The sequence below is a fragment of the Dipodomys ordii genome, unplaced genomic scaffold (assembly GCF_000151885.1).
Source record: "Dipodomys ordii isolate 6190 unplaced genomic scaffold, Dord_2.0 Scaffold4, whole genome shotgun sequence".
Taxonomy (NCBI): Eukaryota; Metazoa; Chordata; class Mammalia; order Rodentia; family Heteromyidae; genus Dipodomys; species Dipodomys ordii.
Genome location: NW_012267220.1, coordinates 929,677 through 1,001,765, shown reverse-complemented (window position 1 = coordinate 1,001,765; position 72,089 = coordinate 929,677). Strand labels below are relative to the sequence as shown.

At 40.9% G+C, this 72,089-nt stretch overlaps 1 protein-coding gene and 1 pseudogene across 1 annotated transcript; both read left to right on the top strand.

Annotated features, from left to right (window-relative positions):
* The first annotated feature begins 17,611 nt into the window (after positions 1-17,611).
* Positions 17,612-42,227, top strand: Lpl (lipoprotein lipase). Its single transcript, XM_013025537.1, has 11 exons — positions 17,612-17,700; positions 18,089-18,286; positions 26,726-26,886; positions 28,899-29,078; positions 30,988-31,099; positions 31,979-32,212; positions 33,301-33,543; positions 34,723-34,843; positions 36,135-36,317; positions 38,255-38,356; positions 40,354-42,227. Coding segments are annotated over exons 2-11 (1,425 nt in total). The 5' UTR covers positions 17,612-17,700; positions 18,089-18,198; the 3' UTR covers positions 40,355-42,227.
* Positions 42,228-44,981: 2,754 nt separating this feature from the next.
* On the top strand, positions 44,982-48,526 carry LOC105990996 (annotated as a pseudogene).
* The last annotated feature ends 23,563 nt before the right edge of the window (positions 48,527-72,089 follow it).

The window sequence follows — 72,089 nt, the reverse complement described above, 5'->3', positions numbered from 1 at the left end:
TGAGGGGGTAGATAAAGCCATCCAGCATGGCTTCCAGCAAGTTCTAACATCAATGAGCTTCACTCCTCTGACATGTGAAATGAACACATTGTTCCTTGTCCTATCCACTCCTGAGAATATTGTGAGAATCAGGGATAAGAATCTGTGCCACCAAGGCCTCTTGCTCCGCCCCCGGAGCAGCAATGTGTGCCCCTCGATTGCTTTTCAATCCCAGGTGGGGTTGGAGCACATGTAGGGTTCAAGGATCATCTAATTTGCTTAAGATTTTGGACTCTGAGCTTTGCTTATTTATGCTCAGTGCTGGGGACCTTCTGAGAAGTTCTCTTGGTGCTGGCTATAGGGAAACTTTAGTAGAATAATTAAGCACGGCTGTATTTTCTCAATATTGTATCTCTAACCCAGCACGGCAAACAAAACAGACCAAAAAAATAGCAAGTGTTTGGAGAAAATGGATCTTGCTCCATTAAATATCCAAGGGCAAACATTTTCACAGTAAAATATTTCAAAGCATAGAATGACTCTACAGTGAAAGCAAAGTCAGTCACCAAATAAACATGAGCATCCCTTGAAGGATTCTCACAACAGAAATTCAAACCCCAAACCAACAGCAAAAGCTCACCTGCAAGTTTACATTAATATCAATTTTAGAGACACAAAATAAATATGAATATACATTTTTTCAGCTAACATATTCTTGACTTCTGAAGAATGGTCTCCTTTTTCGGCGGCGGGGGGCGGGGTGGTGGTCGTGGGGCTTGAACTCTGAGCCTGGGCTCTGTCCCTGAGCTCTTCAGCTCAAGGTGAGCACTCTACCACTTGAGCTCCAGTGCCACTTCCAGTTTTCTGGTGGTTAATTGGAGGTAAGAGTCTCATGGACTTTTCTGCCTGGGCTGTCTTTGAATTGTGGTCCTCAGATCTCATCCTCCTGAGTAGCTAGGATTAGAGATGTGAGCCACTGGTGCCTGGCATGATCTCATTTTATAAAGGAGAAAATCACTGAAATAGTCCAAAGTTAGTCTCCTTCCTCCCAACCAATTAGATCTGAAAGCAAGTTCTCTGTCTCACTTAGCATGATTGAGATGTTGGTCTTAGGAGATGAACAAGTGCCCAGCAGGAATCTGAGATTGAGAAATGGAAGGTTAGACTTGGAAATAGAGCATAGTCTTGCTCTCCAGGAAAACAAAGCATACCCAGCTGTGTTCTCTCCTGATTGAGGTCATTCCAGGAACTTAGGGTTTGGATCATTTATATTCACTAGCCAGTTTGCAAGGGAAAGCAAATGAAGGAGATGGAAAAGCAAATGAAGAATGCTGGCACCTGCAGATTTGATGCCTCTCACTCATGGCCTGGTCCAGGGGTCAGCCCAGGAAATGCCACCGTGACCCAGACCACTTGGTATAGGATGCTGAGCTACCAAGGAAATAAAGGGACAAAAGTCAGTGGCCACCAACTGGTTGTCAATTCTTTCCAAAGTCTCCATCTTTTTACATATCCTCTAAACTGGTGCCTCTGGAGTATTGTAGAGGGGATGTATATAAGACCAAAGTATGAAGCAGGTACATCTTCACAGACTGTGAGAAACAGTTCTCCACTGAAACATCTGGCTCCAGGAAACTCACCAACACAGAAATACCTCTATTTAAGGACTGGTTTCCCCAGGGTGGTTGGCATTGAACACACAGAACACATTGTCTCTCATGTTTTCACCAGTAAGTCTAAATACAGGGAAATGGCCTCTGGGCTGTGGATTCCAAAGCCACTTCCTGCTGTATTTCTTGGGACTGTGATTTTTTTTTTTCCAAAGGAAAAGTTCTCAGTACTGGGGAAAACACTTACATGTGGCCCACAGTAGAAACTGAGCCAGAGCCATTGAATGAAATATCCTTTCTCTTTGAACATCAGCAGTTGCAGAAACGCAATAGATCTGAGTAAATGCGACTCATAACATTTTTTCCCTCATTATATTTAATCATTAGCCTTGAAGGCTTACTTTTTGAGAGGCAAAGAACAAAAGAACACTTTGTAATACTGCTTTATCATCAGAAGTCACAAATAATCTTTAAAACACCAACATCTACATTGTAATCTCATTGTACAAATTCCTTTTGAAAATGACCCCATTTAGCTGGACTCACACCTATAATCCTAGCTACTCAAGAGGCTGGATCTGAGGATCATGGTTCAAAGCCAGCCAGGGCAGGAAATTCCTTGAGACTCTTATCTCCAATCAACCACCAGAAAGCTGGAAATGGTGCTGTGGCTCAAGAGGTAGAGCACTAGCCTTGAGCTGAAGAGCTCAGGGACAGCACCCAGGTCCTGAGTTAAAGACCCATGGCTGACAAAAAAAAAAAAGAAAAGAAAAAAGAAAGAAAATGACCCCATTTGATTCAAAAATTGCTCTTGCAAGGTGGCAGGATAGGTAACAATCTCTCAATTTTAGAGATGAAAAAACTGAGAGGCTTGGGCAATTAGGTAAATCATCCTCTAGCCCTCTAGCATGAATAGAGAAGCAGATATAGGGGAATGTTCTAAGGGCAGCATTGAGTCACAATGCTCACAATGCAGAATGCTGGCACCTGTTGTTTAATACAGGAACAATAATTACACTAATAACAGAAGCCTTGATTTTGACTTCTGGTGATTTTTCTTTCTTTTTTCTTTCTTTCTTTCTTTCTTTCTTATTTCTTTTTTTTATTTTTTAATTTATTTTATTTTATTTGTGAACATACTGTACAGAGGGGTTACAATTACATGGGCAGGATAATGCGTACATTTCTTACCAAGCATTGCAGCCTCCTCCTTTGTTTATCCTTCACATCCCTTCCCAGACTCCCTCCTCCCCCCCGTCCCAATCCTTCCCCCCCCCCGCACCAACATTGTAAAGCTCATTTTCGACATGACAACTTGTACTTCTCATTGTTGCAACAGGTCCACCTGTATCCTTAAACAACTTGTTTTTCCCCATCTCCTCCACAAGTTATACTGACATCAAATATAGTGAAAGCAGGGGTTATACTGTGGGGGAGGGACATACAAAGCAACAAAGAAATAATCTTATAAATGCGTTAAAAACACATGCATGAAAGAAAAAAACATTAAAATACATATCTCATTTTCCTAACATCACATTATCTGACCTTTTCCGCTTGACTCATACATATACTAGATATTGCAAATAAGGGAAACCATGGCAATGCAGAATGCTAGCACCTGTTGTTTAATACAGGAACAATAATTACACTAATAACAGAAGCCTTGATTTCGACTTCTGGTGATTTTTCTTACAGCCTTATAAAGCATAATCAAAGATCTCAGCTTGTAACCCCAAGGACTCAGGAGGCTAAGGAAGGAGGGTTAAAAGTTTAAAGCCAGCCTGGCCTACCTAGCAAGATTCTGTATCAAGAGACCTAAAACCAAACGAAAGCAAAGCAAAAGAAAACAAGAAACAAACAAAAACCAATATTCAGACCATACCTATATACATGGGGAGGGCCTCCTTGTAAAGATTGTGTGCAGAAGAGATCACATTGTAAACTAAGAAGCTGGAGGGGTTCTGAGACCAGTCTTGCAGTACAACCCACACTCACAAGAACTATCCAGGGTCCTGAAAGAGAACTGTGTTAGTCCCTTCTGAGAGCAGCGCCCTCAAAGACTAATCACTGTCCACTCATCCCTCCCTCTTAAATATTCCAGCAGCTCAGTACTGTCCCACTTAGACCTGAGGAACACATCTACCAGTCTCTGAACCACAGCATTTGTCCCCAGACCCCAATGTTCACATCCATGTTACAATGCAAAACACGTCTGATTCATACCCGATATTCCCAGTTGTAACCAAATTGAGAATCACTCAAAGCTCACCTGAAATCTCACCTGGGATTCGTGGCAAACTCCTTGTAGCTGTGAGACATTAAAGTGAATAGTACTTAAATTAAAATTTAAAATAGTGTTTAAGCTAGTATTTGGAATATTTAAAATCGTAGTCAAAATATAAAAGTGACTAGTATTTCAAATAGTATTTAGCAGGATAGGGCAAGGATTATCATTCTTAATCCAAATGGGAGAAATAGAGAGGTAGAAAAAGAAGAATCCGTGTGAAATGAGAGTATAAACCAGCAGGAAAAATACTAAAGATACTGAGAGTCCCAGTGTGCACTGTGGTTGGGGTGGACCCAGAAGGCCTCAGGAAACCTCACCCCCCCCCATGACTAACGGTTGCAGCTGATGTGGCTGCATTCTTAAGTGGTGCATTGATGTCTGTGGCTTTCCTGTGGTGGCTCTACCTTCCTGGGGTCTCCAGTGACAACACACTCCCACAGCTTTACTTGGTTTCCTAGTGGAAACTCTCTATAGCAGCTCTTCCTCCACAGCAGGCTTCAGCCTAGACTTGCAGAAATCTCGCTGGAAGCCACTTTTGCAGATCAGGCTGAGCCCTAACCCAGACTTATTCCATATTGTTCAGAACAGTCGTGTTTAGGCTATCCCTTCCCCTGAATGATTTCATTTGAATAAAACAACAGTCTGCTCCATTTGGAGTGCAGTGCTGTGGCAGAAGAACTTCACATTACCATCTGTCCAGTGAAATCACAAGGCAGACTAATAGTGTATTTAATAAGTTATGAGATTATTACTTATGAGTCTATCAAACTGAACCAGGAACACATAGATGCTTGGGTGGATCAAATCCACAACAATAAAATAGGCCTTATTTATACACCCCAGACAAAGGAGGTACACAGGACTCAAGTGTCTGCAGGAGTCAAATAGGCCTTGCTGAGGGCAAGGGAAGAGAGTTGATACAAATACAAAAGAAGTGACTGAAGGTGATTAATTAAGATCTTGAGTAAATAACACAAAGAACTCTTGAGACAGGTGATGTCAAAATGCATATCTGTTCCCAAATGCAATACTGGGACAAGGCACAGGCTGTGTCCAGATGTTAGCTTTATATAATGTCCATATTGTTGTGAACTCTCAGATTTCCAAGCGGCCCTCTGGGCCTTGTTCTAATATTCCCATGCACAGCACTTGGCTTCCTTTCTCCATGTCAGTCTTTCTAGCTAACAATTGTAGAGTCGCACCTTCTCCTCATGGACATTTTGCTCTTTTGTGGACAGGCCACAAATGTTCTTAATCTTCCTGCTGTTTCCCTTTTAATTATCCATCTTGCCTTTAGGTCAAGCCATTGTTCCCATGCCATTTCTCCATGTAGTTGAAAGTAATGGGCAGTCATCTGAGTGCCTTGCAAGCCAGACACTTTATCCACCGGTTTTACATCATGCTTAACTTTAGTCTTCCATGAGTGTGCATGAATATCAACCAAATTCCTTGTTACTTCATTGCAAGGATTTTCCCCTCTAATTTCCTTTCCATTTGGCCTGTCCTTCAAGTTTACATCAGAATTGTTATTCATAAGGCTCCATTTGTAACAATATAGTCCCTTTAAAGCCTGCTTCTCCATCTTCTTCCAATTGCTGTCCAAGACCTAGTTACAAAGACACTTCTTTATTTTCAACTGTCCCTATAGCAACAACCACACTATTGGTGTAAACATTCTGGTTTTGGCCATTTTCTATCACTATAATAAACTACCTGAGTTTGAGTGATATCTGAAGCAATAAATGAAGAAGGAAGTTTCTTTAGATCACAGTATCAGACAGTAAAAGTTTAAGATTGAGTAGTCCCATCTGTAAGGCTTCTTTGTGTGTGTGTGTGTGTGTGTGTGTGTGTGTGTGTGTGTGTGTACAAGTGCAAAGGCTAGGCCTGGGCATTGTATCTGAGTTTTTTTCTGCTCAATGCTAGTTCCCTACCATTTGAACCATGGCTCCACATCTGGCTTTATGGTGGTTAATAGGAGAGAAGAGTCTCACAGACTTTCTTGCCCGGGCTGGCTTTGAACCATGATCCTTAGATCTCAGCTTTCTAAATAGCGAGGATTACAGGTGTGAGCCACCAATGTCTAGCTAAGGCGTCTTTTTGAGAGATGACAACACATTGATAGGATGTATGCGGTACAGAGTATATGTTCTTGTAAGAACTATGTTTCTTCCCACTGAGAGCCCAATGGAAGATGTAACCACTTTCCATTGGGACCTCTTTAAGGTTCTGCCACCCTGATACTGCTACAGGGAAGTAAGTTCCTAGTATCTTTGAGGGACACACTTAAACCCTAACACTACACAAAATAATTTATTCATTTAGTGAGAATGTTAAAGTTACTGTGGCACTCTTCAGAAATAGGGGGAAAAATTCTAAATTTTCTCTCGAACCATAAGTAGCCCAAATGTCCAAAGCAATTTTGAGAAATATCAAAGCTGGTGACATTATACTTCCTGTTCCATAAGGTATTACAAAACTACAGTAAACAGAGCAGCATGGTATCAGCATGACAAATATGCAGATCAGTGTAATTGAATAGAGTCCAGAAATAAATTCACACATTCATGGATAACTGTTCTTTAACAATGGTGCTGAGAACATAGTGGAGAAAAAAGATAATGTTTTCTATAGATAACATTGGAAAACTTGTAGATCTACAGGTAGAAGAATGAAATTGAACCCATATCTCAGAACATCTAAAAATCAATTAAAATGGACTAAAGACTTCACTCTGAGACCTGAAACTGTAAAAAAAAGAAAAAAAAAACCACAGACACACTTGAGGAAAACATGTTTTGAAATTCATGTTGGCAAAGATTGTTTGGTCAGAACACCAAGAGCACAGGCAACAGAAGTAAAAGTAAACAAGCGATCTTGCATCAAACTGCAAAGGTTCTGTACAGCGAAGAAAATAATCCAACAGAGTGAAAGGTATCCTAGGGGATAGGAGGGACTATGCATAAACCCTATCTACAAGTGTTGGGTCTTTCTCTGTCTCAAGAAAGACGGACAGACGACGGGGTCCCAGGAAAGGTAAGTGCGGTGCTTGCCCATTCCCCAGCCTCCTTCAGCCTGGGAGACAATCAGACACAGCGGGGAGCCAAATCAAGCCGGAAGAAAACTCGTGTATTAACAGAGAGCAGCCCTTTTTAAAGCCAAAAAGGAGCGGGTGGCATGGCAGGGGAGGAAGAGGAACCAATCACTGTCAAGGTCACACCCTATCATGCACCTAAGCCTTTATGGGCTGGTTACGCACTGAAAGTAAGGCAAATTGGGATCTGCCCACTCTACTCTCTCTCAGCGCCATCTTTGCTGCCTACGTGCTCTGCATACAAGGACAAGTAGTAGCCAAAAGAAATAAAGAAGTCTGGCAATTCAATAGGAAAAAATGAAGCAGGGAAGGAAGGAAGGAGGAAGGAAGGGAGGAAGGAAGGAAGGAAGGAAAGAAAGAAGAAAGGAAGGAAGGAAGGAAGAAGAAGAAGAAGAGATAAAATGGAGGGAAGAAAGGAGGGAAAGAAGGAGGGAGGAAGGGAAGGAAGGAAGGAAGTCTTACTATTTTTAAATGAGTGAAGGATCTGAATGGATATTTGTCAAAAGAAAACAAGCCAATGGTCAACATTCATAGGAAGGTGATCAACATGAACTCTAACTGTTGTTAGAATGGCTATCACTAAAAATAGAGAAAAAATTATAGATGTCAGCAAGGATGCTAAAAAGTGGCCCCTTTATATTATCAGTGGGAATTTCCATCATGGAATACTATATGTAGCTTCTTTAAAAACTTAAAAATGGAAATAGGGTTTGATCCAGCCATACTACTTCAGATGATATAGCAAAGGAAATTAAAGCATTATTTCAGAGAAGCATCCATGGTCTCATTAGTCACAATAACGAAGGTATAAAATAATTACATATCCAGTACAGAGTGAGTAGACAAAATATGCAAAAATGTACATATGTGTGGATAAAATACACACATGCATACATGTGGATAATATTACAATATAGTATATGGACAAGATACATAGAAAATCACTCTACAGCCTAACTGAATATAGTATGTTAAGGTATATAATAATGTTTTATATATATATTCTAAAATGATTGCCAGGGGGTGGGGGGAGGATGGGATGGGAAGGGAAAACAAAGGAGGAAGCTATAATGCTCGATAAGAAATGTACTCATTATCTTGCCCATGTAATTGTAACCCCTCTGTACAGTATTTTCACAATAAAAAAATGAAAAGGAAAAAAAATAAAATGATTGCCATAATCAAGCTAACTAAATTACATATACTTTACATAGTTACCATTTTCTTTCTTCTTTCTTTGTGACAAGGTAGATATATCTGGAGTACAAAATGCTCAATAAGGACACAGACACAGACACAGGGAGACAATTAGTATGATCTGACTTACGTACAGAATCATAATAGCCAAACACATAGTGACTTTGAGTCAGAAAGTGGTTGTCCAAGGGTGAAGGGGTGAAAATGGGGAAGCACTTGTCACAAGGTACAAAGCTTTGATGAGTAGGTTGTAGACATCTTGTATATACCATGGCAAGTATAGTTAACAATACTTCAGTGTACACCCAACATATGCTAAGGTAGTTAAGTCTGATGTTTTCACAACCAAAAGAAAGAAAATGGTAACTATATGTCTGTACACCATTTTATGTATATCTATTTTATGTAATATATCTACTACTTAACAATTATTCTTCCATAAAGCAGAATTTTCTAAAACAGTTTTCTTCAGAGAAGAGGTTCTGCCACAATTCTGTGCATATATCAAAAGCCATTAAATTATACACTTTAGATGGGTGAATTGTATGGTATGGTGAATATGTCCCAATAACTGTTTAAAAGAAACAAAAAAGAAACCAGGCACTGGTGGCTCATGCCTATAATCCTAGCTACTCAGGAGGCTGAGATCTGAGGATCACAGTTTGAAGCCAACTCAGGCAGGAAAGCCTGTAGGAGAATCTTACCTCAAATTAAACACCAAAAGAGCTGGAAGTGGATCTGTGGTTCAAATGGTAGAGCACTAGAGGTTCAGCGACAGTGCCCAGGCCCTGAGTTCAAGGCCTGCAACCACCACCAACAACAGAAGAAAAGTGGATAGTGAGTAGGAGTTGGTGCTAGGTTTCCAAATATCACTGCAACAATGCCACAGAAAGAGGCAGGGAGTCCCAGCACATGGAGAGCAGGGCAAGACTGCAAATCCAAGTAGAGGTAATAAGAGTTGAGGTATGAAGCACCTGGCAGGTTAGCTTATCACCATAGGAGCTTTCATGTTTACAAAGTGCTCAGACAGTAACCATGGGGATAGCCTAGTCCATTCCCTCACCAGGACTCTTAATGAGGCAGGTCACCTGGGAGGCTTCACTTTCTCCAGGCTTACACCAAGGTTTCTCAATCTTAGTCCTATGACATTAGGGGCTGGAGAATTCCTATTCTTTCCTGCGTGTGTTTAGGGCAAGGTCTGGTGGCATCTGTGGCTGGTCCCCATGAATTGTCAGTAAGTGACCCCTCCCCAATTCTGACCACCAATCCAAATCACTCCTGGTTGAGAATCACTGATTTGTATCAAGGTTTTATAAGCACAAACCGATGGGCTGGTGGCAAATATTTTAACAGGGAGCAGAAGTGTTTGTGTGTACTCTTTGCTGATTGCCATGGTGTGAACACTCTTTCTGTGGTTTGTTTCCCACTACCAATTCTGTCAACATACTTGCAAAATTCCCAGAGCTTTTCCAACCGGACTGTGGCCAACCAATTGAAGTCAAGTCCAGTACATCACAGATAAGGATTTACAGCCTTAGGGTGACTAGAACATTCCATCTTAGGATATCTGAGACGGCTGAGGTCAACATGACCCACCAGCCAAGGTCCTGATAACCAGGAATAGACCCAGAGTTCCAACTGGAATGGTCTCTATTCACTGTGGATCTAGCCACTCTGAGCCTTCTTCTCTACAGGTATCTAATGAGATTTCTTTTCCTTGGAACTCTTCAGAGCCAAAGCTGCCAGAGCTGCCAGTCTCCCTCATTCAGGCAGGACTGAGCTCATGAGGCCCGCCAGCTTTCTCTTGCCAGTCAAGCAGACCAATTGGGTTCAAGGCCTCTAGAGAAAGTCCTTCATGAGGTAGGCTAAAGGTCCTGGCAGGTTTCTGTCCCTCTTACATAGTGATTAAGTAATAAGTCAACTGGGTTGGCCTTCTGTAGCACAAAATGCTGCAGAGAATGGGTCTGAGGGAAAGGATGAGCTGTAGACTTGGGAGAGCTAGGTTGACTATTGCACATGGGTCAATCCAATCCCTACATCTTGGACGAAAATGCGCTGATGGTTGTAAAAAAAATCAATGAGTGGGGATTTTAGATGTAATTCTGAAGATCATTTGTATGCTCATTTTCCCCAGTGGCTGAGAATCAAAGCCAAGTCAAGGCAAATGCTCAGTTCGAAATATGATGCTGCCCACATGCATTGCAGTGTGTGATGATTAGACTCTTGAGAGAAAGGGCGTTGTAATCGCTATTGACCAATATGGAAATGACTTGCCTTTAGAAAACAGTACACAGACTTTTTCAATGGTGACAAAATTCATAAAGGTGGCAATAGCAATTCAGGTAGGGGGAAAAGGCATCTGTGAAATTGTAGTAATTTTTCTAACTCATCCACGTCAAATGCACTACTATATAAGCACAGAAGTTTATGGGCATATAAGGGTCAGATCAGGGTCCTTCTCATTTGGTTCTGGCTGCTTAGATTTATTTCACCCACCTATAGAACCACACTGCTATGCTTATGTATGTTCAAACATCTATAATGTCAATATTTTTATTTATTTTTTCTTTTTATTATTATCTTTAAGTAGTTGAACAAAGCAGTTTATGAAATAGATATATCTTGATTAGTGTCACCCCTTTCAACAATCTTACCCATCCCTTCCTCTCCACCCCTTCCCTCACTCTTCTTAATTTTGTTCAATATACAGTGGTTTCTTGACTTCATTCATCTCCACTTTTCACCTTGACCCCACCCCATCCCCTTGTAGTTTGTTTTAGCCTTTTAATTTTGACTTTTTTTCTCAAACTGTTTTGCCAAAGATACCTGAGCATGGTTTTTAAGATACATTAATTACCATGAGATATATACCTATTTTCACCTTCCACACTTTAACTTCCTGTCTCTAGTCTGTCATGTTTTTCATATCAACACTAAGTAAAAGAAGCAAACTACCTAATTCAGAGTACCAGCTGTGTGGTGTGGTGGTAAGGATATAGAGACTAGGAATGAGATTGCATCTTCAACTTTTGCGAGGCTACAACTTAATGCAACAGACAAATACAGGATAATGCCATACCATAAATATGGTAATCAAGAAATGAACACTTTCCAAGTGCTTACCACTGTGCTCAGCTCCTTAATTATAAAGTCTAAGTCTGTGAGCTATATATGTGAATTATAGCTCAACATGTAAAGCTATTGTATGTTAAATGAGTTCATCTATGTAAAGTTCTTGGAATAATGCCTGGCATTGGGAGTGCTGTATGAAGTTAGCTATTATTATTGTTGTGGTTATTTAAAAATACAAAAAAGCAAGAGATCATATTTGCTAGATTAGTAAGGATGAAATAATTCAGTCATACTTAGTATTGGTCTGAATGTCTATAATTCACTCTCCTACATTGAGGGTAGGAATGTAAATTCATACAGCTTCATGGAAAGGCAAATGTCTTTACTAATTAAAATGATAAATATTAATATTTTCACATTTTTATCTTTGTTCATTCTAGTATGATTTATATGGTCAAGAGACTGTGGTCTAAGTATTAATAAGTGTCTGACTAAATAAATGTCTCATAGAAAGTTTCATCTCATATATTGGTTTAAATTTTTGTTTTATTTTGTGATTAATTTTGTAGAAGTGTGTAGAAGTTTAATTATGCATAAGTGAAGCATGTAAGAAAATCTTATTTGGTTGTAAAAAGAAGAGAAAAAGAAAGCCTTCAATGAGCTTATGTCTAAGACCTATTAACAGAAATAAATTTCAGAAAAGCTTGTGGTACTCTGACATTAGTATAAAAATAATTTGTGTAAGCATGGATAGTGTAAATACATGTACATATTTGCATGCGTATTTATGTTAGCATTTGTTTTGTATGCTGGGACTGGGGATTAAACTCAGCCTTGAGCTCTGGTTATTTTTTCTCCTAAGGCTGGCATTGTACCACTTCTAGCATTTTGCTAGTTAACTGGAGACAAGAATCCCTGGGATTTGTCTGCTCCAGCTGCTTTGAACCCTCATCCTCAGATCTCTGCCTTTGACAAGTGTCAGCTACCAGGATCCAGCTTTATATTTGCCTTTGTATAGACATTTGTAGAAGTATGTATTAGGGAACCACTACAGAAGGACTAGAGGATTAGAAGTCTGAGAAAAGAGAAAGATGTTTTTTAGTTGTACACATTTTTGTACTGCTTGACAATCTTATTTATTTTTATTATTTTGGATCAATAATATGTAACTTTTAAAATACAAGAGTTAATGAATTAGAAGAAAAGAAAGAGAAAGAAAAAGAGGAGGAAAGGAAGGCAGGAAGGAAGAAAGAAAGAAAGAAAGAAAGAGAAAGAGAGAGAAAGGGGGAGGAAGGAGGGGGGAAGGAAGGAAGGAAGAAAGGAAAGAATTGAGATCATATAATCAATAAAATTTCTCAGACCAAATTTGGCCTACCTACACTAGTTTAGGACAAGATATGTGTACATATATGTGTGTGAATGTTTATTCACATGTCTCATAATTAATAAATCTCATGAATATTTAAACCAAGGAGTCCCACTTTCCTCCCATTTTACACTGCTCATGTTTCGCCCAGTGTGGTACATCTACCCCTTGACCAAAAGCTCTGTATTCTCTCAGCACCCTTAGGTGCTCTGGTTGCCCAACCAGACGCCTCTCCTTTCTTATTACTTACAAGCTAACAAAAGGAACAAAAATAACAAATAATAATATTGAAGTTTAATAGTCCAAGTCCATTCTGGGTCAGGCTTCTTGAAGTGCTGTTATTTCTTTTTTTTCTTTTTTTTTTTTGCTTATGTGGTGCTGAGGAATCAAACCCAGGGCCTCAGGCATGCAAGGCAAGCACTTTAACCACTGAGCCCTTCCCAGCCCATGAAGTGCTGTTATTTCTTGAGCTGCGACTGTTTCACCAGAAGTCAGCAGGGGGCACCTCAAACGCATCCTCTGCGAAGTGGGGCTAGCCTCAGGCAGGGTTTGATGCTGGTTCTAGAATTATTTCTGGTGTGAGCACCTCTCCAATACATATTACTAACACATTACTAACTAGGTATTTAAAAATGTCTCCTCTTTTATCTCCTTTTTATATGGACTTCACTTTTTATTTTGTTTTGGGGGTCTCATTTAATGGGAAAGGGGAAGCCTATACATAAATGAACACTGGTTATAAAAATCAGTGCATAATTTGTGGGACATTCCTTTTTGTTTTTAGAGCTATGTTCTAGAAAAGGCCAGTGCCCTCTCCCCTGGGATCCTACAGTTCCGCTGTGACAAGCATCTATCTTTAAGGTTCTGTCCTTTCTGCCTTCACTATCAAGCTTGTTTCAAACGTATGGTTTTAATGCATTGGTGTGTGTGTGTGTGTGTGTGTGTTTAAAAAATATATGATCATAGAAAGTGATGCTTATTGAAATGAACCTCAAGAAATGGAAACAAGAGGATTTTTTAAATTATTGTACTGTCTGCAGTTTTTTTTCCCTTTCTTTATTTCCGTAGCCTTTGTCTTGTATGTAAGTTTATCTGATTTGGGGAGTGGAGGGGGAAGCGCAGGAACAGTGGACAAAGGGTGAACCAATTCAGCAGTGATTCTCACTGGACTATGTTGGAAATGAACTATACAAGTTGGGGGTAAAGGGGCTGGGAGGAAAAAAAAACTGGGAGAAAATGAGGGAGAGGGTGACACTGTTCAAAAAGAAATGTACTCATTACCTGTCATGTCACTGTAACCCCTCTGCATGTCACCTTTACAATAAAAGTTAAATAAAACAATATGGAAAGTACCTTATCTCTCTTTTCACTTTTATTCCTCCAAATCTTGATGCTGGCATTGTTTGTCTTTGCTATCTATGTGGCATATGCGTTTATTTATATATTTGTTGTTATTGTTGGTCTTTCCCTGACTTTAGAAGGGGAATTGCATGACTATCCACAAGTCAAGCAAACTAAAATTTCTTCAAGTGTGTCCAGATTATTTTTCCTCAGTTCCTGGTTTGAGGCAATTCTCACACTCCATAACTCTCACCCCGCCTCATGGAAACAAAACATTCTCCCTTCCCTAGCTCACTTCTAGTTAGAGATTAGCCGAAAATGGAAGAAAATGACTATTCATTTGTACTTTTAACTTTTTCACAACCACAACCCAAACTTGGCCAAAAGAATTGTATTCTATCTGAGTTTAATATTCCCGAGGAAGCCATTCAGGGTTTTTCATCATAGTGTTGTTGGGCAATGGATTCAAGAAGAGTTTTGCAAGATCAGGACTTCTATTCACCAACCAACCAGCACCAGATGCATAGCTGCACCCTGCACTTCCTGCCCTGCTCATCAACATGTCAGCCAGGAGGGCCGCCATGGGTCACTGCAAACACAACCATGGCACGTGGATGGGAGATGGTGGAGAAACCCTTGTGACATTTTTTTTTTTGCCTGTAGGCATCTTGGTTTTCTCTCCCGTTTTAAAAATTGACAGACTTTTAAATACCTTATTACATTTATGGCTTTGTATTTCTAATTTTTTATATTAGCCATACTTTTCTAAGTCAAGTGTGTGTATATATATATATTATATTATATATTTGCCACAGAGACCAGATCCCCTCCAGAACCAAGGTTCTTTAGAGGCACTTAGTTTATTATATTAGTTAGCAAAGAAGCCTCAAAGTAAAGCCTGCACTAAAATCTGCATGCATGAATAGAAAACACCTGCTTCCCAGCCTTTTCTTGTTCACAATCACAGTAACATTAAAATTTAACATAGGAAATATGTTTTCTTTCTCCCCTGATTATTGACAACAACTATTTATGATCCACGGTTATGGTTATTTAATCGTTTTGGGCAGAGGAAGGGGGAGGCCATCTCCCTTAATCTGTGCAATGGACTTATTATTCAACATTCTGAGTGTTTATAAATATTAAATGCACAAAGGGATGAAAAATGTCCAGTATGTGCAAGTAGCAGGCAGTCAACCAATATAAGAGATAAAAAGCAAAGAAAGAAGGAAGGAGGGGAGAAAGAAGGAAGGATGAGGAGGGAGGGAGAGAAGAAGGAGGGAAGGAAGGAAGGAAGGAAGGAAGGAAGAGAGGAAGGCAGAAAAAACCATTTTTACATGTACAATTTTGGTTGTTTCAGTAAGTATGCACATTGGCCTTTACTTTTTTTCTTTTGTTGTTTTTCTTTTTCTTTTTCTTTTCTTTTTTTTTGTGCCAATAATAGGGATTGAACTCCAGGTCCAGGTGCTCTTTAGCTTTTTTGCTCCAGGCTCTCTACTACTTGAACCATGCCTTTACTTCCAGCATTTTTGGTGGTTAATTGGAAATAAGAGTCTCATGATTTTTTCTGCCCATGCTGGTTTTGAACAGTGGAAGTAGTTAGGATTATAGGCGTGAGCCACTAGCACCTAACCACATTTGCAATCTTACTTACATTGTTTTTAACTCTATTCCAGGTAAAGGGTTGTGTGGTGCTCTAGGGACTACCTGGTCAACATTTGAAAACTGCTTAGCTTCTGTTAACATGCAGCTTTGTAATCTGTTTGCAAGGGGAATGTCAATTTAGAAAAAAGACCAAGCCTCAAACTATCCATGGTCAAATAACCTTGTCCAGGTTTAGATATGAGGTCTTTGACTAAAGCATGACACTGCTGACCTGGGCTCATGTGAGCCTCTGCACTAGATCTGAAGCACCTGACTACTCTCAGCACAGCCAATCAGTGGGGAGCGTGACTGTCACACCCACCTGACCACCACTTGTCTTTGGGAAAGGAGCCAGTTTGGCTGCTTTTGTACTGGGGTGAGCTTGGGGCAGTTCTTCCTGGAAGTCTCTGCAGTATTAACAGCAACAAGCCAGTCCAAAACTGGCTTCACACTTAACAACAAATGCATATACCCCCAATTCTTGATTGATTGGATTTTGTTATCTATTAACCTGGGAAATCATTTAAACACACATGATAGGCACCCAGACTTCCTTTAGCAATCACATAAAATCTTGCGGTTCTCTGAAAACACGGAAGTGGACTTTGGTTTGATTGTCTTAGGCTGCACCAGATTTTGTGTAAGGCAGCTGGCATTTTGGCACTTCTATCTACATGCCTTCATACCATTAGCACAGTGTCATTTTTTCAACATTAGAGTTTCCCATATAGATTTTGGAGGACAGCCATATCATACCTGCTATTTATTCTGTCAGTGCTAAAGTTGCTCCTTGAGGTTTAACTCTTGGCAGATTTCAAGATTTTCCACATGCTTTGCAAGATTTTTAGAATGAATGCAGAGGGTATGTTGTAGTTTCATATTTGCAGTACAAGACCATGCATGATGTGTGAATTGAACGCACTAACTTCAAGATAGAACTCTTCTACAGAATAGCAAGCTATATTTTAAGCATGATCAGCTTTTGTTCTTTTTTTTAAGAACAACGCTAAAAGTGGGCCTAGATTACATTGTATAGTCTTTTATCCAAAATCTACAAATGTGTGTGTGTGTGGAGAGAGAGAGACTGAAGGGGGGGGCAGAGCAAAGATAGACCAGTAAAGTCAGCCAATTGGAGGTTCGGACTTAATGTGTCACTATCTCAACAGTAAGAGGGATGGAAAGAGTACAAAGTTAGATGACCTGAGTTAATGTAAACCTTTCTCATTTAAAAAGACACTTGAAAATGTTCTAAGCAAACTGACAAATAAGAACAATATCTAATGTGATCTTATTTGTTTTATTTTACATGCACTCCCCAATCGTCTTTTTAAAAGATTAATGATACATTTAAAATGTATCATTGATGGTTTTGACTACATAAACAGAGTTGTGAAATAAACCCAGTTTCAAAAATGTAATTATAGAACATTTTCATCAACTGCTCCCAATCTTTCTTTTATTCCTTAGCCCATCTCTGCAGATTTAGAACAATACAATATTTACCTAATATAATAGGCTTCTTTCACTTATAACTCAACATAGTTTTAAATTATTAGGTCTTGATGTTCTGCCTCAGAAGGTAATTCTTACCTTTTTTCCTTTTTTTTTTTTTTTTTTTGCCTGAGTTAGGCTTGAACCTGGGCCTGAGCACTGTCCCTCAGCTATTTTGCTCAAGGGTGTGTCACACCTCTACTTCTGGCTTTTTCCATGCTAACTGGAGTTAACTGGTTAACTAAGACTTTTCTGCCTGAGCTGCCTTTGAACTCTATCATCTTCAGACCTCGTCCTCTTGAGTAGCTAGGATTACATGCACCAGCCACTAGTAGCCAGCCAATAAATTTGAGGCTTGCATACAATTTGCATCAAAGAAAAACGAGAAGCGAGTTCGAGCGAGGGCGCTCCGTCACACATGCCAGTCCATATTGCCCATGTTAAAAGACCAGATTGTGCAAACAGGCTGCAGCAGCAGTATGTCCTTGGGTTTCACATCGATTTTTTTTGAGGGGGAGGGGTTACTGCAAGTTAAAGCACAGAACACATCAAACCAGGAGAGAGGATCCGCGCTGGCCAAACAGATCAAAACTTCCTGTCCTTGGAAGATTTGTTCTTGGTGAGTGTGTAACATAAAATCGATATGAAAGTGTGCTAGTTTAGGGGGTCTGGGGGAGCAATCAGAAGCCTAAGAAAGTTCAAATTTTCCCTTCTGCCCTTTCCCCCGGTTCTAGCTGGCAGGGTTGATCCTCGTTACAGTTTGCCCAAATATTTGGAAGTGAAATTAGGGCCCTCCTCCCCCCCAACTTATGATTTTATAGCCAATGGGGGAGGAGGTTTATTTGCATATTTCCAGTCACAAAAGCAGCCGTGCAGGGGAAACCGTGTCAGACTCAATTCCGCCTCCTCTTCCTTCTCCTCCTCTTCTTTCCTCTCCTCCTCCACCGCTTCCTCCTCTTCCTCGGAGGAAATCTGCCACTTCGGCTGCCTTGCCCTCCCCTTTCAAGGAAGACCTGCCTGCTGCCCGGCCGCGCTCAGCTCAGCCCTCGCCGTCCGCCCGCAGCTCGGTCCGCGCGCTTCCGCGCTGTGCAGCTCCAGCCCGAGGACGCGCCGGGAGATGGGGAGCAGAGCGTTGTTCCTGGGGATCCTGAGCGTGTGTCTTCAGAGTCTGATCGCCCCCCGCGGAGGGGTGGCCGCCGCCGCCGGTATGTTCTGTGTGCAACCCCCCCACTTCACCTGCAGCGGCCACTTCCAAGCGCTCCGAGGGAGGCCGGGGCGGGAGGTGGTTGGAAGTTGCTCGGGGCTGCCCAGCTCTCGTCTCGGGATGGGTCTGCCCGGGAGACGCGGGAAGCGAGTCTGCCTTCCCAGCTCGCCGCCCCGGCTCCGGTTTCCCGCTTTTTGTACCTCTCCGGGTGTTCCACGCTGTCCCTAGCGCTTGGCTGCAGCCGAGTTCCCGGGCGCGCACGGGCTTCGCCCGGGAGAGGATCGGGGAGGTAACGCGGGACACCAGTGAGGCTCCCACATGGGAGCCCGGGAGACGAAAGGGACGGGGCCAAGGTGACCCTGGCCTGGCGGAGACGAGGATCTGCGGCTCGGCTCGCCCTAGAACCCAGCGGCGCGCCGCGGGCGGGAGGTGGCCGCGTCTGGAGAAGCCGGCCGGGATGGGGAGGCGATGTCTGCCGGTTGGCTGCACCGGGCAGCGCTGGACGTGGGCCTGCTCTGGGCTGTGCGAGTGAGAATGGCCGTGGAAAGAGATGGGACCCCCGGCGCGAAGGTCCAGCCTGCGTTAGGGCGCCGCGAGGCTCTCCCGAGTCCACGCTCGCGCACGCTTGGCTTTTCTCAGCGCCCTGAAAACATAACACGCGGCTGATCCACACCACCACCACCCCCAAAAAGAGGGGCAGCAACTTGTAGGGGCGGGGTGACCGCCGGTTTAGGGGTTGCAGACTCCTGCTCTTGGCCTCCAGTCCTGTCTTCGGAGTGGGGGTTCGCCCAGGGTGTCCGGCTGCAGGGCGCAGGAGGGGTTTTCAGGGCGGGGGGGGGGCAGGGCGCAGAAGGAAGGGTCCAGGCAGAACCACTGTCACTAGCCTTGGTGAAGGTGACAGGGGCCAGATGCAAATTCCTTCATTACAGAGAAGCCAAGAGCTGCCCATGATTGAGAGTTTATGTAACTTGAACCTAGGCTCAGTACCTTAAAAGACACTGAAACCACCCAAGCAAGTCCCAAAGGGGGCAACATTGAATCTCCTCTTGGATGGTTTTGGGGTAGTATCCCAAACTTGTGTCAAGGTATGTCCTCAGAAGTTCCAGTCGGTCTGCGATGGCCAGCTTAAAGCTGTTTATCTTTCTATATTAAATTGTGTATAGGTTTGTTAGGTCAATAACAGAAGAGATTCCATCAAAGCAACAGTGGATTAAAAGACAAGTATCCTTTAAAAAAATTAGTGAAGTGTGAGGACAGTGGCCCAAAAGCTCTTAGGAACATGCTCCAATCCCCCCCCCACACACACACTTGAACTCAGGGCTTGTGTTGGCACTTGGTTGGTGCTCTACCACTTGGCTCACCAAAGCTCCAATCTGGCTTTTTTTCCTTGGTTGACTGGACATGGAATCTCAGACTTTTCTACCCTGGCTGGCTTCAAATTGTGATCCTCAGATCTCAGCCACTAGGATGACAAGAGTCAGCCATTGATACCCAGTCATGTCCAAATTCTTTTTTTTTTCCAATCCCGGGGCTTGAACTCAGGGCCTGGGCACTGTCCCTGAGCCTCTCTGTGCTCAAGGCAAGCACTCTACCACTTAAGCCTCAGTGCCACTTCTGGCTTTTTCTGTTTATGTGGGCTTCATGCATACTAGGCAAGCACTCTACCACTGAGCCACCTTCCCAGCCCCCAAATTCTTATAAGGTGACTTCTACTGTAAAACACGCACAGAAATGAATCTTTCACATTTTCAGCTTTTGCTGGGTTTCTGGTTAGTGTCACCTCTGAGTTTAGCTTCCACTCTAAAATAGGGAGTTGACAAGAATAATAGTTCTCTGCTTATACAGACACTTTAGACGTTACATTACTTAATTAAATTGGCTTTTAACCAATACATGCCTTTCTTGGCTGTAATATATACTAGAGAGGATAACTTCTAAGTAAACATGAAATGATCCACCCTCATCCTCCGCTTTTGCTCTATGTACCCTTTACAGTATGTCTCTCCCACCACAACCTCACAGCCCTTTCTCCTCCAGACTAATTCATCCAGGAGTGAAGAATGCCAATGAAAAATGTGTCACTTGGGGGGAATGAGCCACAGTTCTTTTCTGAGCTCTGGGTTTACTTACTAATCACAGATTTTCTGGGAACAGGATGAAGGCATCAAACATTGCCCTAGGGTTCTTTCTTCTTGGAACCTGTGCTTTTCCTACCTGGCCCTGATCAGGAAACTGGAAGAGCTAGGAGAGGAAGCCCATAGGGAATTTACTCAGTTCCACTGGCCACAGTAAATTTCCAGGCTAACTTCTGAGTGAAGCATGATTGGTGACAAGAGCAAACTAGCAAATGTCACCAGAGCAGAGCTTAGCTAGGGAGTGATTGATTAATAGCTGCATTGAAAGGTGGGTGTCATGTAGGGGGAAGAATTGCAATGTCAAATGTTCTCTTTCTTTCAAGCACTGTATTTTTAGTTCAGTCCTCTATGCTTGCTTTATTATGGAGGAGAAATTGGGTTATACAACTTGTTGCCTCTGTTATGTTAGCTTGTGTTAAAAAAAAAAGGCTCTCCAAACATGCCACATTCTGCTTTTCCCTTTTTCTCTGACCATCACTCGAGTCCATTTATTACTACCCATGTTGTATTGCCTTAAGTGCAGAGCTGTTCTGGCCATCAGTATAATTGATGGCTGATGGCAGCTTTGGGTCACACACATCAGGGAGATTATTCAAGACACGGATGCCATTATTTATCAGGTCTGGATGGAGGTATCATTTGAATTTGCTCATGTGTTCCAACTTAGATGGCAACAATAACAACAAAAACTATCATCAGTATAAAGTTTGGGCTAGTTCTATACACTAAATATGGTTTGTCACCACAGTGAACTAACACCTTTACAAAAGCTGAAGGCCTTGTTCATGTCTGAAGGGTCATCTGATAGGAATCAAGCTCACTCAAAGGCTAGGATTGTGAAGCTTACTGGGGGCAGTATTTGTCCATTGTGAAGACAATGTGACTCCATATTGCTGACTTTGCAGTCACTTTGAGATTGTCTGAATGAAGTGACACCATTAAGGTGTTTTATAGATGCTAGATGATCTTAGGTGAATGTATGTATATGTATTTAAAGTTCTGTTGGAAATGTACCTAAATGCTTAAGCCTACTAAATTTATTCTTTTCTTCCTAGTCGATTGTCTTAGAATGATCAAATTCTATCCTAAGCAGCTGAATGATTTTAATGATTTCCTTTAAAGGAATAAAGAAAATGTCTCCAGTGCTAACTGGCAATGAGTCACAAAGATGTTCCTGTTGGCATGACCACACTTGGTCAGACCAATCACTTTGTTCATGGCACACAAAGCTGTGTGTGTGTGTGTGTGTGTGTGTGTGTGTGTGTATGTGTGTGTGTTTCTTAGATGGAGATATCTCATTTTACGCAACACCATACTAAATCAAATTGATTATGTATGTTCACAGAAGCTTCAAAATAGAGTGAAAAATCAACTCTACGAGGGATTGAATGGATGTGAATCTAGTGCTCACATTCTAGATTATCTTTGAAATCAGAAATTTATTTTTGGAAAAAAATCAGTTTACAAAGTTACATTTTATTTTATTTTATTTTTTTGTGAGCATACTGTACAGAGGGGTTACAATTACATGGGCAAGATAATGAGTACATTTCTTATCAAGCATTGGAGCCTCCTTACAAAGTTACAATTTTTTAAAAAGAATGTTAACACTTCCACTTTTATTTTATTTATTTATTTTTTTAAAAATTTATATATATATATATTTTTTTTTAAATTTGGTTGTGGAGCTTGAACTCTGGGCCTGGGTGCTGTCCCTCAGCTCTTCAGCCCAAGGCAAGCACTCTACCACTTGAGCCACAGCACCACTTCCGGTTTTCTGAGTGGTTTATTGGAGATGAGAGTCACATGTACTTTCCTGCTGAGTCTGCTTTGAACAGCAATCCTCAGATCTCAGCCTCCTGAGTTGCTAGGATTGCAAGTGTGAGCCACGGGTGCCCAGCTAATGCTTCCATTTTAACTGAAAGAGTAGAGTCTACCCGTTAGCTAGCCTTCCTTCAAATAAAATAACTGTTAGTAAGACAATCATTGTTTTACATTGCATTCACTTGAAACAACTGGCAAGTTCCCCTTGCCATCTCTGTCAACAAGGAAAAAGTAACCTCAGATTCACCATGTAAGAATTTTGTGTTTCAAGTAAACGAAGTCTGGTTTAGAATATGCCTACAGGATAATACTTAATGGAAATATTTGATACTCAATGGAAATAACCAGTCCAGAGGCCTCCTTTGGACAACGATGGCTTACATTTGACGATGCTCAATGGTCTATTCAACACATCACTCCACCACTTTGTGACTTTTTTTTTTTTAGAAGTGTGGAAATTTCATCCTAGTTTTGGAGAAAATTCAACCAAAAGTGTGGGTTAGTAAATACAGGGTTTCCTTTTACCACTCAATTAAAAAAGGTTTTTTTTTTTTTTTTATCAAAGGGAAAAGTTAATTTGCTTGTCACATAAGCTAAAAACAGTATCTATATTGAGATACCAAAACAGATTTGCCAATCCAATCATATGACAATTCATTGCCAAATTGACCAATTTAGAAATTGAAAGGTTTTTTTTTTTTGCATCCTACATTCTATGCCACATCAATAATTATAACCATTCATCTTGGAGAACAAATGATTGATTAACCAAGATCTTTAGGTGTGTGTGTGTGTGTGTGTGTGTGTGTGTGTGTGTGTGTGTAAGAAAGAGAAAAAGAAAGGAAATTCAACGATAATTATATTACAACTGAGTTCTTTCTATTGATAGTGTCTTCTATGTTAACTTATTCATTGAATAACTGTGATCTACCTTCAGAATGTTTCCTGCTAAATCCTAGGATGTTCAGGGCTTCTTTTTTTCTAACAACAATAATACCCCTTCTGTAAGTATCTTACTTCTGTCTAAGTGCTTTGACATAGCTTCATTTCATTATCTGTGGCAAATTTCTTCTGTCTGTTTATACACTCAGATTTTAACCTATCCATTTAGAGACATAGGAATGAAGATCACACACTACAGAAATGCATTAACTTAAGGCTTATTAAGAACCCAAGAATCTCCCACCTTGGTGCTTAATGTGGGCTGGTCAGCAGGGTGGTAATGTGCTATGTGAAAGTCAAGATGGGGCTCTTATGAAGGCAAACATCTCAGTTCATTCCCTTCCTTCTTTATTCTAAAGTGGCCTTCGTTCCTTTGGGATTCAGGAAAAGTATTGCTGGGTAAGTGCGGAGTTGTCCTAGGAGCAGCCACTTCAGATCAGCTCATCCACATCTCAGCTGCAGCCCCACTGTGTAATAACACCACTGAACTTACTGACGGACCCACATCTGGGTCTGCCTGGTCTAAGCCAGCTGTTCAAGGGACAATAGAGGTTTGAAGAAGCAAATAGATTGGTATTTAGGATGCTAAATTATCTCTGAGGAATTGTGACTACAGTCTGAAAAATTGAAAAGTTGAAAACTTGCTGTTATGCTGTTAGAACACACCAAATAGAAGGAAAGATGGACTGAGTGGCAGAAACAAATAGGACTTCATATCTGACATGGTGGTGAAACTATCACATAGCCCAAAGAGTGATGCCATCTTTTTCTCAAAATGGGAAATGAAAAACCGTTGCCTTTGGAAGTAAAATGAAAGTTTGCACATGCAAATTTCCATGACAAGGTATGGATTTACCATGGCCACAGACCCATTAGCCATGCCGGTTTCAGGAAACTGGTACTTTCTGTCAGTGAGCCATGGTATAATCTGGTACAGAATCTATGGATTGAATAGGCTTTCTCACACAGAAATATACAAAGTTGGCCTAAGTTATTTCAAAGTACATCCATGATCATTTCAAAACCCACAAGAAACACCAAGGCCATCAAGTAGGGTAAGTCCTTAGAAAATGGACCAAAAGTGAATGTCATCTTAGGAATTAGATAGGGAAGTGTTATTAAATGTCAACAGCCCAGTTGATGGTAAGGAAGATCCATTTGCCAGGTTGTTAGATCATCTTTGCTTTAAAAAGAAATTGATAATCAAACATGATAAAAAATATGATAAAGAGGAGATCTAAGCTATTTGAGGTGGAGTGATGTGGGAACAGCAAAATTAATTTAGTTTTACATTTTCTAAAACACTTTCTAAAAATAAAAGAATTTCTAGGGCACTGAAAGCAGAATTTGATTAAAAATATGCAGGATTCTTTTTCACACATGAATAAAGTTAACATTGTTTTCTAGTTAGGGAAGAAAAAGGAGACCTGTATCCTCAAATAAGTTAAGGTAGAGCATATTCTTAGTGAATGGATGGTCTCAGTGAGAACAGTATATGGAGATATAAAGATTTTTAAATACCTATGGTTTAAGATGTGTGTGGTGGAGCTCACCTATAATCCCAGCACCCAGAGGCTGAGGCAGGAGGATCAGAGCTAGAGACCAGCTTGGACTACATAGCAAGATTCTATCTTTTTCTCCCTCCCACACACCTTGCAAAAACTATCTCTGGTTTAGCATAAACTTTTATTTGAACATGATCATAAAGTATTTAGCAACTTTTCCAAAATCACTTCTTTGGAATAAATGTAATCATTCATATATATATATATATATATATATGCTATAATTTAGGTAGTAGAAGTCCGTGTGTATGTATACCTGTGTGATCAAATTATTGCATATAATGAATCTCTTAGGTAGTAACCACAGTATTGTGAAATGGATTTGGGGAAATAATTATTAAAAAGGAAAATTTCCTTACGCAATTATATGACGAGAATCTGATTCTAGTACTTTTACTGTTAGTAAGTTATTTGTATGTTTACTCTTGGCCTGACTTATCAATGCTATCTTGAAATTATATGTTTCAATATGCAATCTTTTTTTCCCACAGACTAATAAAGCAAGCATCATTTTCTGATTAAATAAATTAAGGTGGGGCATATTCTTAGTGAATGGATGAGTTGGAAGAACAGAGTAAATTGAGATTAAGGAATTAGAGGTACTCTTAACTGCATTAGTCTCTTTGAGAAGACAAATATAAAAATTGTGCTATTGCTTTTATAGTAAACAGGGCTTCTTAAACTGTTTTTTTTAACCTGATGAGAAATTACTAATTTTCCATGAGATAGGTTCCATTAACCTGTGTTCCGTGTTGGGAAAGGAATCTGGTTTTATTAGCAATAGAGTTCACTTCAAATGGCCATTGTGATTAGTATATGTTGCCTGCAAATACCTGAAAAGTTTTTTCAGCATTTAGAGGTTCTCTGTCTGCCATTGGTCAGGTTGGTTTAAACTCTGAGAAAGCAAAGTTGTCCCCCACTATGATAGCTTTTCAGTAGCTTGTATCTTTGACTTGATGTGGGAGATTGTAATGTCACGAATAGGAAAAGAACTATCTGGGGTTAAGTTCTAGGCATGGCTCATCCATAACCCATTCTTTCTGATTGATTTGCTGATAATGGGTTTCTCAAATGTTTTGAGCACTGTATCCTGCCATGAGAATTGGGACAATTCCATGCCAAAGATTCCTCAGGCTCTCAACTTCTCTTCATTCCAATATCCAATTTCTGCTAATGATAAGGAAACAACTTTCCTCTCACACTTGCTTAATTGTATAACATTGATGGGAAACTTTTAAAATACGTTATTTATTGTAAAGATACTGTACAGAAGGGTTTCAGTTACATGAGTAAGGTAATGAGTATAGTTCCTATCAAGCATTGTTACCTCGTCCTTTGTTTTCCCCCTACCATCCCTTCCCTCCCCATCTTCCCAACTCCTCCCTCCCTCCCCCTCACAAGTTCTAAAGTTTGTTTTCAACACAGTGTCTTGTACGTATCATTGTTACAGTGGGTCAACCTGTAATGATGGGAAATTTTTTAAAGGTTATCTGAAATGCTAAGAGGGTGAAAGCGTAGTATTCAAAAGTATCTCTACAACCCAAGAGCCAGGAGCCAGTATTCTCTAGGAAAACAAGATTTTAACTGGGTACCAGGAGACCTGGGTTCTCATCCTTTTTCCTTTCCACCATGGCAAAGTCACTTTAGTCTATTTTTTCAGAAAAGGCTGAATGTTCTATGGAACCGCCAAGTAATAGTTCACTTCTGTGGAACTGGTGCATATGTATACACACCTAACTGGAAGGGAACTGAAACAAGTTGTCAGTCACAGGAGAGAACAGAATTGGTTAAATTCCCAGTCAAAGCTGTCTCTGTCCGCTTCACCACTGCAGAAGCAGAGGTGTCAGTCATTTTCTCTCAACCCACATTGGGTGAGCAATGAGCATTGGCAGAAGCTGCTTATGAGCTCAGCAAAGAAAAACAAACAACCCTCCAGTTCAGCTCTGATGATCTTCTTTTGCCCTTTTCCTACAGGAGGAATAGATTTTGCGGACATTGAAAGTAAATTTGCTCTGAGGACCCCTGAGGATACAGCTGAAGACACCTGCCATCTCATTCCTGGAGTGACAGAATCTGTGGCTAACTGCCACTTCAACCACAGCAGCAAGACCTTCGTGGTGATTCATGGCTGGACGGTGAGATTGGCTCTGCAGAAAGGCATGGTTTGGGGATAGATTATGCCCTAGGTAGTGGGAAGCCAGTGGGAGGTCTACATCCTAGCCTTCTACTTGTTCTCTAAAGGCTTGATAGTGAACATATGTGGCTTCCAATACCTTTCCCCAAAAGTTTTAAGCTTAATAATAGGAATAAACTAGATATCTCGGTTCTACTCCTGAGAGAATTATGTACCCAAAGAGTCTTTGTAGAAATGGTTTCTTCTCATACAAAAAGGCATGAGAAGTGGGCAACTTGAGGGGATGGGTGAGGTTGGGAGAGATCGAGAAGGAAGATTAAGGTGCAGTACTCATAAATTGACATGTTGAATTGAGACCCCTTTGTGCAACTAGTTAGAGACAATGAAGAGGCACTGTACACATAAATGGACACATTAGTCATTTGTAGATTAAAATACATTTAAAACTCAATAAAAAGAGAAAAGATGGCACGATCCACACAGTATCCATCAACAGTGGCAGCTGAGATCATTGGCTCTGAGATCTCACAAGCTCACGAGTGCTGTTCACAGTCTGTGTTCTGGCACGTGGAGTGCTGGCCAGGAGGACTGAGTTTCCCTATCACCCAGGGCCCTTTGCTCTGCAATGATAACAAAGCCTGCTAACTCTGGCTCACAGTCCTGGCTTATCTCAGAACTCAGTGGCCAGTTTTCTTGGACCATGTGGTCCATGTGGTAGGGTGGGCACTGGCTTAGCAGCATGTCTGACAACCAAAGATCTACTGTGATATTTCACAGAGGAACTGCAGAAGAAAACCCTAGAAAATGAGACTTTTTCTGTGTTGAGGAAAGTAGGTACTTGGACTCTTCACCTTTTTTGTTTGAGGTTACTTTCATCTATATTTTCTGTTGAATTGAAAAGGAAAAGATTAGCGGCTACTCTAATTATGGAGAGTATCTTGCCATTGTAGGAAAGTGAGTTTGCTTACCCTTTCCCAGGTTGCCTAACTGGGAACTACTGATAGTAAATACAGACTTAGAGCAAACACCTTGTTTGAGATAAGCTCCTGGGCCATTCAAGGACAGATGAAGGGAAGTGAGGACACTCTTCTGCCGGGCAGGGCAAGAACCCAAAGAATGCTTAGCATGTAGCATGCATATGGTCCCTCCCAGTACAGCTCAGACTCAGCTCCACTGGAACCTACGGGGATTTACTTGTTTAAAAATAGCTGCCAATTCTTTACAAACTTTAATTTGTTCACACTGAACTTTTCTCTTCCAGAGTATAAATTGGTGAAGTTTAAGTGAATTTATAAAACATACTTCTTAAAAAAATGAATGCCATGGGGCTGGGAAGGTGGCTCCGTGGTAGAGTGCTTGTCCAGCATGCATGAAGTCCTGGGTTCAATTCCTCAGGATCCCATGAACAGAAAAAGCTGGAAATGGCACTGTGACTCAAGTAGTAGAGTGCTAGCTTTGAGCACAGAGAGGCTGAGGGACAAAGCCCAGGCCCTGAGTTCAAGCCCCAGGACTGACTCCCCCCAAAAATTCCAGGAAGCTAGAATATGTATTGGTTGAAGGGAGGGAGACAGATGAACGGAGAGAGGAAAGGGAGGGTGAATGGAGTCAACACATACAATGTACATGTGTGAAAATAGAAGCAAGGAATGTAAGTGGATGGAGGGAGTGGCGGGAGAGGGGGGAGAACAATGAAAAGGGTGACCCTGATCAAGATATACAAACTGACATGTTGAATTAAACCACTTTATACAACTAAAGATAATTTTAAAATATCACACACACACACACACACACACACACACACACACACACACACACACACAGTGCAATAAACTCCAGTCTGCCATTCTAAGACCAACCCGTCTCTCCAACCCATTCAGACCTGCCTGCTAAGAAGCAGACACAGGTGCCCAGACACCACCCTCTGAGGTCGGAGGGAGACTTTCTCGTGGACTGTAGGCATGTGGGGCCTTTCATATTTATTCTCACAGTTCCTATGTGTGCCCTCTTCAGGTGACTGGAATGTACGAGAGCTGGGTGCCAAAGCTTGTGGCCGCCCTGTACAAGCGTGAACCGGACTCTAATGTCATCGTGGTGGATTGGCTTCTGCGGGCCCAGCAACATTACCCAGTGTCTGCAGGCTACACCAAGCTGGTGGGCAGCGATGTGGCCAGGTTTATCAACTGGATGGAGGTAAGGCCAGAAGAAGGAGCCTTATATGTCCAGAATAGGGCTCTTGCCTAAAATGAGACAGGCGGCTGGCCTTTCTCCTGTCCCAGATATTTCCTGGGACAATGATGTCTTCTGATTAAGCATGGGAATATTCTTTTTAGCCAAAAGGTGATTTAATGATCAGAATCATAAGACTATAAAGCCACTCTAGCGTCCCACCCTGCCCTGTCCTTGGATATTTTCAGTGGATAGATCTGCCAAGACCAAGAACAAAGTGGTCAGAACAAACAAAAGCCTGCTATTTCAGGACAAAGGGAAGAGGTCATGTCCAACCAAGTCCCTCCCCACCAGTTAGTTGGCCCATTGACATAGAATCCTTGATTTGCCCCCAGTCAGAATACCAGTCTCTCTGACCACCACCACCACCACAACCACCACCACCAACAACAAAAGAAAACATGGATGGTATTCAGCTAGATGTGGTGCATGCCTGTAATTGTAGGAAGCGAACTCAGGAGGATTGTGAGTTTGAAGCTAGCTTAGGCTACCTAGTAAGGGCTTACTTCAAACAGAAAACAAACAAATAAAAACATTACCATGTTTATTTTTTACTGTAGCTCATGGATCTTTGTTGAGATACATGGCCTAATCTCCTGTTTGGGATGAGAGAGGAATGGATTGAGCCAGAAGGGCATTTACTGGGAAGGTTTATAAGATGTGAGGTGACAGAGGATCTAAGCCCTCTGGCTTAGCTGCAGGTTTTCCTATATTCAGGGATGGCTGACTTCTTCAGGCCAGGCTTTGAGAATCACCTTTGAGAGATACCTTGAGGTGGGAAGGAAGCTAAAACTCTGACAGGGCTAAATTACTGAAACCAGATAGTTGTTGGTAAAAATAATAAGCTGTGTTTATCTGACTGAGCATAGAAAGACAAAAGTTCTTGACTCTTTTGCTCATCTGGTAAGTGGGAAAATCAGGTTGTCTTCTTGGGCCTTGGGTGCCTTACCTGTTGAGTGAGACACCGGGACCATTTGTGACTCTGACGTCTTCCCAGTCTTGGGTTTTGAGATTACAAGTCATTGCCTGGCAAACAAAACCTTAGAGAATAAAGTAATATGCACTACTTGGCTAGGGATAAAGTCTATGTTTGGGGGCTGGGAAGGTGGCTCAGTGGTAGAGCGCTTGCCTTGCATGCCTGAGGCCCTGGGTTCGATTCCTCAGCACCACATAAGCAAAAAGAAAAAAAGCCAGAAGTGGCACTGTGGCCCAAGTGTAGAGCACTAGCCTTGACCTGAAGAGCTGAGGGACAGCGCCCAGGCCCAGAGTTCAGGCCCCATGACTGGACGCCCCCCCCAAGCAAAAAAAGTCTATGTTTGTATAGATACAGATACACATATACTATAGATGTAAGTGTAATATATTTATTCCTGTATATATATATATATATAATGCTGATTTATGTGCATACATTTCAGACATACTTTCTGAGTTAAAAAAAACTTTCTGAGTTAAGCCTGCTGTTAAATTCTTACTAATAGAAGTGAGACATAATGATGTGCTCCTGTAATCAAAGATATTCAAGAGGCAGAGGTAGTAAGATCAAAGTCTGAGGCTGGCTCTGGGAAAAGTCATGAGACCTTATGTGAACAAACAAATAGCTAAAGCAAAAAGGGCTGGTATATGACTGAATAGTAGAGTACTTCCCCAGCAAGAGCAAGGCACTGAATTCAAATCCTAGTATTACCAAAAAAAAGAAGATAAAATCTTTACACTAGAGGATATACTTCTATCTCATATCTGCAACACAAAATAAGTAAAATTCATCTGTAGTAAGGCTATATTTTGAAATTTATATTTATGGGTTTTTAAATTACTTTTAGTTTTGATCTCTGGCAAAAAAAATGACAAATCTTCTTTCTTTCTTCCAAAGGATGAATTTAACTACCCTGTAGACAATGTTCATCTCTTGGGCTACAGCCTTGGAGCCCATGCTGCTGGTATTGCAGGAAGTCTAACCAATAAGAAGGTCAACAGAATTACTGGTGAGAATTTGCTTTCATCTCTCCCATCAGAGAGTTAAGGTGGCTGCCATGCTGAAAGGGAATCATAGCAACATGTTGGATATTCACATGCATATGGCATTCTTTGGTGGCATGTGTTTGACACTGAGTATTTCATGAGCGGACTCTTACTCAGGAATGAGATTGAGTATGGATGCTTGCTCTCCTGAATTTACTGTCCATCTGTAGCCAGCCCTACCACTAGAACTTAGCAGAGGTTAGCACAGAGGGTCCACACATTCCTCTGAGAAGTGTTTTCCTCCTCTCTGCGAAAGGCTTGGGAATGGATGGTATATGTGATGATTATCTACTCTCACAGCAATAGCAGGAAGGAAAATGACAGAGGGCCAATTTCAAAGGCCATTTGGAAAGATGACAGTTATTGAAAGAGTGTTGAGGGGGGAGGGGAGAGTTAGATACACAGAGCGAGGAAGGACCCCACCACTGCTTAAAGGTTTCGTAGAGTCAAACATGACACGCAATAGGATGCCAAGCCATGCTGAGTCACTTGCTGAAGGGTCTCAAATCTCAGTGATTCTTGTGGCATTTACCTGTAATGCTACCACTCTGAAGGGTGGTGAGGCAGGAAGATTACAGATTTGAGGCTAAACACACACACACACACAAACATGGAAAGAGAGTGAGACAGAGACTCAATTTCCACTTGAGGAGAGCCAAGCCTACTTTCATCACTCTGTCTTAGTAATCGAAAGACCCAATTCCTGTGGACTGGGAGCCAATAAGAATCTAAGTGGCTGCCAGTTACGTCCAAATGAGGGTCCACAGGATGCTAATGTGACTCCCGGGAACACTAAAACTAATGGAGGTTGAAATGTCTTTGGGACATTTTTCTCCATCAAGGTCTGGATCCAGCAGGCCCTAACTTTGAGTACGCCGAAGCTCCCAGTCGTCTTTCTCCAGATGATGCGGATTTTGTAGATGTCCTGCACACATTCACCAGAGGGTCACCTGGACGAAGTATAGGGATCCAGAAACCAGTAGGTCATGTTGATATTTATCCTAATGGAGGCACTTTCCAGCCAGGATGTAACATTGGGGAAGCCATCCGCGTGATTACAGAGAGAGGCCTTGGAGGTAAGTATGACTTAGTAGTCAATTAAAAATGAGTTTTTTTTAATGTCTTGTTCACTAGCCTTAGCGTATATAATTTGCCAATATGTTTCTGAAGACTCCTACCTGTCTCAGATCACCTTAGAGCAAACTGGCCTTCTTATCTTTCTTTTGTTATATTGTGAATTACCGTGAGATCTGCTTTTGCGGTTGCAAAAGGAAGTAAAGATGTGATTTAGGCAGGAAATCTCTGGCCACCATAAGAGCATCATAAAATGTCATCTGAATACTGTTGTTATAATTTGACTCATAGAGTGATATTGAGTTTTACTGAAAGATGTTAAGACTTCAAAATGGCTTTCCTTGGCTTTTCTAAGAGAGGCAAAAGATTAATCATGCTCTGTGGTAAATCTCCTCAATTTAATGGGGGGAACAAAAAGAACCTTAAGATTATCTTAATACTTCCTGTTAGCCTGTGGTGATTTGTGGCTTACTTTTAAGGGCCCTGTGCATACTTTCTGGACATTGGGACTTGCCTTTATTCACACACTAAGTATACATGTGCTAGAACACCTTGCATTATTGCTTTTAATTAAAAATTATAAAAGCTTATGGGGATAAATATATTCTTATAACATTACTGACTGTCCCTGAGATTCATCTGATGTAAAAATCCTAAGTAGGGTACAACCCTCCATTATTCACAATATGCAAGATAAAATACTACTCATTTAATGTTTATCCCCTTTATGATGTGGTGTCTAGAAGTAGTATTAGACATTTTCAATATAAGAAAAGAATGTGATAATCTGGGGAGAATCAGCTACTACCTTGGATGTCTTTTATTATGGATTTATAATATTAATAAGTATTAAGCAGCAGAAAAACCAGAAGTGCCCTGTGAAATTGCAACTTGGACAAACTTGGCAGTAAGTGGGCAGGTGCTACTCAGAATGTCCCATAACACAGAGCCTACAATTACCAATGTATAGCACCAGAACTTAGGGTCATTTGATTTTACCACTATGCCCATCTTGTTTTAGACATACAAAACAAAACATTCATTGTGGATTTCTGCAGACTTGAAATTCCCTGTGTGGCTCTTTCCCCAGATGTGGACCAGCTGGTGAAATGCTCCCATGAGCGCTCCATTCATCTTTTCATTGACTCCCTGCTGAATGAAGAAAACCCAAGTAAGGCTTACAGATGTAATTCCAAGGAAGCCTTTGAGAAAGGGCTCTGCCTGAGTTGCAGGAAGAACCGTTGCAACAATGTGGGCTATGAGATCAACAAAGTCAGAGCCAAAAGAAGCAGCAAGATGTACATGAAGACTCGTTCTCAGATGCCCTACAAAGGTAGGCTGAAGGCTGCTGTAGACAAAGAAAGTCAATTGGTCTCATTTTTGTCATGCTTACTGCACTACATTGACTGATTCTTTCCATTGCAATAGAGTTAAAGAAGTAATCTAACCACCTTGTGCTCCAATTGATAATAATAATAATAATTGAATTGTAACTAATCCATTTCATAGATGCTCCCAGTTCCCATGAAGTAGAGACCCAGTTCCCAGCCTGAGGCTTCCAGCCCTGCTTGCCTCTCTCCTAGCCAGGGGTTTTAGTAGAGATGGGAGGAAAAACATGAATGAGATGTAGATATTCATGCTCCTGCCTCAGAGGCTCCCCCTACATCTGACTGCCTTAGGGAGTGGCTTGTAAGGCAATCCTTAGGGCCCCACTGTTGATGTTTCAACAGAATTGGTCTTGATGTGAGCCTCACACACAGGGGGAATAAAGAGGCTGGGTCCAATCCTCTGACATGATACTGAGTAGGGTTCGTGGAAATACCATTGAAATGAGAAGAAACATGGCTTCCCACAGGGATGTAGCCACAAATGCCAAGTGTGCTTGGCAGAAATGCTAAGGGACAGGCTGGCAAAGGCAAGTGGATCATGGAAAAAGACTCTCAGGGCTTTGATTTGTTCACAGTACTCCATCAAAGATGTCTACCTTCTAGGACTGCTAACTCAGATACATGTAGGTTTTACATGCACTGTGCCTGTGCTTTTTTTTTTTTTCTTTTTTTTGCTGGTGCTGAGGCTTGAACTCTGTGCCTGACCCTCTTTGTACTCAAGACTAGCAGTATACCACTTGAGATACAATACCACTTCTGGATTTTTCTGTGATTAACTGGAGAAAAGGGTCTCACGGATTTTCCTGCCCAGCCTGGCTTCAACCTGAGATCTCAGATTCTTAGCCCTCTGAGAAGCTAGGGTTACAGGCATGAGCCACTGGTGCTCAGCACACATGTGCTTTTTTTTTTGAAAAGGAATAGCATTTAAGGGTTACACTCTTAAGGTGTGAACACTGTCCAAGGGAAAGAAGTGTTTCCAAGCCACAAAGATGGCTCAACCTCCTGTCCACTTCCTGATCGGTGCCTAGTGCAATGTGCTTTGTGGGTCTGAATTGCCTGATTGTTCCTAAGCTCTGCTGTTCCCCTGAAAACTGATGTTTTTGTTGCAATTTCTGCCCTTACAGTCTTCCATTACCAAGTAAAGATTCACTTTTCTGGGACAGAAAGTGACACGCAGATCAACCAGCCCTTCGAGATCTCTCTTTATGGCACTGTGGCAGAGAGCGAGAACATTCCTTTCACTCTGTGAGTAGTCTCAGGACACTTCTCCAACCTGTGGCCTGACCACTGCTTCCCTGCTGATGCAGTCCTGGGTCTGAGAAACAGAATCAGAGTCCCAGCTAGAAAACACGCCCCACTCCTTCAAGAAATTAGAATTTCACAACTGAGAAAAGAGAAGTTCCAATTGCCAATTTAGTTTTATTTAAATTATTGATTATCCATTAATTATTAATTTATTAACCATATTTGTTTAATTCATTTATGCTTTATTTTCTTTGGTCATTTTGGGCCTGTTTGTTACTTTTATACAAAGAAACAAAATGAAGTTATTAAATTCCCTCCAAAGATTTGATATAATAGGCTCAAGTTGTAATTCAATGATGGAGTAATTCTGTTAGCATTTGTAAGACCCTGGATTCCGTTCCTAACATGGGAAAATTTTTTTAGGAAGATGTTGGGTTCAAGGGTAGCCTGACCTCCATAGGTAGGAAGACCGTATCCCAAAATAAATAAATAAATAAATTTGACATGAAAGAAAACAAACAATAGTATCAGGAAACAATGTCCAAGTACCAACATAACAAATACAGTAATATAAGGGGAGAAAAATCACAAGACACAGCCTTACCCCTTACCATTGATCAAAGAAATATGAAGTTAAGGAAATTTTATGATACCTTTAGTAATGCCTAAGTATATATATCCTCTAAAACACCCATTGATTGTGAGGTGGTAAAGCAGGATACATTATTCATTTCTGGAACCTTCCAAGTAAGGAAGGCAGTGAGGAAATAATTGTCCATAACTTTAAAATGTAACCACACGGAATAGAATAGTCCTTTAAAAAAAGTATTTATCCTAAGTACTGAATTGTGGTTTAGCAAGTCAATTAAGTCAATTTGGCCTTTGAAGAACTATTACTACAGAAAACTAGGTAAAATATGGTAAAGAAAAAAAAAGATCTTACATGAAAGGAACAAAAAAGAGTAAGGTAGTGTGTACATAGTTTGACTGTAATTTGGTAGAAAGGAATTTGGTAGAAATAATTAATGCATTACATACAAATAAATTTACATATCAATACATTAAAAGGAGTATACGAAGCTAAAGATTAGCTAATGGATGTTTCCCCTTTAAAATTGTATTGAGTATTTATAATTTATTAAATGCTATTGACATTCATTTAAGGTTTTCTGTAGGACATTTTTTACAGTTTAAAAATAGGGCCCAAACAATAAAGCTATTTCCACTGGGGGAGGAGAAAAAGCTGATTTCCAGAGCTAACTGAATGAATGTGTTGTGACACTTTATTCAGGCCAGAGGTCTCCACAAATAAGACGTATTCCTTCCTGATTTACACGGAGGTGGACATCGGAGAGCTGCTAATGATGAAGCTGAAGTGGAAGAGCGATTCTTACTTCAGTTGGTCTGACTGGTGGAGCAGCCCTGGCTTTGCCATTGAGAAGATCAGAGTAAAAGCAGGAGAGACACAGAAAAAGTAATTAAGTTGAAATCTTTTCATCACTTCAGATTCACCCCAACAGCATTACACAGGGACAGTATTTCAAGGGCCTTCCCTGTGCAAGTGTCAGCTTATCAGGCCTCTCTCCAGTACTCTGTGGCTTAGATTATGATACCTAGAATGGTTTGGGGGTATTTGCTATCATCACACTGAAGAAATAATGTAGGTAGAATATCCTTGTGGGAGAAGACACAGCCATTGAGGCTTCGTGGGTATGTGTCCATAGAGTCTGATGTTAATTTTAAGCAGGTGTTGTGGTGTGCCTGCATTGGAGCTGCAGCCCTTCACAAGAGTGATATCAAGTGTAAGGTCTCTGACATCATGTTGGTGCTCAAAAAGATTTGATGGAGTACTTTGGGTTTTAGATTTTTCAGTTAGGGAAAGAAGTATGTTGATGTAAGGAATATGCAAGGTCTGAATATGTCCCAGTAATTTGGAATGAGAGAGGATTAGAAACCCAGAAGCTCAGAATTCACATTTAGCACTGTTTCTTTTTAAATTCTTTTTTTTTTGGGGGGTCTGGTCATGGGGCCTGAACTCTGAGCCTGGGCACTGTCCCTCAGCTCTTCAGCTCAAGGCTGGCATGCTACCATTTGAGCCATAGCACCACTTCCGGCTTTTTTTTTCTGCTTATGTGGTGCTGAGGAATCGAACCCAGGGCCTCATGCATGCAAGGCATGTGCTCTACCACTGAGCCACCTTCTCAGCCCCTCTTTTTAAATTCTAATTCTACTACACCACCACCACCACCACTACCACCACCACCACTACTACTATCTTTAAGTAGTTGTATAAAGGAGTTGCCATTTAACAAAGCAGTTTTTGAGTATATATTGATTAATGACACCCCTTTCAACATTCTTACCCATCCCTCTCCGACCCATCCTTTCCCTCATTCTTCTTAATTTTGTAGGATATACATAGGATTCTTGTCTGCATTTTCCCTCTCTTCTCCTTTTCAAATGTCTGCTCCTTATCCCCTTGATCACACCCCTTTGAGTATCTGGTTCCTGGTGTTTTATTTTGCTAAACTTGATTTTGGCTTCTTCTTTTTTTTTGTTTGTTTGTTTTTTTGGGTCCGGTCGTGGGGCCTGAACTCTGGACCTGGGAGCTGTCCCTCAGTCTTCAGCCCAAGGCTAGCGCTCTACCACTTGAGCCACAGTGCCACTTTCAGCTTTTTTTTTCTGCTTATGTGGTGCTGAGGAATTGAACCCAGGGCCTCAAGCATGCAAGGCGAGCGCTCTACCACTGAGCCACCTTCCCAGCCCCTTGATTTTGGCTTCTTAAGATAGCACTATTTTTTGCTTACATAAAACAGTTATGTCTAACATTCAAAGTCTAAAAACAAACCTGGCTAAGACGAGTTACATTCCAAGATAATCTCATCCTCTTTCCTCAGGCACATCCCACATGCATCTACAAAACAAATTGTACATAAAAACAAATGAACAAAAAAACAAACAGCTTTTTTCGGGGGTTGGGGATTTAGCTCAGTGGAAGTGCACTTGCCTGACAAGTGCAAGGTTCTGAGTTCAGTCCTCAGCTCTGAGAAAAACAAAACAACTTTTGGATGGAAAAACTATATAAACCTGTTTCCTCCAAGACTCATTAATAGCTGATTCTCCAGTTCCCTAATGCTGAGACAAAGAGGTGTGGACATTGGTCTTATGTTATCTCTCAGAGAAAAATCTTGTGATTTTAAAGCTGCCCCGGGCTGTTTATAAACCTATCTAGATTAATTAGCTTGTGTGGGTTAGGCCTCCAGAGTGAAATGTGACCTGAATGGTATATTGACTAGAAATCTCAGCACAAGTAACCAGAATGATTATTCAGGATTTCAGCAGCCTGACATTTTGTTGAATAGTCTTTTTGATTTCTCCAGTTGGTATATTCACATCCAATTTCTTCCACAGGGTGATCTTCTGTTCCAGAGAGAAGGTGTCTCAGTTGCAGAAAGGAAAGGGCTCTGCAGTGTTTGTGAAATGCCATGACAAGTCTCTAAAGAAGTCTGGCTGGTGAGCATCTTGGATAAAACTTTCTGAGCATCCATGAGAAGCATTGCTCCTTATCCCATAGCTACTAACTGGTACCATTCTTTGAACAGAACCTTCAGGCCATCTTTCTCAGTACTTTTGCTTATGTATCAAAGGGGTTCACATGCTTTGTATAGTAGTTATTTTTCTTTTTCTCAGTCATGACTGTCATTCAGGGTAGGTACACAATTTACTGTAGTTGTTCACAGCTACCCCCCAAATCCTCCACTTCTACATTTCCTAATGCTGCACTTTTGCTACCTTTATTGATACTGACTGCAGAGTATGTGGCTCAGGCTTAGCCCTGGCCAGCATGCCTGTGGGTGCCGCTCTTCCAAGCATATATCTAGGGATAAAAATGGCTCCTATGGTTGTTGGGTGCTAGCGGCTTCTGCCTGTAATCCTAGGTGCTCAGGAGGCTGAGAGCTAATGATTATGGTTCAAAGCCAGCCCAGGAAGGAAAGTTCATAAGACCTGTATTTCCAGTTCCACCAAAAAGGCACAAGCTGTGGTTAAAGTGGTAAACCAGAGCAACAAAGCTCAGGGACAGTATCCAGGCCCTGAGTTCAAGCCCCAGAACTAGTGCATTTGCTCATAAGCATGTGCATGCTCTCTCTCTCTGTCTCTCTGTCTCTCTCTGTCTCTCTCTCTGTGTCTCTCTCTTTCTCTGTCTCTATCTCTCTCTTCCCCTTCCCTGTCTTCTTCCGTCCCTCTCTCCCTCCTTCTCTCTCTCTCTCTCTCTCTCTCTCTCTCTCTCACACACACACACACACACACACATACACCCACAAGTCTCATGGTGTCAGCAGTAGTCATAGAGTCTGAATTTTCCAATGCCACAAGACTCCAGTACACAGAACCAGAGGGGCACAAGGCACACACCTCAGAACCTTGGGGATGGGGAGCGGATGGACAGAGTGTGGGAAACTGCTCTCCTTTCTATCTCAAAACAACTGCTGGCTCATTCCTACTTGACCTTTAAGGCTAATCCACATGGCAGCTGTCAGCGGAATCTTTCCAGAACGTCAGTGCTAAGTGGAGACCAAGCATGTGACCTTCCCCTCTCCTCTCCTGAGTCCTCAAGACATGTCATTTTCATTCCTGAAGGCCCTCCAGATCCAAGGGCTAATTGGTTACACATATAAAGGGGAGAAAGATCCTTCCATACAAAATAGTGACTCAAGCCTGTACTGGTGGCTCACACCTGTAATCCTAGCTACTCAGGAGGCTGAGAGCTGAGCCAGCCCAGGCAGAAAAGTCCATGAGACTCTTATCTTCAGCCAACTATTCAGAATAAGCTGGAAGTGGTACTGTGGCTCAAATGGTAGAATGCTAGCCTTGAGCATAAAGAGGCACAGGGACAGCCAGCACCCAGGCCCTGAGTTCAAGCCTCATGCCAACCAACCAAACAAACAAATAAATAAAAGGCAGTGACCCAAGAAACAGTGACAAAAGGCTGGTCCCAGCATCACCTGCAAATAGAAAAAGCAATTGCTTCTTCTAGATTACATATGGACAAAAGTACACAATAAGAATTACCTCCTCAGAACATGATATATTAAAGACCTTATGAGGAACTTCTCTTATTTGAAATCTCTATTTGATACCTAATTTGTACATATTCACAATAAGTTGACTAGAGAAAATAGACAAAAAAATGTCATTTAAGACTCTATCACCCATGGGCACCTCCAATTAACAGTTTGATTTGTATCCTTTCATATTTTGTAATATATAAGATTTATCTTTTATTTAGATCAAATTATGGAACTCGAGCTATGGCTCAAGTGATACAGTGCTGGAGTCTACATTTCCCTGTTTATTCTCACAGGCTTTGTTCTGAATTTGCAGATTAATATTTTTTTATAACCTTAACAATGATGAAGATAAGAGGAGCCAGTAGTGTGGGAGGACTTTCTAAAATACTAAGAAGAGATAATAAATTGTCCTTTTTTTCTTATTGTTTTTTCTTTCCTCAGATACTGGGTAAATGTTCAGAAAGAAGAACCATTCAAGAGTTCTGTAAAGAATGGAGTCAACCAAGTCAATTTAACAAAAGATGCCCTGTGCTTTGAGTATTTAAAAGTAGATTCTCCTGAGTATTACTCAAAGCTCCATCCCAACTCATTAAATTAGGAGACAGTCTCAAATGCTAAAAAGCGGCTAATTGAAGATGAGGAGCCTAGTGGCCAAACAGCATAATCTCCAGCATCACAGACAGCAGATCTGAGACGCACTACATTTGTTTTTTGTTTTGTCCTTTGAGAAAGAAAAGATTGCTGGTGCCCATAGTAAAATAAGGTTCTTTCAGGTGGTATGTTTGGACATTGTCTAGAATTAATTAGAATCTCACAGTGTAATTAGAATTTGAGAGTTTGTGGGAGATGGGGGGTTAAAAGCCTTCTGAAATATTGCTCCAAGTTTGAATATTGGAAATTGTTTTCTGTGGTGTGAGTCAGGTGCGTTTATTTATCAGGCAAAACACCTGATCTTTCTGAATAGTTCTCTCAACATTGAGATATGGTTCGGCAGTTAACTGGGGACATGTGCCTTGGAGATTGGGTGAGAACACAGAGCTGATCAAGTTCCACTGTTGGCTTATGCTATGGTCATGTTACAAGGGGGAAGCAGTACAAAACTGAGATCAAGTGCTTCTTCATAGACTTGATATTTTAGTCTTTAATCTCTCTCCCTCATTTCCCCCCTCCTTTGTCTTACTATTATATTTGAACTGTTCACAAGGTAGATGTTGAAAGGGAGCCTGTAACTCTCAGCTGGCACCTAGTTTGAATGGTGCAGAGAAGAAAAGAATACCCTAACTTCATTATCAAATTTCTTTCATTGTTTTCATCTATTTGGAATGATCGCTCTTCAGTTTTAGCTTGGTCACATCTCAGTAATAGTTAGAGAATGTGTTCAAGTTCAAATTTTGCATTGTGTGCTACAAATTTAAATGAGAACCACTTTGCTAGGTCAAAAAGTAGGCTCATTATTGTACACTAACACATAAGCAGTCTTATAAACCACTGTAGCCACAGGAAGTGCCAGGAGGGTTGTCATTTTTTAACAACTAATCAAGAGTGAATGAGCACTTATTTATAAACTAGAGCTCATATTTTCAAAATGCTTTTTTCCTATATATTAATATAAAATAATCAAGAAACCAAGTTATCTCAGAAGTTAGAGCTGGGAGCCCAAACTATGAATGTGTGCAGGAGTCTGGACATTTACTTACCACATGTATGCTTGTCAATCATTATTTGGAAGGTAAACAATCAAGATGGGAATTGGCACATATCAGAGTAGCAGTAGCTCCCGACACACTGGAATGTCAACTCTTCGATGGAGAAAGATGACTGTGTCTGTATAATATTGGACAAATGTTGTCATTGACTCTATCAGTCTTGGAATGCATTCTAACAATAAAATGATGTATGATAATGTCACTCGCATCCCCTTTATTGCTAATTCATTGATTTTGTGGATTCAGGTTTTAATTCAGGGTGCATCAACTTAAAAGATTTAACAAAACCGTGCCTGGCACTGGGATCTCTGACTTCTAAAGACTCTGCTATACATATCAATGATGCTTTGGCTTTAATATTTATTAGCTGTAAATATATGTGTGGGTGGGTGTGTAAGAGAGCTTGTATATCTTGGAAAGGTTGTTTTTGGTTACCTGCATTTATAGTTGTGTGGTGCTTTGTACATATTTTCTTTTTAGTGTCGGTCTCCCTGACAACTTATTCTTAAATAATATGATGAAATTGGCTTAAAAATGAAAGAAACTGACTTAACTATGTGAAGAAATGGAATCTACTTTTAATAAAATTGACAAAAGTTTATTACAATACCAAGTAATTATTTTGTATCATTTCAGCCCTTCTCAAAAAAAAGTAGATTTATTCTTAGGTCAGATTCATTTAGCAAAGTTTGAGTAACCATTGTCCTTGGTCAGGATAGTACTTCCAAGAATGACAGTATGCATGTGTTGTGCTGACATTTGTCTAAAGCTCTACAAAGTCTTAGCTGTCTGTTAACTATGGAGGGAAATAATACAGAACGTATTTTGAAATAGAATTTTCCTTGCCTCCAGTATGCTGTTTCAACAATAAGGTATTATATAAATGCAAAATATCATTTTCTAGGACACATTTCATATACAAACATATCACAATAAGTTGACCATTAGAGGCTATGCATCTGTGTCATCTTCTCCTCTGTGACTAGTGGCCCAGTACACCTGGTGTCCAGGCATCTCAGTAAGTCCACTCTGTAGGTGCTGATGAATGTATCGCAGTATCTTTCATTCTTGCAATGCTGTAGACACTGAAGAATTTCCTGTCTGGGAACTAAACATGGCTGCTCACATTCTGCTATCAGGTTTCTTCAATGGCTCCTGTGTTTTGCTTCTCAAACCCTTATGCAGTTCACGAATGTACATTGATCCATGAGACCAATAGCACAGAGTATAAGCCATGATATCTTATACCCCAAATGAAGACCTTCAGCTTCCACTGTGGCTCCTCTCCTCTCTGGTTTTGTCTGTCAGGGGTCCATGCCCTGGGGAAGGCCATGTGACTGATTCTATAGACAGCTAGCTCTCTGTGATGCAGAACTGAGGCCTCTAGCTCACCTTAGCCCCATGAATGAACTGAACGGTACCCGATCCAGTCAAGCTTGGAGAAGAGAAGCCAGGCCAACAGCTTGGCTATAACTTTGAGAGATACCCTGACCCATTTCAGCACTTCCAGATTCTTTGCCCACAGAAATGGAAATAACAAACGTTGATTTCTTAACCTGCCAAATGTTGGGTTAATTTGTTAGGCAGCCATAGATAAGGAACCTAAATCCTCAATTATTTCTTAGGAACAAAACATTTAGACAATCATATTTTGGACAAGTGTGGTGGCACACACCTGAGATCCCAACACTGAAGAGACTAAAGCTGGAGGATTGGGAATCAAGGCCAGCCTGGAAGAAATAGAAGGCAGTGGACCATAATGGATAATCAGCTCTGTGGTCTTTATGCTTGTAACTGAAGTGGGGAGATCAGGTCTGGCTAGCACCATCTTGACCACATGGTAGATGATAGGGTCTGGCATCTTGTCTTCATGGTGGCAGAAGGTGAAGCCCTTCCCTCCCTGCACCCAGGTGATGGGCATGCCTGAATCCCTGGAGGCAGGGGAGGAGACTTGGATGATAGGTTACTAAACCTGTCAGTCCAGTGCTTGGGACCTCTGGCCCTTACCCTATTTAGGCCCAGACCAGCTCAGGCACTAGTAAGCCAGGGCACGTGTCCCTCCATGTTAGTGTCCTGTCTGCTGTCTCCTGTCTCCTGTCTGTTCTCTGGTCGCCATGCCATCCCATTTCAGCTCTCCATTGGAGTTGGTATTGTTTTTTTTTAAATTTTATTTTATTTGTGAACATACTGTACAGAGGGATTACAATTACATGGGCAGGATAATGCATACATTTCTTACCAAGCATTGCAGCCTCCTCCTTTGTTTACTCTTCACATCCCTTCCCAGCCTCCCGGAATTGGTATTGTTTTTATTCTTTCTTTCCTCTCTAGTCTTCATGGCTCAGTTTCCTAACAGTGTTAAGTGAATATGCTGGCTGCTAGTCCTTGAGACAGGAGTCTACCTTACAGATGCTAGCCTTGTAATAAAGACTCCTGAGGGTTGGGAAGGTGGCTCAGTGGTAGAGTGCTTGCCTCGCAAGCATGAGGCCCTGGGTTCGATTCCTCAGCACCACATAAACAGAAAAAAAATGGATGTGGTGCTGTGGCTCAAGTGGTAGAGCACTAGCCTTGAGCTGAAGAGCTGAGGGACAGCTCCCAGGCCCAGAGTTCAGGCCCCACAACCGACCAAAACAATTAAAAAATTAAAAATAAAGACTCCTGATTCGACTTCTCAAAATGTGTCTTCTCTGCTGTCTTGCCATACAGCATAACAATCCCAGGTTTTGCACTTATAAACAATGTGCTTTTTCTACAGAATAGTATTATTTATAGGCTCCTACAATCCAATGGGATTTGAGACTAACAATAACCAACGGACTCATCAGCTAAATTCCTTCCTTGGCTTCCATAGTTTTGCCACACAGGAACCCCATGGGAACCCTGTGGCTCGGAAGTCCCTTGTGTATGAATTGGCTCTCTTCCCCACTGCCAGCCCAGTTCTTATTCAGTAACATAATTGCGAATCACTCCTGAGCTGCCTTCTAGCATTGTGGTCTTGGAGTCAATTGGCCTTCAACTCAGGGCTAGAAGCTTTCTGAAGAGGCAGAGGGCATCCTTGTGGACGCTTGACATGCAGGTCCAGGTGACGAGAAAGAAACACCAAGTCTACACTGTCTCAAAAGTACTAGCTAGAGCTACTAACTAGTTTCCCATGTTCTAGGCACTGGGCTTTGTGGGGAATACTCTTGTCTTACTTTGCTTGGTTGACTCAGAGATAAGGAACAACCCAGGAAAGCTGAGCTGGGCCTCCAGCTTTCAGCTCCCCAGAACTCTGTAAGCATTTGGGATGTAAAGAGTTGAGGAAGTGAGAAGAAATTAGCTTAAGCTTATCAAACTGGAGGAAAAGTTTCCACAGTCACACTCATGCTTACTTTGCACGTGACTCCACAGGCAGACCTCTGCGCCGCCAAACAGACCACGCTTGTTCCCATGACCACGCATGGTACAGATGACTAACTCCTACACCAGTGATCACACCCCGGGGATAGCAAGTAGTTGGCTATTGGCTTGGTCTTACAACTTATCTGATTCTTTTCTGTCTTTTTTTTGGGGGGGGGCATGGGGCTTGAACTCTGGGCCTGGGCGCTGTCCCTCAACTCTTCAAGGCGAGCATTCTACCATTTGAGCCACAGCGCCACTTCTAGCCAGAAGCGGTTTATTGGAGATGAGTCTCCCGGACTTTCCTGCCCAAGCTGGCTTTGAACTGTGATCCTCAGATCTCAGCTTCCTGAGTAAGCTAGGATTACAGGTGTGAGCCACCAGCACCAGGATTTTTTTTTATTTCTCTCTTTCCTTTCTCCCCTCCCTCCCTCCTCTCTTTCTCCCTTTTCTTCCTTCCTTCCTCTCTTCTTACCTCCTTCCCTCTGTTCTTTCCTTCCTTCCTTTCTGTGATACGAAGCCCTTATGCATACCAGCAAATATTCTATCATGTATCTACATTCTCCAGCCCATTTTCATCTTATTTCATGTGGTGCTAGGATTGAACCTAGGGCTTTGTGCATGCTAAGCTCACAGTGTCCCACTGTGCTACATCTCCAATTTCATTGTATATTTTATTTCCCTACTAAATTTAAAAGCAATGATTGTATAAAATCCTGTAAAGACCTCTTAAGGTATTTAAAGTCAATTCCATCACTAATAGTCTAGATGTGACTTCTGCTTGTTCTGGAACTCACAGTTGTTGTAGCACAATGGCACCATGGAGTAAGTTATTCTTATCAGCACTATGGCAGCCTGAGCTTCCCACCACGTTATCAACATCCAAACCAAGTCCACTGGATGCAAGAAATGTGGTATTCATGTCCGGAAGTCCTCATTACTTCTCTAGAAACTTGGTACAGCTGTTTGAAAATACTAATTCATTCTGTTCTGGGAACTGGAAAGTAGTTAAGCCTGATAATACATCCCAAAGCAGAGTTTCAACACAAACAACCAACCCCAGGAAGAAAAACAACCTTCCCACACTCCTTTCAGTCTTCTCACCAGAGAATGGTCTGTAAAATGCCTTTGACTGGAGATCCACCTTCCACAGATATACTTACTGATAAAAAGTTATCTCTAGAAAGAGCTGTCTTTGGAAAGGCTTTACACCCAGGCTTGAAATACAACTCTCCCTTCACAGGAAAGCCATTTCCATTTGTAGAACAAGTCAGAGTACATTAACAGGGCATACAGTCAACAGAAGTGCAGGAGATGATGGCTTGAAGGCATGATGGAGGTAGAAATGGAAGAGGTGGGAACCTGGATTAAATATTGGCCTAGTATAACCGTTAGGGCTTCACTTGCAGTCCAAGCATTTGCTAGTGCCTTGATAATTTTGACCTTTGTAAAATACTTATTGAAACTCAAAGCTTTCAAGATCCAAGTAGGCTTGATCACAGGTACACAAGAGAACCAACTCAACAAGAAAACCAAAATTCCAATCAGCAAATGGCTACAATACCTGGATAGCCTTATCTTAAATGTATTAACTGAAATATGGTAGATTCAAGGAAGGACTCAAATAGTATAATTCCTCAGAAAGTCAAAGTCAAAGATCAGTAAACTAAAATACAGGGAAGTGGGTGCTCAAAGGGTAGGGTGAGGTGGAAGGGAAAGCCAATGAAGAGAAGGGGAGGAAAGTGCAGGCAGGAATAGAATACACAAATAGAATACACTACAAAATTAAGAAGGGTGGGTAGGGGAGGTATGCCTGACAATGTTGAAAGGGGTGACACTGATCAAGATAGTTTTATTTGCTGATCCTGGGACTTGAACTCTGGGCCTGGGCTCTGTTCCTGAGCTGCTTTTTGCTGAAATCAAGTGCTTTACCACTTGAGCCACAACACCTCACCCAGCTTTTTCTGAGTAGTTCATTAGAGATAAGAAGTTTCCGGACTTTCCTGCCTGGGCTGGCTTTGAGCAGCAATCCTCAGATCTCAACCTCCTGAATAGCTAGGTTTACAGGCGTGATCCACCAGGAAACAGGCGATGGAGATACATTGTATTCATACACTGCTTTGTTAAATGGCAGCTCCTTTGTACAGTTAATTAAAGATGATGTTTTGAAAAATAAAGAAGAGCAGAAGGATTTGTCGGAGACAAGTGGCCACACTTTTCTTCCCCTTCCTTCCCTTCCCCCTTCCCCTCACAGGAAGGGCTGAGTCCCACCACACGGCCTATCCATCGCTCTCCAGAGTCTCAGCTCCAGCCAGGCCTGGAGTGCTCCTGCTTGTGACATCACAGCCGTCCCTTGGTGATGGAGCTTGTCGCTAGGAAGGAAGACTCAGAGAGTGAATAGCCAACAAGATGGGCTTCTTGGAGCATCTTCTGTGTGGCACTGAGTGAGGCATCGACCTGGCTTTCAGGGCTGAGACACAGGGGATGATGGAACACGTTTCCCAGGAGGGAATGTTGAGGAAGACCTTAGCTACCCCATTGGCAGTGGCGTCGGGGAGGAGCCAGCCAGGTGCTTTGCACTGTGAGTGTGCTTTCTGCAAGGCCTGCATCACCCAGTGGTTTTCTCAGCAGCAGACGTGTCTGGTAGACTGTTGTGTTGTGACAGTGTCCCACGTGTGCCCAGTACCTTGGATCATGCGGGATATGCTATCAAAGCAGCAGATTGCCCATGACAATGCTGTGCTTGGCTACCGTGCCAAGAACTTGGTGTCTCACCTTGGTGAGCACAACCCCGCAGAGGCCTGTGACCTGTGAACAAGGCTGTGACCTGGAGATGCCCAAAGACCAGCCGTAAACCACAATGGCAAAGCTTCAGGCAATGAAGCTGCGCTCCCTGGTGCAGCAACATCAGAGAGCTGGAGGAGAAGCCAGCTGAACACACACACCAGCTGGGGGAGCTGAAGCCAGGCATCTGGCTACCAAAGGCACACACATGTGTGCATTCCGCAGCGCCAACCCCAGCCTTCAGAACCTGCAGGAGACAATTGAATACAGCGAGATCCGCGAGTGGGTGAACTCCCTGCAGCCACCAAGAATGATGTGGTGGGCAGGGATGCTCTCCACACGGGATGCTGTGCTCCAGGCCGGCATCAAGCACTCTCTGGCAGAGTTGGCTGCCCCGCCTCTATGGTCAACAAGCTGATGAATTCAGCCCATGAATGTAGCTGGCCCCTGGGTCTGGCCACACTAGACACAAGACCGATGAACCCTTGCTGCTACGATGAGAACTACTTGGCCAGCAGGCCATTGTCAAGATGGCCGGTGAGAATCCAGCATAGGATGATGAGCCAGGGCTTCTCATGGTATTTGCACATGGTGTGGAGAGGAGATCCAGGAGACCTCGATCCACTGTCAGGAAGAGATGGAAGTCGGAAAAACTCTCATCGCTTCAGCAGCTGGGCCCTGAATCCTTCCCACAATCCTTAGTGCCACAGCTGGCACTGGAGCCACGTGTTCCCCTGCTTTTCTGACACAGAAGGGCCCTGGGGCACTTAGATCAACCTTTTGGGAAGGAAACTCAGATTCCTCCCTTTTGCCATATTACTTCCCCTAAAATGTCTGTGAGTGTACAGTGGAGGTGGGAACTCCTGCTGCATTTCCCGACAAGGGTCCCTGGTTCTAGATATTTTCAGAAAGCACAAGAGACTTAGTTTCCCTCGAGGAAGCTTAATTGTCCCTCCCCTCCAAGACCATGTTTTCATAATTAGGGAATGACAGGGTTGGGGGAGGGGCTAGACTATTGGGGTTTATATGCCCAGAAATTGCTCCTCAGGTAAAGGAAGCACTGCTGCTTGTGGCCTATCCATGATACTTCATACAATGCCCTCTGTGACTACAGGGGTGTCTTTGCCTAATTCCCTTCGGCTGTTTGTTTATACTTTCACGGATGCCATCTGGTTTTTGTTGTTTTTGTTGTTTAAGAAAGGCCTGGTGGGCTGGGAAGGTGGCTCAGTGGTAGAGCGCTTGCCTTGCATGCCTGAGGCCCTGGGTTCCATTCCTCAGCACCACATAAGCAAAAAGAAAAAAGCCAGAAGTGGTGCTGTGGCTCCAGTGGTAGAGCGCTAGCCTTGAGCTGAAAAGCTGAGGGACACTACCCAGGCCCAGAGTTAGGCCCCACGACCGGACCCCCCCAAAAAAAATAAAAGAAAGAAAAAAAGAAAGGCTTGATTATAGCTACCTTATTCTCTAAGCCCAGACCAATTATTCATCTTTTTTTTTAAGAAAGGAAAAAATAAAAAGAATCAAAAATAAAATTAAAAAAGAGAAGTTAAAAAATTCTACTATTTAGCATGATGGCTATCATTATGATATATTAAAAATGTATCTTTCCAATTAGATTCAAATATGTTATATTAATCTGACCCCAGTCAGAACGATCTCTTGTTCTTTCTTTAAATAAGGTTTCTCAAGCTGGTCTCTCTAATCTGAGACTCTCCCTGTCTAGAGTAGCCACATTGTCTTCCTGATAACCTTAGTGGCATCATTCACTCTTCTGGGCATTCTCCTTCAAACTTTTTTTTTGCTGTTGCATTGCCAGAAGTTTCTGTGAGTACAAGCACAAGTTCACTCACTCAGATGTTACCTGCTGACATTAGCATCTACCATCTTTTGTGCATACATGTATGCCAAGTATTACCTAAAGTACTTCATTTACATCGGTTTTAGTTCTCCCAACAGTCTTCTGAGGTAGGAATTGTTATCCTCCCTTCATCAGTGAATAAACTGAGCTATGGAGAAATAAAGCTATTTAGAGGTTGGAGACACAGCTAGGTAGTGGGAGAGTTGACGTTCAAACTCATGTTGGACTTCAAAGTCAGTGCTGTGGTCTGTTTTGTTATTCTCCCTCTAAATTTTTCTCTTGTACAGATGTATTTGGAGTGTTTAGAGATTAAAATCTGTCATAAATCCATTGCTAACAAAAACTTCTCTTTAATGAAGACAGCAGACAGAGCACGAAAGCAACTCATGGTTGAGGGACTGGAATAGTGAAGGGACAGCATCAAATACTGTCTGGAATCTGGACTTCATACTGGTTTTCAGTCTAGCTGAATACCCGAGGAACTCTAATCATCAGTGGGTGACTAGATTTGTCCCCCCTGCTGTGGATATTGCTCCATTTGTTCCCAGCAAGGTTTGTATGCATTGATTGCAGTGATATCAGGAGAGATTGAGTTGATTAGCAAACGTTCATACTGTTGGCCATAAGCAACCCATGAGTGGTGGGCTGTAACAGGTAATAACATTGTAAGCAACTGTAGCAACAAAGTAAAGTGAAAACTATTTACAAGGTATCTTCTTTGTGCAGGCAATTTTGTAGGATTCTTGGGTACTGGGTGCTGGGAAGGATAAGCATCCATATGGAAGTGAACAGGAATGTTAGCATGGCCTTAGTCTTCATATAGTCCTCTTCCTCTTTCTCCTCTTCCTCCTTTTCTTTGGTGCTAGTACTGGCTCTTGAACTAAGATTTTATATTCTTGGTTAGCTTTTCCACTGAAGGCTGGCACTTTACCATTTGAGCCACATCTCCACTTCTGGGTTTTTGGTGGTTAATTGGAGATAAAAGTCTCACAGACTTTCCTGCCTGAGTTGGGTTTGAATCATAATCCTCAGAATTTAGTTTCCTGGGTAGCCAGGATTGTAAGCGTGGCCAACTGATGCTCAGCTTCATATGTTCCTTGCACTCAGAAGAATGTCTTTCTACTCAGAATGGCAATTCTCAGAATGGCAATTGGCAATTTAGCCAATTGGTTATCAGTGGCTTTCCTTACTGCCTTGCCCTTCACCTAACTTAGTTGGGTGAGACTTACAGTATAAAAGGGGCCTGAAAACATAGAAAAATAATACAGTGCTATTATTTCTGCCCTATGTTGCCTTGTCCTTTTGTTTTCTAGAATTTGACTTCCATCGCCGTCTTGCTTAATAAGGACCTCGGTTCCTTTGATGACAATGTTATATCACCCATCTACTTCTTAAAAAAAGAGAAACTCAAGAGCAAAAAATAAAATTGCTTAATTTATTTTAAAAACTTTTTTCAGCAAATGCAAAAATCAATGAATAGTGACTATCACAAATACACAATTTTCAACTCTAATAACATACATAAGTGAAATTTTCGTCTCTCTGTATCTGACAGGATTCTAGAAGTAGTGGGTGTAAATGAACTTGGCCCAGTACACTCATTCTTCCTGAGAACAGCACACGTGGGATGATCTAAAATTACATTCCTTGATTCATTACAATGAGTTTCTCAAGACTATAACAAACACGAACATTATTAGATCTAGGAAGAACTTTTTCCTGTATGTCTTAACAACAAAGAAACAAACAGGAACTGAAATATTGACCCTCCTTACATAAAGCCCCAGTTGAACTGGGGTTAAAAAAATAAGAACAAGAGAAAACAGAAGTTGGTGTGGAGGAGGGAAGGAAAGTTAAAAAAAATATACTATGTTAGCAACTCTAAAGTTGGAAATGTACAATCTCTATGAAAGACAATCAGAAATATTGATCAAATTTACAAATGTGCCAGTGGCTCATGCCACTGTAATCCTAGCTTCTCTGGAGGCTGAGACCTTAGAGGATTGCAGTTTAAAGACAGCTCAGGTAGGAAAACTGCACAATTCCATCTCCAAAATATCAAAACAAAAAACTGTTTAAACCAAAATCCCCCAAAACCCAGGACTGAAGTTGTGGGCTCAAGAAGTAGGGCACAAACTACTAGCAAGAAGACTGAGTGTATATAGTCCTAAATTCAATCCCCAGTACCAGTAATAAAGAAAATACAAATGCAACCCTCATTTAGTATTCTTGTTCCTTTGAATTTATCTGGAAGAAATATATCTGCAAAAGGATTTTGGTATGTTTTCAGTAAGTACATTTTTGTTTATAACAATATTTGTGGCCAGGATATTACCCTTTCATTAAGGACTTTTTTTCTTTTTCTTTTTCTTTTTTCTTTTGCCAGTCGTGAGACCTGAACTTGGCCTGGGCACTGTCCCTCAGCTCTTCAGCTCAAGCCTAGTGCTCTACCACTTGAGCCACAGCACCACTTCTGGCTTTTTCTGCTTATGTGGTACTGAGGAATCGAACCCAGGGCCTCATGCATGCAAGGCAAGCACTCTACCACTGAGCCACCTTACCAGCCCCAAGGATTATTTTTATAACAATAAAAAAGAGGATGAAAATATTTGTCAAATTTTTATATCCACTTATGATAAAATCTCAGAAAGTTGGGATTAATAAGGTATATCCTAAATCTGATAGAGGTATCTACAAAAAAGAAAAGAAAACTCTCAATAATTAACATGTTTAATGGTGAAAGATGACCCGCTTTCCTCCTAAAAGAAGAAAAAGGCCATCCTCTTCCCCACTTCTATTCAGCCTTAAACTAGTTGTTCTAGCCAGGACTATTAGGCTATAAAAAAATACAAATGGCCTTAGAATAGATGAAGAAGCAAATACACCATTTTCATAAACAACACAGCCTTCTATCTAGAAAATATGAAGGAATACACTCAAAAAAAAGCAACAAATAAAGTAATCTTTTTAACTCATTGACTATTTAGAAATGAATGAATTTGGATTCCTACCTTGTACCATATACAAAACTCTTAGGAAAAAAACAAGTTCAACAATATTGCACAGTTCACATAATGCAAGATCAATCCATAAAAATATTCAGTTTCATACACTTGCAATAATCTAAAAATGCAATTAACAAAACTATGATCACCCTGAAACAAAAGACATAGGAATAAATTTAATAAAAGACATGCAAATCTACCTTTACTTTAAAAATCAAAAACCATTGTTGAAAATAAAGGGATCTAAATAAATGAGGGATAATTCTCATGCTTATTAATTGAAAGGTGAAAGTAAAGTAATATGTCTTAAATTTGTATACAAGGTTAGTGAAATTCTATGAGTCCCAGTTATCTTGTTTGTAGAAACTGACAAAATGACTCTAAAATTTATATGGAATATTGCAAGGGAGATTCATAAGAAACAGATTACCTGCATGTGTTTTAATTTTAAAAAAATTATCCTTAAATGGTTGTACAAAGAAGCTGCTTCTTTATGAATACGGTGCATCTTGATCAATGTCACCCTTTTCAAAATTTTCACCCACTCCTCCCAGCCTATCCTTCCCTCAATCTTTTAGGATATGTATTGAAATTTTTTTTTCCATTTAACAAGGCAGTTTATGTATACAACACATCTTGATCTGTGTGTTCGCTTCAACATTTTCACTCCCCTTCGACCCACCCTTTCCCTTATTTTTCTTGGTTTTGTGATATATGCAATGAATTCTTGACTACATTCTCCCCCTTTCCCCCTTCATTGTCTCAGATGTGTCTTGTTCATTCTATCCACTGAGTTACTAGAAGACAAGACCAGGTGTACACACCTTGCTCAGAAAGTATAAAGGCAACAGATAAGAATTGCCATTTTGGGACTGGGAAGTTGGCTCAGTGGTAGAGTGCTTGCCTTGCATGCCTGAGGCCCTGGGTTCGATTCCTCAGCACCACATAAGCAAAAAGAAAAAAGCCAGAAGTGGTGCTGTGACTCAAGTGGTAGCGTGCTAGCCTTGAGCTGAAGAGCTGAGGGACAGCGCCCAGGCCCCGAGTTCAGGCCCCATGTCTGGACCAAAAAAAAAAAAAAGGCCATTTTGAATCTAATAATTTCATTTTGATTTTTTCAAATCCTGTTTTCTGCATAGGGATCAAGAGGCATTTTTTAAATTTTTCTATGTCTCTTTACTTTGACTCTGTCAGACTAAAGGAAATAAACTTAAAAAAATAAAAAAGGAAACCAGTAGTTTAAGGATACAGGTGAACCTGTTGCAACAATGAGAAGTACAAGTTGTCATGTCCAAAATGAGCTTTACAACGTCGGTGCGGGGGAGGGGGGAAAGGGGGGAAGGAGAAGGATTGGGATTGGGGGGGAGGGGGGAGGCTGGGAAGGGATGTGAAGGGTAAACAAAGGAGGGGGCTGCAATGCTTGGTAAGAAATGTACGCATTATCCTGCCCATGTAATTGTAACCCCTCTGTACAGTATATTCACAAATAAAATTAAATTAAAAAAAATAAAAAAGGACAAAAGCATGGATATACATCTCAAGGAATGAATACAAATTACCTATAAACATTTAAAGTTATCAATGATCTGCAAATCAATACCATAAGGAGATAACATTTTATATACATTAGCATGATTACCATAACAAAATAATATTTGGAAGGTTATAGTGATAACAAGATTATCATATATTGCTGGTGGGGAAGAAAAATATTTCATCTATCTTTGAAAACAGACTAACAGTTACTAAAACAATTTTACATAGAATTTTACCATATATATATATATATATGTATGTATGTATGTATGTATGTATACTTGGACATTTACAGTTGCTTTGTTTATAATATAGGAAAGGTGGTACAACTCAAATGTCAAGCAACCTATGAGTGAAAATCAAACTGTGGTATGCCTGTACAATAGGATATTATTCAGCTGTAAATAACAACAAAATGCTGATATGTGTTACTACACGCTACAAGGTGGATGAACCTCAAAAACCTTATGGTAACCACAGAAGTCAATCACAAATGACCACTAACATTATTTAACTATATCCATATGTAAGTCCAGAGTTAGGATTTTTTTTTTCTTTTGGCCAGTCCTGGGGCTTAAACTCAGGGCCTGGGCACTGTCCCTGAGCTGCTTTTACTCAAGGTTAACACTCTACCACTTGAGCTACAGTGCAGCTTCCAGCTTTTTCTGTTTACATTGTACTGAGGAATTGAACCCAAGGCTTCATGCATGCCAGGCAAGCACTCTACCACTAAGCCTCATTCCCAACCTGGGAATTTTATAGAAAGGGAAAGTCGGTTATTCATTGCTTAGGATGGATGGTTGTAATGCAAGTGGAAAACTATTTTAAAATGAACAGAACATTTCAATGCCCCATATCTGATACTTTGTGGAGAAACTTGTAAAAAGATAAAAAAAAATCATTTGTTCTATTCAATAGTCAAAATTACAAAGGCTAATTTTGTTAATACTGACAAAGAGAGAATAGAACTCTTAGCTATTGTTCTTGGTAGTATAAATGGTGCAGCCTTTGTGGAAAGCCATTTTGCTGATTCTTATAATGTTCTACCCGCCCTTTTCTTGGACTCCAATTTCTACTCCTGGGTATTTACCAAAGAGGAATGAAAGTATGGGTCCTCCCAATGACCCGCAAGTATTCATAGTGTCAATATCCATTTCCTATGGCTTGTCTGCTCTGATGCTTGAGTTAAAATGTGACGGCCATGTGGGGGTCTTGGGAGAGTAGTATGTCCCTAATCCCAGGACCTGGTCTGAAAATAGAGGGCTTTATGTATATTGTTAATATCCAGATTAATCTTGGATTTGGCCTAAAACCAGGAGATGTCCATGAGAATTCTGTCTTTAAGGGAAAACTGTGGTAGCCTTGGAAAGGCCTAGAAGGTTCCAGCAGAGGAGAAGCTTTCGTTGGCTGCCTGGTCTTGACTCCTCAGGAAAATGCTAAAGGAGGAAGGAGCAGATGGCTGACCTTGTCTCATAGCATAGGTGACAACTCCAGGGGCCAAACCACTAGAAGTCCTTGATCTTCCAAGGGATTTGGCTCATGGACATGGAACAGCAGAAGACTATTTCTGAACGGGAACAAGAGGAGCCAGGCTGGCTGAGCTTCCTCAACACTCAGAGGAGGAGGCGGAAGGGTTCCAGACGGGTGTGAAGACCTACCGGGAGGTCACAATCCACTGCTAGGGCAGATGTAGGAGACACACAGGGAAGGAAAGTCATCATAAAGCAAGCTGGACCAAAGGCAACCCTGCAAACTCTTCCTTGGCCTGGGGGGCTGACACACTGATAATGCTCACTCTCCCCAAGTCTTCCGAGATGCACTGATTTCCTGGATCTGCCTGCTACACCTCATATCTCTCCTCCCCTTCCCCTTGCCAAACCAATCTCACCAAGTTTTCTTGTTCCACATAACACACACACACACACACACACACACACACACACACAGAGTGTTTTAATTAGATTCACCCTTCCTGCTGCTCCCCACTCAATCACCCCTTCCACTAATACCTATATACCTTACAAGACATATTTCAACTTTCTGATATTTTTTGTTAAACAATATTAATTTTTCAAGAGTTTCATCATGGTATCTTATACATGCATATACCAGGCTTTAATCAAGTTGGTTAAATATGTGTGTCTATATAATGTGTATTATACATACATATACATATGATCATATATCTATGTATGTTTATAATTTAGGTCTACCATCCACATATAAATTCCTACTTCACTTAATAGTATAGCTTCTAGGTCCCTCCATTTCCCTGAAAATGACATAATTTCATCTTTCATTAAATTTATTTATATATTTTCAAAGACAAATAGCAAATTATCTGTAAACATGCAGTGTCTGTCATAGAGAAGGATGATATTGTATATGTTTAAGATATACAGCGCACATACATTGTCACTGAACACATTCATCACTATCTGACATACCTTGCCGTTGTGTACCTCAATGCTTTTGTCATCCTTTCTAGCACATAGCCTGCCATGGATCAACAAGCTCTTCCATCAGAATATCAACAAATCCTTCCTCCTTCTACTTCATAGACCTTCTAGATGTGCTGTCTTAGCCTAAAGCAGCTTCAGGAGAATATAGGGTTAGAGAAGGCATAGATCCAACCAGGAATAGTCTAGGATATTTAAGTATTTCCCCAAGTCAGCTGACTGCATAGTCTCTTCATCTGACACATACAAGAAGTTGGAACAGACCAAATCTAATATTTATAGTTTATAATAGACACAGTGAAAATATAAAGTTAGATTGGTTTAAATCACCTTAGAAAGGTCTAGAATCCAGAATCCAGGACTTACCTTGTATACTTTATCTCATGTATATATACTAGTTGTGTCTACTACCTACAAAATCTTTTTTAGAGTTTGAAAGTTAAAACATTAAACACTTGGTTTGGAGGAAGACAAACATTTTTATCAGCAACTTCTGAGAGTCTAGTTACCATGAAGCAGCCACTTAAGTTTTTACTTGAGATGTATTTTGTTTCATTCATTCAATTTTTTACCTATATATTCATCATCCAGGTGTTTAAATGCCAGTCAATACCAAGCTCAAGAGAGGTACTAAGAATCTCATGATGAATAAAATATAATCTTCATCTCTGAAGCAGCTGATGGTCTAATAGAAAAACAGGCATTGCATTGATTATGCTCATAAAATATGTGCCAACAGTGATGAGATGTGAACCTGGTTCGATGATCAGAAAAGACATCCTAGAGGAAGGTGGATTTAAATAAAGACATAAATAGTAGTCATTCAGGCAAAAGCATCAGAGAAGAAAAGAAAACATTCGTACAGAGGAGAACAGCATAGAGCAAAAGGCCTAAGGCAGAATGAGGTTTGTTGGGGAAAAAAAGAAGAAGGAGAAAGCCAGCATTTCTGGAGCTGAATGCAAGAAGAGATAGAGGTACAAGAAGAAGTTGAAGCTCAGAGTAGGTAGCAGGGGATTGGGAGTGTTGAAGAATGAACACATTCACATTTCATTTGTATTTAATTCAACTATTAGAGGAGGCCACTAAGAAGTCTTCATGTTTCCAATAGTAAGTGGTCTTTCCTGAAACCTAGTCTTGAAAACTCATAGAGGCTAAGCATGGTGACATATACCTATAATCCCAGCACCTGGGAAACTGAGGCAGGAGGACTGCATATTACAGGTAGGCCTGTGTTACGTAGAGAATCTCTGCTAAAAAACAAAACAAAACAAATAACAAAAATACCCCCAGCAGCATCTGGGCATATATCTGGGCATATTAGCATACACCCATCACCCAGTGGGAGGATCATAGTTCCAGGCCAGCCTGAGAAAAGTTAACGGGAGACCCTATTTGACAAGCTAAAAAAGCATAAAGAACTAGGAACAAGAGAAAGGTGTCCATTCTCTCCACTCTTGTTTAAAACAGTGCTTAAATTCTTAACCAGTGACATAAGGCAAGGGGGAAAACAAAACAGATACCAATAGAAAGGAAGAAGTCAATTGTCCCTATATACAGATGTGATCCAATTTTTAGAAGACCCTAAAAAAATACACACACACACACACACACACACACACACACACACACACACACACACACACCAGAAACAAAACTCCTTTTAGATCTATTAAACACTTTTGGCAAGTGAGCAGGATATAAAATACTATATAAAAATAAGTAACTTCTCTATGCACCAATAATCAACAGGCTGAGAAAGACCTTAGGAAAATTCATAATAACCTCAAAACAAACAAACCTCTAGTGTTAAACTTAACTCAGAAGATAAAAGATCTTAGTGTAACACCCCAAACTTAAATTTTTACAGGCAAATATATAGGAAACACTTGAAGATAGAGCCATAGATAATGTCTCTCTAAATAGGCCTCCAACTGCTCAGGAAATAGAATACGAATTGATGATCGGGGTTGCACAAAATTAAAAAGCTTCTGCATAGGAACAGATGAGAAGATGATACATACCTAATTCAGCTACACAGGAGGTATAGATAGAAAAATTGCAATGTGATACTGGCCTAGGCAAAACCACAGGCTTCTATCTGAAAAATAACTAACGCTAAAAATGCATGGGGGCATGAGCTAAGAAGTAGAGAACTTAACTCATCATGGGGTCCTTAGTTCAAAACAGCAGTACCACAGAAAGAAGAAAGAAGAAATTAAGGAAGAAAGAGGGGAGGGAGAGGAGGAGAGGAAGGAAGGAAGGAAGCAAGGAAGGAAGGAAGGAAAGAAGGAAGGAAGGAGGGAAGGAGGGAAAGAGGGAAGGAAGGAAGGAAGGAAGGAGGGAAGGAGGGAAGGAAGGAAAAGAAAGAAGGAAGAAGGAAGGAAAGAAAAAGAGGGAGGAAAGGAGGGATGGTCTATCTCTGATGTAATCAACCCTTGATAATCATTGTATAGAGTCATAAATTTATTGGAAGTTATAGAATGTTGGTATGTATTTTCTTCATTTATTAGCTAAAATACATTTAGCTTCCTTACTGCATAAGAAAAGCAAGCAAGTACTTAACTTTTATACTTAAGTAGCAAGATTTCAACACAATAAACTCATTCTTTAGGTTTTAAGCTATATTTTTAGGATAATTATAAACTCATGGATTAAAATCTATCTGTAGAAGTTCAGTTAATTATAGTGCTTATCCTGGAGTCCCAAAGCATTGTCTTGCTCTTGCTCTTACTGAGGAGACGGATGTGATCTTCAGTTCTCACTGAGCTGCCTGCCTCTCAGTAAATATTTTGGTCATTCTGATGTTCATATTCCAAGAATCTTCAGTTGTGCTGTTTTATTTTTCTGATTTTCTTAATGTGAGTTACATCACCTTGGAATAATTCTCTGAATAATTCTTGAATAATTCTTCAGGAGCAGAGGCAATGAGAACTTCTTAGAAGCTTAGTCCTGCGTAGATATGAAGTATTCATGTTAGTCCATTTTCTTGTTAATCTATCTTCTGTTCCAAGGCTCTGAGCAAATGAAGAATAATGAAAGGTAGAAAGAACATTGTATTTCCTCACATACACTGGGCCGACTTGGGAAGTGCCCGTGAGAGGAAGCTGGGGCCTCACATGGACTAGATGGCCATTAAACAGTTAATGAACATTCCTATTTCTTCAAGTACTGGTAAAGATAGAATTTGAGAGTAAGCAAGCAATCATGGAGGAGGAAGGTTTTGTAGTCTCCAAACCTGTGTGAATTCTCCATGCACCTCAACATCCTCCTCCATCATAGGTCCCCCAGAGTGGGGGTGAGGAGCGTGAGCATTTCCTGAGGTTTCCTTCAAGGAAAGCTTCCAAAAACACAGCCTCCCACAAAGGCAGCAGGGCCTTCCTGTATCTAGTAGAGTTGGTAGGTATCAAAGACAGACACGCTGATCAGGACTGGGAACTGATGCTTATTGATTTCTTGCGTAATTCAAAAGATCCAGAACAATTCAAATTACTGAATTATATTTTGGTTGGTTCATCTGAGTGTAACTCTTAAGTAGAATTAATAGAAAGTAACAGCTGGCTTGGTTGTTCTGTACATGAGAGAAATCTATAGTTTCCAGGGAGCGTGGAAATTGTGAGATCCCATTGTATCCTGCCTTCTGTGTCTGGATATCAGGATTCCTTGGGTAGATACAGGCTATCTTCCCACTTCTCTCTTTTCATCTTCTTAGCAAAGGCTGAGGTTGAGTGGGGTACAACATTTCTTAGGGCACCACTAGAAGCTATTATTACATTTAAGTGTTATTTAAGTGTCCAAGGCAAACAAAAAGCAAATGATCACAATCCAAGAAGCTAGCTATTCTTTGGCTTACGCACTAGATATTAACCAAGGGGAAAATATTGTCATGCTACTTTAACTCTTTCTTTGGCAGTCTCTCCAGAAAACCTGGCCCAGTCACTTACTGTGGACTTGAGTGCGAAGAAAAACTTAAAACAGTAAAATTCCAATGGGTTGGGGAGAAAGGTTACTCTCGGTCAAATTCCGTCTCTCTCCAGACTGAGTTCCACATGACTCCAGAGGGCTGTAATGCAGCATATGATATTGAAGAGTTTCCTGTAGCATTATCTAGCTCACTGTTTGATTATATACAAAAATGGGACGAAGAGACAGACCAAAGACCCCAGCAAAGTCAATAATCAACATCAGCCCAGACCTCCTCTCCTGTGTGCTCTGGTAAGACAGTAGTTGTCACAACTTTCTTTGCATATTAGAGTGAACTGAGGAGATTTGGAAAGTGCACATGCCCAGCCACACCCCGCATGAGCTAATTCATCTTCAGATGGTCTGCTTCATACAGGTACCTAAATCTAATGGCCTAACCCCAGCCTCTAGGAATGGTCATGCTAATTTTTTTAATGTGGGTTACTAATGAAGTAAGTGGTGGAATAGATTTGCCTTGCTCCAGAGAAAGAACAGAACATGAGCCAGACAGGTGGCAGCTGTGTCCATGCTATTAGAAATGGACGTGAGTAAATGTTCTAGAGACAGGCTCTTCTCTGTGTACAGAGGCTTCGAGGAAGGTCAAAGCTCTCCAGCTTCCGGTGCTTTTCCAGGTCATTCAGACAATGAATGAGTAGTTACTCAATCAAAGCCAGGAGGCATCCTAGACACAGGGTGCTGAGGGCTGGGGTTTTGTTGAATGCTCAGTTGATAAACAGGTTAACGGAATCTGTGTGAAGAGTTTCTGGTTCACATCACAAGTGCACACGTAAGAAGTGACCTGTAATGAACCACCCTCCCCCCCCAAAAAAAAAACTGTTAAAAGGGAAAATAACAAAAGGATTAAGAAAAAGTAGAATGAAAAAGTAGGATTGAAGTGCTTTATATGCATGAATGTAAATACCTCAGTAAAGCCCTTATTAGTGAATAAGTGATTGTTGTTATTGTGCCGATTAACGTATTAATTTATGCTAATCTGAGAAGAAGAGGCCTGTGCTGGGTGTGACAGCACACTCAGGAAGCTGAGGAAGAAGAGTCAAGGGTCTGAAGAGGACACTGGTTTCGTGGGAAACGGGCCTGAGCTCTGCCTCAGCTATACCCCCAGTCAAGTTATGGGCATGTCAGTGGTGTGGCCTCATGTCGGGGAATCCTTGTGGAAACCATCGCAGCTCATGCGCCTGTTTTGCTCACTCCACTCATCCTTCAGAAGCTCCCACCTCAATCAGAGCAGAAGGCAGGGTCCCGTCACGCACTTTCAGTACCCTTGGCACTGGGGAGTGTTGGTCTCACCTCCGCACTTCTTCAGCCATTTCTCCCATCACACATGCAGAGCCCTAACCACCTTGCTGTTTTCCTGGGACTTGCTCTCTACCTGACAATGATGGTCTTTGTGATTCGTTCTCTGACCTCTTTCTGCAAAGTCTCTGCCCAAATACTGCAGTGCCATAGAGGCCTTTTTGGACCCTTCTGTCTAAAATCATGTCACTCTTGTCTTTTCATGCCATTGCTGTGGAGCTGACATTGTCTGCCATGCTCTTGGACATAAGTCTAGACATGGATACAGACATAGATTCAAGGTTACTCGTTTGCATAGAGCTTCGCTTTCCCAATAGAAAGTAAGGCCCTTGCAGATGAGGATTTTGTTTTGTTTTTCATTGCATTTCAACTACATATATGAAATGTCACATCCTTGAAATCCGGCCTTTCCTTTGACCCATTACCATTACACTTATTCCCCATTAAGGATATTTCTTCCCAAGTCCTATCTCTTCTCCCATGGGACTAGAAGCTTCTTAAAGTTAGTAACTCTAAGTGATACCTGTTTCAGCTTCTCTCTGCCTACACTCACACCGTATGTACAGATAATCAAAGCCCAAGCGTTTGCTCCATGTTTTTATTTAAAGCAATTTTTTCCTCATCTTGCATTTTAGGTACAAATATCTTTAAACTGAATATAAACATTCTCTTCTTTAAGAGTTCCCTAAAAGGATTCTGAACTTTCATAAACATATCTTGGAAAGAGAGCAATACTATAAAAAGGTTGAAATCCAAATTATACTTTCAGTGAGAAATGTTCTTATTCTCTTTGACATTTATTAAATGTCAACAGCACATCTAGTACTTGGCATATTAGATTATACTCTAAAAATGCTAGGGATGATGTAGACCACTTATTGATTTTGTTATAGCATGTAAGTACATAATGAAAAATGTTGATAGTATTTTAAGTAAATCTTAGGGAACTTGTTTAAAACATTTAAGTAAGCTTAAGAGAACTATTTCTACAGGTATATTAATACCTGTAACTTCTTTAGATTACTTGCCTTAAAATAAACTGATACACTAATTGAAAGTCTTACTTGTCTACTAAGTCCCGAAGTAATCCTGGAAAATAGGATTCTTGCCTCTCAAGAATATTAGTGACAGATGGGTGCTGGTGGCTCACACCTGTAAAGCTAGTTATTCATAAAACTGAGATTTTAAGGACTGATATTCAAAGCCAGCCTAGAGAAAAACTTTATGAGATGTTATCTCCAATTAATCAGCAAAAATCCAGGCTGAAGTTAAGGCTCAAATGGCAGTTCTTCAGCTGTGAGCAAGCAAAAGTAAATGCCAATAAGATAGAGACTGATCAGGATTTAGGCTCTCAGAATGATTCATCTGAGGTGAGAGCTTTCCTGTCTCCTATCATGTAAGGGCAAGCAAAGAGGCACTGTCTGTATACCAGTAAGTGACCCGAAAAGGAAATCTTGCAGGCCTTTGATTGTGGCCTTTCCAAACTCCAGAACTGAAGGATGTGATTTTCTGATATTGTCTCATTACCCAGTTTCAGGAATTTTGTTATAGGCACACAAAGGAATAAAGACACATAGATATCTTAGAGCCCAGTGGCCTTTCCTGTATTGTACAGGAGGTTTGTGTGTGTGTGTGTGTGTGTGTGTGTGTGTGTGTGTGTGTGTATGCATAAGCACACACAACATTCCTTTGGATGACTGTTGTTCATTTTATAGTATTTGAAGTTAACTATGATGCCAAAGTTATTCTCACCCCTTGGATTGTGATGGTCCTTTTTCTGTTTAGTTCCTTACATGAATAGCATTGACGCATAACCCAGAACTTGTCATTCTGGGTCTTTCCTTCCTCATCCTCTCTCCACATGTGTTAAGCTCAGTTGTGTAACTTCCGTCTTCCATGTTCATAGTACTTCAGCTCTCTTTCTGTTATTTCCGTGCAGGTAGTCACTATTTTCCACTTGGTATATAATCCTAGCACTCTGTTTGCCTGGGTTCTAATGTCTCAGTCCCATTTCCACACCATAACCAGTGGTACATTTATATAACTCACAATTATGTTGTGTTGCTCTCCTGACTAAAACTCTGCTTCCATGTTTGTATCCCTCCGAAATCCGTATTCTGTGAATGGGGCTGGAGATGTGGCTCGCAGTGTAGACTGCTTACCTAGTAAGTATGAAGTTCTAAGTTTAGACCCCTTTACCATTAAAAAAGGGACAATTTTTTGAGAGCAGGTGGCTTGTGCTAGTACCTAGCTACTCAGGAGGCTGAGATTTGAGGATCACAATTTGAAGCCAGCCCAGGCAGAAAAGTCCATGAGACTCTTATCTCCCATTAACACCAAAAAACTAGAAGTAGATCTGTGGCTCAACGTGATAGAGCACTAGCCTTGAGCACAGAAACAGTTCCCAGGCCCTGAGTTCAAGCCCCAAGACAAAAAAGGTGGGGGTTAGGGGGAGAGATAGTATTAAGATGTAGGGAAGGCAATTAGATCAGAAGCATTCCACTCCCACAAACAGGCTTAGTGTCCTTATAAATAAAAGGTTTGCAGGGAGCCTTTTTGTCCCTTTTGCCTTTCCATCCTGAGAAGCCACAGCAGCAATATGCCATCTGTGGAGGAGAGAAGAGCCCTCAACAGAAACCTTCAACAGAAACAGATGTTCCGGCATCTTGATCTGCAACTGAACATCCTGCAGAACAATGAGCAATAAATTTCCATTACTTACAAATAAATTATTCTAAGATATTTTTTCTATGGCAATGTGAAAAGATTAAGACAAACTTGTATTCTACTACTTATAGAATAAAGTCAGAACTCTTTAATTAAAGAGAAAAATAAGTTCTGGTATTGTGGCACATGACTGTAAATCAGGAAACTGAGTCAGGAGCATTTTGAGTTCAAGACCATGGGCTACATAATAAGAGTCTGTCCTGTCTCAAAACAACAACTAAAGAAGAAAGAAAAAAACAAAAATAAGTAAATATTTCAAATATTTAAAAAATATTTAATTAATAAATGATGTTTGAACAACTGAGTAATATTCTGGAAAAAACAACTTAATCAATATTTCATATCTTATACCAAAATAAATACATGCTTTAAAATTTGATGCTAAGAGAAAGGAAGGAGAGCTTAAAAATATTTTTAGAATTAGTAAGACATTCCTAAGCAGGAAACAGAATCCTGAAGCCATAAAAATAGGACTAAGATATGTTACTACATTACTAAAATACTTCTGTCTGACAAAAAAGCACAACAAAATAACAAGGAAAAGAACAAAAAAGAAGAGCCTATTTCCTTATCATGTAAAGAGCATCCATAAGTCAATACAAATTATGAGAGAAGTGCAAATCTTTATGGCAAAAATATCTTCACAAGAGATATAGTTTTAAAATGTGATGCTTTTCGTAGTGCTGAGGTTTGAATTCAGAGCCTTAGGCTTTGTAGCAGGTTCTTTTCCACTTGAGTTATGCTTTCACCTCTTTTTTCTTTTTTTGGGGGGGAGGGAGGGTCCATTCATGGGGCCTTGCTTGGGCACTGTCCTTCAGCTCTTCAGCTCAAGGTTAGTGCTCTACCACTTGAGCCACAGCGCCACTTCCGGCTTTTTTCTTTTTGCTTATGTGGTGCTGAGGAATCGAACCCAGGGCCTCAGGCATGCAAGGCAAGTGCTCTACCACTGAGCCACCTTCCCAGCCCTCACCTCTTTTTTCATTTGGTTATTTTTTTAAGTAGTGTCTGTGCTTTTGCCCCAGTGAGTCTCAGAACATGATATGGCCTCCTGGGATTACAGGTGTGAGCTACAGTACCTAGTTAGAGGTAATAATAAAAAAGTAGAAGAGGGCTATAGGCAGGGCTCAAGGGTAGGCTTGCTTCATAAACAAAACACGCCAAGTTCAAATCCTAGTAATAAGACAGAGAGAGAAGATTTAACAAAACAACACTGATGATAATATAGAGAATAAACTTTCACAATACAGAGAGGAGAGGAGAATAAGTGGACACAACTCTTCTGAAGGGAAACAGACCAGTGCAGTGTATTTTCAAAACTAAAAATGGATACATGCTTTTGCTTAGCAATGTTTCCAAGTATTTGTTTTATTTACAAATTCTTACAGGTGCAAAGTTATAAATTAGCACAGAATTTCAGACAGAATTGGTGTAATAATAGAACACTTGAAATGTTTACTAAAGAGTGAAATTAATTATGATGTATTGTTATCACAATGTGTTATTTGAAAGAAATAACTTTATATTTATTGATATGGAAATATCTCCTAAAATATATATTGAGTTACAGAATAATAGGTGTAAATTACCCCTCTGTATGAGAAATTATCTGTGTATTCATTTATCTCTGTCAGTCTATCTATGTTATCTATCTCTATCTACCTGTCTGACATTTGCTGGTGGCTTTATATAGATAACATTATATATAGAGAGAAAATAGTATGCATTTGCCACATTCAACATGGTATTTTCAAGTACTACCCTGGGGTGTGACACTTGCATACGGAAGTGTGTCATTTTTAAAAATGATAAAAACATGAGGCAATGGGTATGGGTCTGCCTTTCATCTTCAGTCTCTTAGATTTGCATTTATGAATATATCTAAAACATTATTGTTAATTATGGTCACCCTATTGCACAATAGATCTTTTGAATTTAAATGTTTCTCCTGCCTAACTGAAATTTCATATCCTTTTGACAAGCATCTTCCTAGATCCCACTAACTATTCAGTAACTAGCCACTGACCACCTATTAACTCCCCACTAAAAATTACCCACTAACTACTCCAGCCTCTGTTAGCCACTCTTCTATATTCTGCTTCTATGACTCACAACAGGTATATGGGGACATGCCCAACATAATTAGTTATCTGGGAAATGCGAGTTAAAATCACAATGAGATTTCCCTCAGGAGAATGGCTGTTATTCAAAAGACAAAAGATAAGTGTTGGTGAGGACGTGGGGAAGAGGGAACCCTTGCCAGCTGTTAGTACGCATGCAAACAAATAGAACCACTATGGAAAACAGTGTGGAAGTGACAGCAAATACACACACACACACACACACACACACACACACACACGAACACATGATCCAGCACGCCATCTACTTGGAATGTATCCAAAAGAAATCAGTATGTCTAAGAGATAATACACACTCTGTGTTTAGTACAGTTCTATTCACAATAGCCAAGAAATGGCACCAAACTTAGTGTCCACCAATGGATGAATGGAGAAAGCACATGTGACATCTGCATATATATATATATATATCTTCTTTATCAATATATATATATATATATAGAAGAAGACAATCTTGTTGCCTATGGAAACAAACTAGACACAAAAAAGACAAATAATACATGATCTGTGGCATTCATCTGTGAAATCTAAAGAAGAAAACTGTTCTCAAAGATGTATGTACATTTTTGAGTGTGCTGCATATTTCTGCTAGAATCTTCAGAGGATCATAACACTAACTACTTCTGTGCCTAGGACCTGAAGTGCTAAAGAACAAAGGTAGGTGAAGATAATTTTGTATTTATAAAATAAAATTTAAAAGTAGGGGGTAACCATCTTTTCACAGTATCACCTGTTTATTTCTAAAGTTTTGCATACATGCCTAAATTATATGTTGGAAATAAATAAAAATGGTATTTTAAAATGTATCCGATTCGAAGTTTTGCTTCTGAAGAAAGAGATTGATTTTTAAGTCCCCAGATAAGATGCTTGCATGGAACATGGAGCTGGAAAGTGGAACTTGGAGGAAATATTTTGGGGCTTTGGCATTATTTCATCTGGGGAAGGGAGGTCTGAAGCAGTTGTTTTTGATTACATGAAGAGCAGGGCTGGGGGAGCTAATGATGTGCAGCTGTGGTTCATCACTCCCGAGCCTGTAGCCAGGAGGAACTCGGGCAGAAGAGACTGAAATTACGAAAAATGGCATTGTCAAGTATTTCCTATTCTTGATCATGGTTGGAGCTTGCAAAGTAGGTCAATGGAGCATGTGCTGCCCGTGAAGAACTTGCTTCACAGTCTTTATCTGATCTGTTTATTACCAAACTGGGCAAATAATGGTTTCACCAGTAGCTCTGATTTCTACCTGACACAGAGAGCTGTGGGAGGTTATAAGAGGGCACGAAGAATAGGAGACAAGAAGGTATAGCACTGCTCTCAGACCTGGGACTGGGGGTTGTGGGACCAGGCATTTCTAATGGAGCAACCATGCCCTCCAGACAGAGGGCACCCATAGGCAGGGAGTTCCAGGCATTAACCAGAAGCAGCGTTGGGTGCTCTTCCAGAGAATCATAGAGCATATTCTGCAGAAATGTTTGAGAGACCATTCCCAGGGCTATGCAGGGGGAGGGGAGGAGGGAAGGCAGAATAAACTGACTTCTTCCTGATATTTGGGATTGTTTAAGTTTTCCCTGTCAAGATATTGAAAAGGCAAAGAGTTTCCTTTAAATTATTTGAAGGGCTTATTTCCTTGGTTCTTGGCTTGATTTTCTCCAAGTTTCTATTGCACAGACCACATGTTTTAACTTTTGTTTAGAGGTCTAGAAAAGATTTCCCAGGAAGAGGGGGTGGGGCAGGTCATTTGGAAGGGACAAGGGCAAGAAGGTCTCCCCTCTGATAGTGGTACAGGCCAGGAGTAAACTCAAAGGGTATGATTTAAGAGGTGAAAACACCTCAGGGAAAACAAACATTTCTCAGTTGCTGGGGACATCGTTATTTCTTGATTTAATGATTTTTACTCTACTGAGAAACAAGAGGGTTTTGCGTTACCTTAAAACATAAATGTTGTTGCAATAAAGAGATTTGTGGAAAGGAAAACTGAAGCCAAAGCCTACTGTGTAAACAAGTGAGTGTGAGTAAACAGAGGGGCACGATGGGAGCCTGTGTTCAGTGAACTAACGGGAGCCGAGGCCTCAGCCCTGTTCTTCAAGCCAGAATAAAGCAGCAGAGATGCAAAAGGCCCTGAGGGAGGTCACTTAATGACTTGGATTGTGCAAGTCACCAAGAGCAGATCCCTTTCTGGGAAGAGGATTTGAGTTGAAGATAGAAAAAAAGAACACAAGTTACCCCCAAAGTCTGTATTATTCTGTGCTTCTATCTCCCTCCCCCCAGAACCCAATCACAGAAAATTCCTCTAGCTCCTCCGCTGTGAGCTGAACCTGAACTCTGTGTAGGATGAGTATCAGGAAGAAGAGTGGCTGGCTGAGATACCAGTGGGGAGTAGGTTTGGGTGTTGTAGGGGAGTCCAGCCAGATAGCACTACTTCTCATTTAGTGCGTGGTTTATTGGAGATAAGAGTCTCATGGACTTTCCTGCCCAGGTTGGCTTTGAACTGCGATCCTCATATCTCAGCCTCCTGAGTAGCTAGGATTACAGGCGTGAGCTATCAACGCCAGGTTGAGAAGCCACATTTTGAGAGGTCGAATTGTGAGGCTGTATTGGGGAGCTGGCATCCACAGGTAGACTCCTGTCTCAAAGACCTGCAGCCCAGTACAAAGCTTGAAGCAAGCTTTTGAAGACAAACACTGCATGCTTGGGTGGGGGCACTCAAGCCCAGCAAAAGCAGACAATATTAGGGAGTAGGTCAGGTGCCAGCAGAACTTTCCATCTAGGGGATACAACTCAACCTTTGCATCTACTTAGAGGCTACTCAGAGATGAGTGCATCAAGCCATTTAAGGAGGAAATCAAGGCAGAGTCAGAGTATTCTCTATGCAAAGCTCTCCTAGGGCTAAACAGCATGGCATCTGCAGTTCTTTTCGATGCTTTTCAGTGCTGGGTGGAAAGCCCCTTTCACCCAGCAAGGCACCAGGATGGCTACCAGACGTTACTTCGATTAAGCCTCCCCAGTTCGTGGGTTTGGAGTTGTGTTATTTGTGTTTCTTTTCTCAGATTCTGTGCCATGTCTCTCAATACCCTTCCATACTATTCTCTGATCTTTTCCCTCCTCTAAAACAGTTCCAGAGGTGATTCTTCATCCATGATTCAGCCATGCCCCTGCAGAAGTAGAGAACTGCATTATGTCCTTTTCCTGACACCATGGATGTTTTTCAGCATGAGTAAAATGAATGCTGCAGGAAGTTGGAAGGGGAAAGTAGAATGTGGCTTTTGGGACATGTAGGTTTTAGTTTCTGCCCTTCCTTTCTATCAGCTGTGTACCCTTGGGCAAATCACTCCATTGGCTTGTATTCTAAAATTGGCAATAGTAGACTAGCTGTCTAGCCACAGGCTCAGCTCCTCTGGAATCGAGACCTAATTCTGTAAGAGACATGGAGAACTCACAGCCAAGAAGAAATGAATGGGACCAATGAACAGATACTGTGGGTACAAAACAGACCTATACTGTATTTAAAGCAAATTGCTCCCTTTAGAACACGGAAGAGCCTCCACAGGCTCACGTGGAAATCCTTCCTCAGCCACATTATTTTTAAGAAATCATAATGCAACCTTAATCCAAATCGAGTATAGTTTTCATTTAAAACTGAAATTACCTATATGCTTTTACTTTTGGTTACTTTTTTTCCTGAGTAATTAACAGTTGACTCTGCTATTTTGGTACTGCTCACGTATTTTGGGGAATTCTTATAAAATGAGAAACAAAATGTAACATGAAATTGTGTTTGGATTTAGCGAAGTTTTCCTTTATTGATTCCACATTTAATGAAGTTAACATGTATTTGTGGGCATTTAATTTAAGGGCTTTTCAATTATGTCACTTTCTTGACATATTAGGGAGCCAATAATAATATTCTCAAGTCTCAACATGAAGAAGCTACAGCTGCCTGTTCTCATATTAGCAGGAGCAAACAGCAAGGGGCTGAAGAAAAGCCACCTGTGTTAGAGAAGTCCTCCACACTGCTAGCTTGGGGAATCCTCTCCAAGCATGGGTCTCCTTTCTTTTCTCGTGACTTGTGACTGGTGGTGACTAGTGCAGTGGCTAAGGACAAAGGAGATGGAGACAAAGAAGATGGAGGCAATGGAGATGGAGAATCCTAACCAGTGATATCATTGAGTATCTCTGACAGTTATAGCCTGTATGTTGGGTGTTCTCTTAAACTGTAAAAGAAAGAAACTAAACTTTATTTTTTAAAGCAAGATCCAATCAAGCCTTGAAGGAAGTAGCTAAAGCATTGGGCTGGAAACCAACCAGACCACACTTGCCCAGCCTGCTTGCTTCCATTCACCTCCAATTCCTGCTCCAATTTTTGCTCAATTTAAACCTAAAGCTCATGCAGTCTCCCAAAGATGGGCTGAAATGCTTAACAATTTTCCCTCTTCGCATGATATTGCCACACTAATAAATTTCCTTTCACTGTTGTTTAGCACTACTCTGTAAGGATCATATTGGTTGTGTGGCTGAACCTGACATATTGGAACCCTGTAGAGTGAGGTTTCTGGCCTAGATGCTCAATGCTGCCGAAATCTTGAAGGAGACAAGAGACTCTGCATTTCACATCTGTATCTCAGCGATACGTGGAGTTTGAAGACCTTTCATAGGACACAAAGGAGTTGTAGTGAGATAACAGGCCAGAAAGCCCCATGCTAGGAGGACCTTTTTTTCTCCTCTTCTTGAAAGTTCTTCTAGAATTTGGATTTCCTGAGACCAACTTCTGCATTTTCTTTTCAGACAAACTCAGTGATTTTCTGTAAGTCAATTCATGTGCATTAAAGAGAGGAGGGGATATTATAAAGGATGCCAAGAGAAAAGGATGGATCAATCGAAGATTAGAGAAAGGATTGGGAGGGGACAAAAGTGCATGAAAGGTTGGTGAATAATTGAGAAGGGAGACCAAAACTAAAATCTCCAGGGTATAACTTGGCATCCCAATTTCCTTCCTTCAAAAAATAACCCACTTAATAAGTTGGTTGTGGATGACATTTTTAAAATACTTTCACATTTACAGTAGCAATGTAAAATTATTTAACTGAAAGGAGTCATTTTCATGCCCTTTTTTGCTATCTTTGTAAAGGAATGCCTTCTTCTAAATCTTTACTTATCTCTTCTGGGTATCACAAACATCTTCATTTTAAGGGTTTTTTTTTCCATGTTGTGTCATAAACAGACCATTATCTGGAGAGAATGTGTGTTCTGGCTTTTTTCAATCTGATAGCTATTTGTTAAATGTTGTAGACTTTAGAATATTGAGGAACAGACGCACTTTGAAA

What these genes read in the sequence shown, in the direction of transcription:
- Lpl (XM_013025537.1), top strand. Translation starts at nt 18,199, where the DNA reads ATGGGGAGCAGAGCGTTGTTCCTGGGGATCCTGAGCGTGTGTCTTCAG. An exon ending in AGGGGTGGCCGCCGCCGCCG is followed by an intron (nt 18,287 to 26,725) that starts GTATGTTCTGTG and finishes CTTTTCCTACAG; the next exon opens with GAGGAATAGATTTTGCGGAC. An exon ending in GAGAACATTCCTTTCACTCT is followed by an intron (nt 34,844 to 36,134) that starts GTGAGTAGTCTC and finishes CACTTTATTCAG; the next exon opens with GCCAGAGGTCTCCACAAATA.